Raw genomic sequence first — 72,089 nt, 5'->3', positions numbered from 1 at the left:
GGCATTCAAATATGCTTAAGCTTTATAAAATATATTTATAAACTAAATTTTTTAAAGAAACTTTAAAAAAAATTTAAACACACTGTAAGAATCACATATAATCAAGTAAAAACTTAATCAAAACCGAATTCGTGAAAGCAGAGTTATAAACATCATGATAAACTGATTGATTTTTCGGTGGAAATTATGAAATGAAGGGAGACCATTAAAAACCCATTCTAATTTTATCCGGGTATAAGTTATCTGTTTTGATGTTTTTAATCCCATCTTCCACAATATTTACTGTATAGAATTAGTATAATGTTTTTATAGTTTTTTCTCGTTTAGATATTATATAAAGACTCAATTTTGATAATTTTGACTTTATTATTTGACAGAGGATAAAAAAGAATTCTGAAACAATTTATCTTTTCTTAAACGTAAATTAATAATGTATCTTTTCAGAAACAGTTTTTTTTTTCATTTTTTAAATTTTATGTGTGATTTTGTCTGTTTTACAGAAATTTGGCGTATTTTGTTAATTTCTTATTGTTTTATTTTAATTTTATTTGTATATTTTTATTTTATTTATTTATTTTTATTTTGCTCTTTTTTAAAAAAAATTTTTATATATATTTTCCTACTTATGAATTATTCCTAAATATGGAACAACCTTCCGGTCAGACATGAGCAATGCTTCCTTGTTTATTACTTCCGTCTAGTATTTGACGAGAAAAAAAATCGATGCTCTTGCGATTTGTGAATTACCTATCAATGTTATAGAGGGGAAAAACATGCCAATAAGTTGTCAGACGTCTAGCGCTACTAACATATTAACAATAACTTATGCAATTTTTTCAGACCGTCTTACGTATTTGGATTCAAATATGTACAGTTTCTAGACCCTATCATTTTCGTCTCTTTGCTTACTACAAGTTTGTAATACTTAAATTTATTATCATACTTTTAATTAAGTTGCTTGTAAAATTATAATTTTCTCTTTCACCCTGTATTTGTATCAGAATTTTAATCTATTGTACCTCAATCGGGGGGGGGGGGGCATATATTGAATTTACTAGAATTAATTTTCACGAACGGCTTCTAAATAATTACAAAGCGTATGGAAGCTGCTTGATGGGTTAAAATAAATAATGACTCAACCTTAGCAATTGTTTTCTATTTTAAAAACAAAAGTTAATGGAATTTTTTTTCTTTCTTCTTATTATTATTTAAGGGTCTCAGGTTCAACTCTAGAGTCTGTCACGTTTTTTTTTTCCAGTTAATTTCTAGCCTTTAAAAATTATGATAAATTCCCCACTCCTCTTCCTTCCGCAGTGTTTTTTTCCTTTTTTTTTATTTATTTTTTGAACATAAAAAGAGGTCCTACGGTACTCAACACCGTTGGCGTATAACTGGTGAGTTTGCTGTATGTGACAAGAAATGATTGATTTTTTTTTAAATTTTAAAACCTCGACGTTGTCTATTGATCTTTTTTTTTTACAGACATAGTTTACAGCCCACTTGTAAAAGTCTGCCTGGTTGACGTATGAAATGAAAAAAAGGAAGAAAAGGAATATGACCTATAAATGATAAGTTGAAGTTGAAGTTAAACTAACTCATTTGTATCTAGGATCATTTTAAAAGGACGGTGTCTTTCTCTAAAACAAAAGAAAAAAGATGTGGAACATGTGTTTCATTATTAGGATTTCAGAAACAAGGTAGGTCTGCCTATCAACTATGTTAAAAATATAAATATTTATATCTGAAGTCAGTGCTGAGTGCTTTTTGTTAAACCTGAAGTAGCAGAAAAAATAGATAAATGTCTCCTTGGCTTAACAAACATGTACTATTTCGTTCTATAAGTGTTTTCCATGAAACAACCCCAGTACACGACCCGCACCTATGTCCCACATAAGGCATCTACACTGTTAAAATTTTCATTCTAAAATTATGGTAAATTAACTGGCAGCTGTCTGTCCATCCGATTAACCGTAACGTTTACTGTAAAGAGCATTTTTTTTCCTTTATGGTTTTGAAACCGTTTACAAAAAGTATGGTTACAAAACCATGAATATAAAACTATATACGGTTTTTTAACGCTTCACAACTAGCATTTTTCAAAAATATAAAAAAAAAAGAAAGAATTTATTTACCTAGAAATATGGGTAATGGACATTGGAGAGTGCCGGACGCTGGAAATTCTTCATGTGTTGGAGGGAATGGAGGACATATTGTGGTGTCAACACTAGGACACGAACTCCAGTTCTGCCGGTCATGAGATTGACAGATAAGTCCGCTCGGCTATGATATGTAAGCAGTTGCAAAGAACTAAGTAGATTCATTAGGTGGTTCTAGTGGGTGCCATAAAATTCTGGTTGTTTAACCGTATTAGATGAAAGCAGTTAATAAACAGTTTTTTTCAAACTTGACAGTTTGATTACCACTTTATTTACGGTTATTTGAATGCTTTGATTAAATATGGCAAAATAGCCATTCAATGAATTGTCATTTAACAATTTTTTCCGAGAAACTTCTAGCAGTGTATCAGTAAAATGGTCGTAGACGTTTTTTTTGTTTTTCATGCATATGGACCACTTTTTGTGTTGCCGGACCGTAATGGGTTTAAGAAAAATACACTTTTTTCAAAAATTTTTTTATGATCAACAAGAGTTGGACTGAGTTATGAAAACATCTCTATATTAACTCCATGGTAACAGTCTTTCTTTCAGCAGCAAAAATTCTGGAAGATTTTACATGGCATATCATCAGCATTGGCACGACAGCCCTTTGTGAGCCTGGGCCTTCCTTTTCCCATTCTGTCCTTCTCCCAGCAATTGTTTTCCAGTTCTTTACTTTTAGGATGGCAAAATCCTCATCTACACAGTCCTTCCATCTCTTTTTGGGCCTTCCTCTTGGCCTTTTATTGGAGGGGGTTGCATTAGAGACTCTCAATGCTGTTCGTTCTGGGCTCATTCTCACTACATGCCCGGCCCATCTCATTCTACTTAATTTAATAGATTTAATGATATCATCGCCATCAAAGATCCTATATATTTCAAAATGATATCTTTTCCTCCAGTTGTCGTTATCGACTATAGGGCCAAAGATGGTTCGTAGGACCTTCCTTTCGAAGGTTGCTAATAACTTTTCTTCCCTTTTTGTTAAAGTCCATGTCTCTGAAGCATAAGTCAAAACTGACTTGATTAATACCTTATAAAGTATGATCTTAGTCTTTCTTTTTATTAAGTGAGATTTCAATAATGATCTTAAACCATAGAAGCAGCGACTGGCTGCGATTGTTCTTTTTCTAATTTCAGGATTGATGTCATTTTGATAGTTTATTTCTGATCCTAGATAAGTAAAATTTTACATGGCATAATTTGAAAGATCCTGCTTTAGAAATGATGCCATTTTTACCCGTGCAAATTTCAGACTGACTAAAATGACGCGAGGAAGTTAATAACTTATATGAAGCTTTAATACCAGATATTATGAAATTATTTGTTAATTGTAAAATTTTATATGCGAATAATTTAAAATTATAATAGTATTAAGATTTGAAAATGCATCCGACGTTCGTCATTTTGGCCGAGGCAAATTTTGCGTGGTAAAAAGCATACCACTTCTAAAAACTGCAAACGCCAACTCTCAAATTGAGGAATAATTCTGTCTAGTAAATTCTTCCAAAACATTTTCTGCGAAAAGAGAAATTGTTTACATAGAGTTTGTATTGAAGTGTTTCCATATTTTTGTCCAACCTTTATATTTTTACCTGGTTAAAAATAATAATTGTAAAAAAAATTATTATACAAACATTCATAATGAGATCCCATTAACCAAACTTGGCAAACATGACAAGATAATGCAAACTTAAAATTTTGCATTTTGTCGTTAAAAATAGACAGCTTTATATCATTTTCCGCTTCGCTCAATATCTATAATTTCATAAGTTATTTTATATAACCTCTATCCCCTGAATTTTATAACTAGTGATTTTAACTCTACATCTGTTTTGAATTTTGCGCGTTTTAGATAGAAAGAAAAAAAAATCTTTCTTTTTTCTTATAAAAAAAAATAATAATTCTGATTGTATGTCTAGCTCTGCATGGGTATCTAAAATAATAAGTCATTCCTGCATGTGAAAACGATTTCAAACGAATCCCGTGGTGCGAAAAACTACACCTGGCGACGCTAAATAATCAGAATTCATTAATAAAGTAAACTTTAAAATTATTTTTTTAAAGCTTTTTTAAGTCCGTGAGAAGTACACTTCCCAATAACTTCATTCATCTTAAATATCGATGAAAACTTATTTTTTCTGTTATAATTAGTGCTGCTATCTGCTGATTACTTCAGAAACTACAATTAAAAAAATGCATGTAAGGATTTTGTTCAAATAAGCTAAATGAATTTATTTTTATGAATAAAGCTCAATCACAAAAATACTGTGCTGGGAAAAAGAAGAACTACAAAAGAACATTACTAGAAAAAAAAGTGACCTAATGAAGGATTAATAGAAAGAGTGGCCTAATGTAAACTAACCTCATTATGATATAAAGAGGTCCACGGTTTTAGGCCTGAGGACTGTCATCATTTAAAATTTTCAATATGATGATAAAATTATTTCGAACTAACTCATAAGATTTTTTAATCATTTGACAAGCAACTATAATATTACATGGTATAACAAAAATTATTTGGATTGAAGCAGGAAAAAAATGTCAATAATTAGTCGTAGTTCATTTACGTCGTACTAGAGCTGCACAACGGACTATTGGCGACAGTCTGGGAAACATCTCTGAGGATGATCCGAAGACATGCCATCACAATTTTGATCCTCTGGGGAGGGGATGGCTGGCACTCCCGCTTCGGCACCCCGACGACCTGCACGCGAAGTTGAGCACTTTACGGTAGAGCAGTTTAACGAGGACCAATACCGTACACCCTCGGTCCCTACGCAGACTGATCCAAATGTTCACCCACCCACACACTGACCTCAGCCAGTGATGCTTGACTTCGGTGATCTGCTGGGAACCGTGTCTTAACGATCAGTCCACTGATGGACTGATATATAGCAGAATGGAGGTAGTTAGAGTTCTGTTTTTCAACAAAAAACTTTATTATTTTAAAAGATGCTTATTTTCATATTTTCAGCTAATTTGCCTGCACATTTAGGCGTTATCTTTTTTCCTGTATTGGCCTGAAATATTAAACGATATCATGTTTAGCGTTTTAAATTTATTCGCCCCACCAAGGGCCTGAATATCACTCGGACCTTGGAGATCTAATATGCCCTGTTCACAATGCCTTAAAAAGCACTAATCTGTAATTATTATTTATATTTAATTGTATTATTAAAATTTTATTTACATACGTCTACGTTTTGTAAAACCTTATTAGGTGGATTTTTTATTAGCTACGTTAGTGAACAAAAGTCTTCCCAGTTTTTGTATTTATGCTATACGTAGATGAATAATACTCGTATAATTATTGAACTACAGAAAAGTTCTGCCCATGCAAAAGGTTCTTCTATTAAAAAAAGAGGTAGGGTTTATGCACTTAAGGGTAAATGCCCTACTTTTATTTATTTATTTTTTTAATCTAAAGATACCTATTGTATCCTATTCTAATAAGGTATGTTCCTTCGCGGACAGAATTTTTCGAAAAACCCCATATAAATCGATGCTCTTACATATTTTTTAAAAATGCATATATAAGTATTACATAAGAGACTCATAATTTTAAATTTCTTTATTTCAGAAAGTGGTAATAGTTTAAAAATTTATACAGGGTTTGCTAGCATATTGAATGTTTTTTTGAAGTGATTTCTTTCAATTTGAACATTTTAACTTTGAAAATTTAAAACGGCACATCTTTGAAGGGGGCATTAAACAAAATTTCAGGATCTTGGCCCAAGTACACCATAGTTGGTATCTGTCCACACCAAACTTATTGGACAGTTAGCGAGCAACACGATCGAGGTGGTCACACGGATTCTCGATCAGGCTTAAGTCTGAGGAGAACGGAAAATTCATCCTGCTAGCTGAATGACACGTCTCATTGTACTGCTGATGGATGCCATCATCTTGCTTGAGGAAGGACAACTAGTCTGTAGGGGAGGATATGGCCTGTAAAATGAACATTTATGCTCATTTATCGTGCCTATCACAATGATGAATGCACCCAAAGAATTCTACGAAAACATTCCCGAGACCATAATGCTCCCTCTTCAAGCTAGAACTTTTCCAGCAATTATTGCTGGCTGTTTGCTTTAAGATTCTTCACGCCCATGTCCATTAATCCAATGAAGCATAAAACATGATTCTTCGGAAAAAGTCACATTTGTTGCCGATGAATAACAGTCAGCATCAGGGCCGGCTTACGCATGTCGCGGCCATTAGGCAATGCTCGTCTCGCCCCCCCCCTACCGTCTTCTAACTTCCTAATATATTTTTTCGCTAACACAACACTTTATTCATAATTACGCTGCTTTTTACTACATAGGTATATTATCACATTATTCAATAAAAATATTGAATCAAACGAAAAGAATATAAGTAATTAATATATGCAATTAAAAAAAATCATACAATAAGCTTAAATATTAACTCTTCCAACTTTTTTTGTTACAAAATCGTTCAAGACATCCTTCCATCATTCACAGCCGTAAAACTCGCAAACAAATTGCACGAAGTGAAAATTCAACGATTACATTAAAAATGTTTCAAAAATGTTGTCTATGACACAATACAACATATGTATTTAGCGGATCGGGAAATTCCCCAGTCATGCGACGAAAGAACCAGTACTGCCAACCTTATTTTTACATACTCTTTGGTAGCTTGGCCATAGAATATACATACCTATGGACATGGTAGGTACTAGAACAGTAAGTGTGCATTCACAACGTAGAATTTTGCGCGTTTTTCAATCGTGTTGTGTTAAAAAAGCTGCTCTTGCTGTATAGTCATTTGATTAGTCGGCGTTAAAATTACCGCTATAAAATTGCTTGCGATTATATTACTGCGTTATATAAGAACAAGAACTAACTACCATAATATTAATATATAATTTGGAATGCGTTCAGATATGTACTAAAATAGCTTCGATGTAATGTACAGAGCAAGACAATCGTCATTGAAATTTCGAATTAAATTTTTACTGTTTAAGAAACCTCAATTTTTTTCATTTTTCGTTGTAGCACAGGACCCCTGAACGTGGCAGGGCCCCTAGGCAGTTGCCTACAGTGCCTAACGGATAAAACGGCCCTGGTCAGCATAGGTGCATTAATGAGACGTCTGTTGTGGAGGCCCATACGTAGAACCGTTCGATAATCCATCGTTGTTGAGACACTGTAGGTAGACCCTGGTTCACCTGGACAGTCAGTTGAATAATGGTGGCATGTCTATTTACCCGAATGCATCTCTGCAACCGTCGTACACTTCTGTCATCCATGGTCCATGACTCACCACATTGCCACGTTGAGGATTTCTGATAATGCCATTTTGCCACGCACGGTATACAATACAATAATATTCAAAATTAGCTGTTTTGCAAATGCTTCCACCCTTCGCTCCAAAGCCAATGATGATACCTTTTTGGATGTCGGATAAATTGCTCTGTATCTGCATTAAGCCAACGTTTGAAATATATTTTGATACCCTGGGGTACCCGTTACATAAGCTCTCCTGCAACGAGCAGCTATTTGTCTTATGTGACCACCACCTGTCATTTGTCTTATGCGTCCACCTGTTGGTTATTTTACTTTGACATCGAAAGTAACTGGTGGTCACATTAATCTGACTGGACTGTGCATATTATGTTTACTTCTCCGCAAAATAATCGAGAAGAGGCCATATTGTGGTGGCGAGAATCCCAGATTATTCAATGAACATTTGTATACATTTTATTCAATGAACAGCCGAACAAATTCTGAGTTTGCAAATATGAATGTTCATCCCCGTAACCTTGTAATTTTGAGCCCAACGCAGAAGACAAGGGAACTCCTGTATCAAGCATTAGGAGAAATTTTACCTTCGTGGAGGACTACCTCACATTTGAGTTACATGGAAGGGAAAATCACGAAAACCTCCCATGGTTAGTCTGCGCCAAGGGGACTTATACCCATGATCAGTAAACCACTGAGGATATTGTTCGTTAACTCTGTGGTCGGTGAGAGCCGGATGCGAAATTCGCATCGACCTGCAATCACAGGGATTCGAACTCGGTTCACCGTATTGGAAAGCGGACGCTCTATCCCCTTAGCCACTACGGCTGAAGGACTGACATTTTATAATCGTAGTTGTACAGCCGACCTAATTTAGGGTTTACTACAACCAGTTCAACTCCGTAGCCTTGTTATTTTGAACCCAATCCAGAAGACAAGGGAACTCCTGGATCAAATATTGGGAGAAATTTGTCTTCGCTTCGAACTTTTTGCTGGAATTAACCCGTATTTGCGTAATGGGAAAATCACCCACGGTGAGCCTAAAGACCGGGGTCTCTACCCCATGATCATTTGCCAATTAGGATATTTTACGTCCGCACTGTGGCTTCTGAAAGCTGAGTCCACAATTCGTATCGATCAGACATCGATGGGATTCAAACCCAGGTTAGCCTCACTTGGAGGTTAGAGCTCTATCACCAAATCCACTACGACTCTAAGGACTGACGTTGCTACCTTTATGTTTGGGAAAAATCATTTTCGACCAACCCGCTTATGCTCTTTTGTTTTTATTATGATACGGGCAGTAAAAAATGGCGTCCATTCTATCGCATGAAATGAAATTCAAATGTTTTTTTACAGAAAAAAAATTGTATAGAAACGTTTAAAGTGACATTAAGCATGACATTTTTCGATTAAAGCTCGACTTTTTGTGTTTAAGACAACATATTTTTTACCTTAACTTTTTTACTCTGCTGTAAATTCCTTAATTTACAGCAGATAATGCATATATTGGCACTTTAAGAAAATTCCAAGATCTTTTCTTCAAATGAAACCAAAAACCAGTTTCGAATTATTATATTATTTTATAAAAGAACTCATAAAGTGACCGGAAATGTTTTCTGTAGACTTTCCGAGTGTTTTGGACAAAATTATTATTTTTTCAGACATTCTATTAACACTCTTACGGCATTTTGAAAAATATTACCCTTACCAGTTTCAATTGCATGACTCAGAGCAAAAAAGAAATCTTAGAAATAATTCACGAAATGTCAACTAGTTGACTCAAAATAAGCTGAACTCCATTAAAAAATTAAGCAAAAATAAAAAAATTCCAACGCTTTCAGTTCAATCAAAAAAGTGGTTTTTTTTTTTTAACGGCAAAGAACCCTGGTTCAAGTCTAGGGACTGTTGTGGTATTTTTTAAAATGAAGGAATAATTTAGTTCAATATTTTCCCGTAATGATGCAGAAAATAAAGTTAATAATATCTTTAAACGTTTTAAAATGAAAAAGAAAAATGACGTCTTATTCCGTTTTAAATGCATTTTAAAAAACAGAACTGTTTTGCAGTTCACATTTCAGTTTTTTTTTTTCATTAGTTTTTAAAAATAAAATTGAATTACCAAAATTTTTTTCAAAAATTCTGATTTGGAAGGAAAAAAAAATATACACCTTGTGACGACACTTAGTCGGTTACATAATACTATTTCATTAAGTTTTCAGCAAACTCCGTATTCATTGTTGTATTTATTTAAATCATAAATTATTAATCGTTATTTTTCTTAAAGTAATGAATAAATCTTTCCCTATTCTATTCCAATATATTATTAATCATCATAAATTGTTCTATTTTATGTTATTGAGTTTTTCGAATGCAGAATATATAAAAAAACAATTACGTTATTATAAATTAATTATTACTTTTGAATGATGAACTTAACCGAGTACAAAAAAAAAATTTTTTTTTTTAATTATTCTCTTCATAAATCTGGCATTATCTTATTTTATAGTTTTCATTAATAATCATATAGTTTTCATTCACATTAATAGTTTTCAATAATAATGAACTTTAAAAAAATTATATTTTTTAAATTACACTCTTTCCTTAATTTGAATAAATTAAATTTCAAATTTAATTTATTCTGTAGCCTCAACGTATTAAATAATTTTTAACACAAATAAATTGACTGTCAAAAAAAGTAACATTCCATTTTTGTAGTATTTGTTTTAGTTAAAATCATTCTGTAAGAGATGGCAGCACCAATTCCTTTTAGGACCTTAGAATAAAATAACTTTTCGTGCAGATAAATTTTGTAGCCAAAACAGTGCAGTTTAATTTGTTAGTATGTAGTATTTTTAGCAAATATGTAGTTTATTAATAAGTAATATAAGTTTAAATAAATTTTGTGTAGTTTATTACAGTATAAACTTTATGTAGTGTAAGTTTAAAGTATTAGTATGTAGTTTCTTTGTGGTAGTATAAATTAACTACAAAAATTAGTTGTAAATAAATCCTACTTATTATATATATACTTTTTTATACATACATATTATACATAAATAAATTTTTTCGCAGAATTAAATTTTTAAAAAACACTTTTAAACCCTCTTAATATTTTATGAAGGCTGTAATCTGTTATTCAATGTTTTTACTAAAATATCTTCATAATAATAAAAGTATATCCATATTTGGGGAGGGGGGGGGGAGAGAAAAGAAAGAAGAAAAAAAAATGGAAAGCAATAATTCCGAGATTTAGAGCTTTTCATTTTCATTGGTTTTTGAGAAATGAAAATATCAAAATCATTCATTATTTTTTTAATAATTAGTTACTTCATATTTTCAGCATCGCTTCGCATTATTGAATAAGAATTAAGATTTTAAAATTACATGAATAATTAAGAAATTCTTGAAATTTTGAAATGATTTTTTATATATAAAAAAATACTATTGCATTGGAACTCTTTAATTTATTTATAATTTGCAATTCCGTGAGAGTACATGCCTATAGTTTCTACAAAAGTTGCATAAAAAAATATTTATATGATTCAAGATCCTTGTTAATTAAAAAAAAAAAATAATAATAATGCGTTCAATAAAATTTCTATGTTTTCTGAAGGAAGCGGCCCACCAGTTACTGTAGAAGTAAAGGTTTCAGATTTAATTCTAAGAATTGTCTCGGCCTTTTTGCGTTCTATAAAATTACGCAAAAATCATCATGAGCCCGATATTTTTTCGCAATTTGGCGAACACATTTTTGTGTATTTATGAGATTGTTATTTATATATTCACAGCAAAGTAAAAGACTTTTATGAGGAAAATATTTGCGTTTTGACTTTAAAACTCGGTTAACATTTTTTAAATTTTTACTTAAGACGAAAATATTATTCTGGATCACTCCTTTCGTGGGAATATATTTTTCTTATCTGTTACCATTTTTTTTTACGATACTACACTCAAATGTAATAACAATAATAAATTCCACGATCCAAAAAAAATTTTAAGAAAAAGTCATTAAGTATGCAACCATGATATTTTCTAATTTCGAGTGTTAACATTTTCTACGAATGTTTCAAAGTGTGTATGTAGCATTAAAAGCTTCAATTATTCTTTTTGTGTTATTCCATTTCTGCAATTCCTTTTCTTAATTCATTATTCAAAACGAAACGCTTTCTCACACTTATAAATTCACATCCTTTCCTTTAATCTATTTTTGACTCAAGTATGCATTAATTAAAAGTAAGACTTTTTTAAGATGATGACAGTCGTGCAAGCGCGACAAACAGACACAGGATTTAAAATACAGCAAATTAATTTTATTTAATCATTATGAGATGAATGACGAGAGAGAGAGAGAGTGTGACACAAATTCGTCGTGCTGCTGCATATATGTTAGGGAAATCTTAGTAATTGTAAATGGTTTATTAAATAGGTCGCGTGATTCCCACACAGAGCAAAGGGGAAAATGTCTTGCTTTTAATTAATGCATACTTGAGCCAAAAATAGATTAAAAGACAGGATGTGAATTTAAAAGTGCGAGAAAGCGTTTTGTTTTGAATAACAAATTAAGAAAAGGATTTATAGAAAATGAATAACATAACAAGATTAATTGAAGCTTTTTATGTTACATGTATGTACAATTTTGGAAAATACTTCGTATTTCCAAGTAACATATGTCGGGCATTTCAAGAAATAGCATCAGTTTTGGCAGGAAACAAAAACTGGAGAGCATGCCCTTAACACGCTTTTTAGACATAAAATGAAGTATGTTTTTTAAACCTTAAACCCCTGATTAAAGCTTGCTAGCAAGCGAGACGCTTCGTTTTAAATCCAGCAAAGAATTTTCAGAAAACTGAGAGTATTTTTTTTCTTCTCCGTATTAAGCACTTGAATGCAGATAATTTTGGTTAAATTATTTGATTTTTTTTCCCCCGGTAAATTAAGAAAGATTTTTTGGTAAATTCAATCATTAAAGTTTCTTTGTTTCATTTAACTTTATTCATCAATGACTATTCTTAATTTAAAAAAAGATCTGAAAAAAATATTTATTCCTTCTTTTTATGTTTCACTCACATACTTTATTCTAGACCAGGGGTCGCCAAACTTTTTTGATCATCGACCCCTACATAATATTTCGAAATCTCCATCGACCCCCACAAAAGTAATTTTCTGTTAATTAAAATAAAACTCTATTAGATACTGTGTTTGACATTTATTTTATGATTTTAAACATTTATTAAAGTAATAGTACATTGTGTAACAATAGTTTTATGAAAAATATATTAATATTGAAATTTAAATACCTTATTATTAAATAATAAGTAATTATGCATAAGTAGATATAATAAGTAAAGTAACTAAAGATTTACTGCTTCTTGATCAATGAGATGGGTGTGCCTGGTGTTTTTTTGCAAGGTTCGCTATATTGGGTTCAAAATTGGTCAATTTTAATTTTCGTCAAAATTGGTCAATTTTGTAATTTTCGTAAAAAAATACAAAGTGTGCTATAGTTTTGTCGCGGGCTGTACTAATCCATATTATTAATGCTTACCTTCTTTTTTGTGCATTGATAATTAAAATTGATATCTAAACCAAACGAATGGTTTTATCGAAACAATAACTAATTATCCAAAACTATAAAAGTTTTAATAATGACACTGCAAATATTCAACACAGTTTGCAAAGATAGCTGAAACTGCGTATGATATTTGCATTTGTAACGTCAATGCTCGTCACACGTGACATTTGGACAAGCGCACATATGCATATGACTTATAAACTGCGCTGAGTTCGTGCCACTGCGCGGTGGTACGTAAATACTTGTTTCACCCCAATAAATATACGTTTATTAATTTATGTTTTATAAAGAAACTGATATTGAGTCAATTATAAAAAAAATTCACAAATTTTACATACTTAATTAGGTATGTGTGATTTGCGTATTGAGAACTGTTTTTTTTTTTCCGACCCACAATCGATCCTTCCGATTCGGATCGACCCCCAGTCTCAGATCGACCCCCGCTTTTGTTAAATAGACCCCTGGGGGTCTATATAGACCACTTTGGCGACCTCTGTTCTAGACCCTTTCAATCATTTATCTTTTCATTTTCTCTCACTGTATGCCTGTTTGGGCAGAGGGGTGTGATTGTTCTTGTTTTCCAGTGGCGTCATCTATGGCCAAGCATTCGACTTCTGCCACACCCATAGGTCACACCATTCATTCATCCACAGATCGTAATTTTGACCTGAATCAGAGAACGATCAATCTCCAATCCAGTACCCCCAGAGGTATTGATTTGTTATGGGTACATGAAGGACTTAGCAACTCGACAGATTTAACATGCATCAGTCACCATTTACTACACAGGGAGTCTTCGGCCGGCGAGATTCGAACCCACGAACATGGGCCCAGCGCCCTACCAACCAGGCTATCCCGACCCTTATCTTTTCATTATTATCAGCTAATAAAAACAACCATTGTGAAGAAATTGTGCTCCTCTGCACAATAAAATCAAACTATAAACAATATGGACAAAAGAAATTGACATCTTTAAACTATGATTGGTGTACGTTAAATGTCACATTGAACAAGCAGAAAATTACTAAATTTTTTTTTTAATTACGGGAATTTTTATGCCGGGATCTATAAGGAAGCCGTCGAATAGGAAAATAGGCTGTTTAACAAAAGAACTCCTCCCACTACAGAGTTTGGGGGTGTGTGCAGTTTGTCTATAGAAAGAACTCCCTTTGCCACGAAGTCTATGGGCGTCTGTTGCTATGGAAACAAGAAGAAGTAATAATATAAATGCCGTAAATAATATTAAATGCCGATGTGTCTTATATTATGAGCTATCAGAACTATAAAGCAAAACGATGATTCAATATCAACTAACATTAATGTTCATAGGTCAATTCTTACTATTGCTAAATTGATACTTGATAAATAATATTAATAAGAAATTTTAAAATGAACATTAAAATAACACTAGTTTCCAATAATGCCTCATAATATTGTTTATATATATATTAAAAAAGTATTTTTTCACTCAAATTATAATTTTAGAAATGTCAGCATTAAATAACTTAACTAATAATTTTTATTGCATGAATCGTAAATAATAATGGTTTAAAAACTATTTATATTTTGTGTTATTTACAGTGAAACAATGCAGTTATGTAATATAACATAAATACAATTTAATTTATAGTATATTTAATTCATTATAAACACGCTCGATAAAAATCAGGTTCGTTTTTATTACGTTTCCAAATTATTTGAAAATTTTAATTCGTTATGAAACTGGTTGCCGTAGCATGCTTACACAATGAAATGATTTTATAGATTTTACGAACCTTATAAAATAATTTAAATTAATATTCATATTAAGGAGTTAATAAGTATTTATAAGAGAAAAAAAATGCTATCGAAATCTAAACAAAAACCTGCTTGATTGCTGGATGAAACTTGAAGACTATTTCTTAGAATTAATCCTCAGGCAATAAAACAGGTTTTGACGATTACAAAATCGATAGTAAACTGAGATCAACTTGTTAGCTAACTGGATTTTATATTAAAACGATAACATACTTTAACATGAAAAAATACAGTGCGTTTTAAGATATCAAATCGACTTTGACAACCTCTGAATACAGCTGTTTAGAACGATTTTTGCAACTTTCACAATCTACTTTTCCTTGGCCCCTTTTAAACCATTCGCAGCATGGAGCGTTGTGAAATTCCTTCTTAAAAATGTCCATTCGTTGATACTTTTCAACGAGGTCGTTCAACGGTCTGAGACTGGCCATGATATAGTCAGAAGGCATCCGACAAACTGGACACAAAACTGGAACCGGTGGAAACTGGCGGCAATTTGCTAGAGCATAATTTTTAGGATAATGTTTTTTCTGCAGTTTCAGCCTTTTTTCGCGAATACAATCCAAATGAAAAACATGATCACAGTTTTCCAACACACCAAACATTTTTGACGAGAATGTTGATAATGTTTTTTTAAAACATATTTGGCAAATCCCGTCGGAATTAGGATTGATGTAAGATCCTCTCGCTAAATCTGTTAAAATTTTCTTGGAGACAAAGATGGACGGTGGTGTAATCAGGTGCAAATTTGCACCATATTGCCAAATTGTATTTTGGTATGGAATCATTGGAATGAAAGTGTGGATATCCACCATATTGCTTGAAATGGAATATTCTTCTAAAATAAAGAATTTAGCCGATCGTGAATTCTTTGAAGTTTTTAACATATTTATTACTTCTTTCTTTTTCGACACTAGAGTATCATATGAATTCGGCATCCTGATTGGACAGTTTTTGATCAGAATCTTACGCAATGAAAGAAAAATAAAATAGAATTATTCTAGAGACATCTATAAATAGATATCATATTTGTTCGTGACCTTAGGTTTAAACTTGTCTACTACCGTTTCTGATGCTTCGTGTTTCATAATTCGTTATTTTATTTTGTATATAAGATGCTAGAAAGCCTAAATAGCTAACTTTCGCAACCAGAACAAGGTATATTATTTAAACAAGGTTAGCTTTCACAGAAATAATTTCGCAATTTTCTTCGAAACGGAATAACGGTACTTCTTTGATAACGGTTTTTTGATATTCTCTTGTTTTTCTTATAGTTTTATGCAATAAATGACTAACCAATAAGCCAATTCTCTACAATTTAAAATAAATTCTAACAATGTTATTCGAAAAAAAAAAGAAAGAGAGAAACTTAAGTAGAAAAAGAATTCTCGTTGAACTATAATGTCATTGTAAATGAGTTCTATGTCCAGCTACCTGGAATAATTTTTAATCATCTTATTTTCAGCATTACAAATGCGATATGAAAATAAAATTGGGCCACTACTCCTTAATTACTTTAATTTATTCGGTGCAGAAGATCATAAGAGATGATTAGATCAAATAAAACTATTTATACGTTCGTAATGCAATACTTTTTTTTTTTTTCATTTTGTTATTTTTACTTTTTATCAAACCTATGATTCTATCTTTTTTTCTCATTGGACCTCATTTTGATGCAACACAAAATGACATAAATAACAAGTATACACAAAAAAATAAATAATGAATAAAATAAAAATTAAATAATTTAAGAAAATCGTTTGGTTTTTTTTTTTTGCCGAAGTAAGTAAATTTAGCTATTTTATTTGTCAGTATATTTATTTATTTTTTTTTTAAATATGCGGGGCCTAAAAAACAGTTGAATTTACTTGCGCTTGGTGACTTCATTATTGACAATTTCATCACCTGGTTCGGCGAAATCGTAAAGTACCCAATATTATGATGAATGTTAATGTCAAAGATAAAAACAAAAATCATACGTTTACAAATATTAAACAATCTTTGTTACACATTGAACAGACTAAAAATAATAAAAACCTAATAAATAAGAATAATAAGTCCAGAAATAAGAAAACCCTAAGACACACAAGTGCAAAGGCGACTTCTGCATAGGGACTAAAGATTAGATCGGGCCCATTTTTGGAGATCCGAGATATACGTCAAATAAAGACCAAATTATGCGGTCTCCTCACTTGGCTTTTGATGTGTATTCAAGAAAATTAGTAAATTAAAACCTTTTTTATCGCTAAACTGTGAAAGAAAAAAAGCGGAGACAAAAACTGAACCATCTGAAATGCAAGATGACTAAAAAATTAAAAAAGAAAACAATTAGCTCCAGCATCACAAAGCAAAACCACCGAAGAGAAGAAGCAGATTGCTGTGAATTTTTATATCTTTTACATGTTTTATTCTCAGTAACGGAACTGATTGTTCTTGTTTTCCAGTTGCGCCATCTATGGCCAACAATTCGACTTCTACCACACCCGTTTATAGGGCGGACTCATTCATACATCCATCCACAGACCGTAATTTTGACCTGAATTAGAGAACGATCGATCTCCAATTCAGTACCCCCAGAGGTAAAATTTCTTCTGGGAACATGGAGAACTTTGTGACCAGACAGATTTAGCGTGCACCAATCACAATTTACTGCACGGGAAATCCTCGGCTGACTGGATTCGAACATCCATTCTCACGAACGGGAGTCCAGTTTAAAGTAGTAAAAGAGTTTATGAAAATTTTATCAGGAATCTGAGCTCGGCCGAAACCTTTTTTCAGTAAACGAGCCCGCGTCGGGCCGAACCCGTAGAGGACCCAGAAATAGTTAATAATCGAAACACATCTTTATTTCTAGTAAAAATTTTGAAACAGACATTTTTTAATGTGATAAATATGCTCATTTTTTATAAATACCTGTTTTTGGTTAAAATACCTACATTGTTAATACAAATCGGTAAAACATTTTACGGGCCTTTCTTTTAAGCAGAATGTAAACTAACGATTTACTTCAATCACTTATCACGTAAGTACATTGAATGATCTATCATTTAGTTCATCATGCCAAAACTATTTTAAAATTGTTCATTAAGTCTTAATTTTAAATCGAATACAAAAGGGCTGACGATCAAGTGCGATGATTTATTGTCCCTTAATACTTTTAAAGATTTAAGAGTGTTAATACTTTTAAATGAAAACTAAGAGTTGTTTAAATCTTACAACTGAGCAAAATTATGCCTTTAACAAAAACAACAACGAGTTGATAAAGAAAAATTTAGCCAATGATCAACAAATGTCAAATTACGCATAATGAAAATCCTGATCAGAATAAAAAGTAGTACCGCTCTTCCATCTCGTAAACAGAAAAATGGTATCTTTCGCTTTATTCAAACACACTTTAATCCCTTACCTGTTTTAATGTATTTACTTTCCTACCTATCTTTGCTAGCAAAGCTTCAAAAATAACGAATATGAGGAAGGATTAAACCAGAAAGTAATATTACGTCAAAAACAGGGTGCACAAAATATCATATAGCGTAATTGTGATGCCACAATTGGCATTACATATTTCATAGCTTTTGAAATTTCTTGATTACTTAAATTTTTTTTAAATCATCCTTGATCGAATTATATTTAAATTAAATGAATTAGTTAATTTTTATTTAAAGCAAACAAAATATTTTATTCGTTTCTTATTGATCAATGTAACGGCTAGTCTCATTAATTCCCAGTTATTCCTAAGCGAAAACAAAAATCTATTTATAACTCTTTATTCTTAAATTTCTTACCACAAATATGTTTCAGTTACATGGTTATAATAATTGTCACAGTTTTGTTGGCGATCGCCAAGGTATTTTTCAAACCTAATATTGATTATGGGGGGTTGGCTTTAATTTGGCTATGTTATTTTTTGATAAATCACCAACCATGGATCTCTTCTCATGATTCTAAATGTCTGTTGAGAACAATTCAATTTCTTTTTAATGTGACTTTTGAATAGGCAAATCAATTGGGGGATTTGTCTCCCATGGCCCGTCCATATTAATATTATTTATGCAAAATTTATTTAACTTCAAGTCTATGGATAAAATATAATTTTTGTATCTTGAGCTCTACAAATACTAAATAAAGGTTTTATATTAATTGTGATCCAGTTTTCATCTTCAACTGACAAATTTTATTATCCTGTTTTCCTCACTATCTTCAATTGGACAATTACAACTTCCAACAACACCTGAATTTTTCCGTCTTAACAGTAATATTATGTCAAAAAGATAACGGGTTAACTGGAATGTGTAGAAAGTTCAGTAATCTCTGTCTATCTATTTAATCGTCATCTATATATTTAAATTTCTTTCAAAAATGAACTAAAAAAAAATTGTAGATAGAAATGTGTGTAAAGACATTATCAAAAACAACAGCAAACTGAACTAATCGAACAAAAACGTTATCAAAACTCACCAAACTAAAGAATAGCAGATTAGAAGAAACTAAGAGAAGACGAAAAGTGATTATTAGGAATGCCTTAAAGTCTCATTCGACAACCAAACTGTTCTTAATTTTCATAATCACTGACTTCATTTCATAATCAAAAACTGGCACTGACTTGCCAATTATTGCTTCTTTTACCTCTAAATATTATTTTTCAATTTCCAATGAACATTGTTATTTTTTTTTTTATATCAAAGGCGGTGATTCCAGAACACCCTAAGGGATGTGTTTTGTACATGAATATTCATTAAAATATTCTTATTTGAAGATGAACATTTTAAGTAAAAGTGTTACTATAAGTCTAAATAAATAATTCTGAGAGACTCATATTTTCTATCTATCACCTTTATTGATATTTGTTTTTATATAAAACAGTACAAGGCAAGAGAGAGCACCTTTACCACAAAACATTAAATATGTAGTCAAAATGTCATTAGGAAAGTGGGGAAAAAAATTAGCAGAGATATGCACTTTTAGAATTCCTTAGACATTTAAATTCACATATAAATGCACTTTCAGAATTCTGGACACATTTAAAACAAAAAATTAACATCTTAAGCACCTTCAGAATTTCTGACATTAAAATAAATGCTTATAAAATAAACTATTAGTAAGCTGCTCTTAATACTTTTAATAAGAATGTAAAAAATCAATGTTTCATGTCTATCACCATGATTTTTTTATTCAAAAAAGCAGCACAAAGTAAAAGAAAAACACAGATAACTGCAAGCAAACTGTCTTTACTAAAAAAATTCAAAGGGGAAAAAAATCTTTTCCCTCTTCTTATCTTCCCGAAAAATTGTAATTTCTCAACAATCAATTGCAACATCTCAACAAAAAAAAATCAATAATAATAATTTTATACGTTAATTATAAACTATTTTTACGAAATTTCACATTTTCAATTAAAATTCAACTAAGTTATTAGTATAAAATACAGTTTTCTTTTTCTATATACCTTATAATTAAATTTTTGTTCAACATTTTGCATAATTTTTGATTTTAAATAAACAATAGGTACCTAGATGAAATTATACAAATTTCATCAAAATTTATATTTCACTTAAGCTATTCATAAAAATAGAAATCTTGCAGTGATCAATGATTAAGTACAAATAGTTAAAATTTACAATAACCATATCGAATAATTCAGAAATTTAGAATAACTAAATAATAAAAAGAATCTTCTCAGAAAATTTTTAGTATATAATTCAATAACATCGAAAGAACATTTCACCAAACCTCTCTAGATAATTAGATATTAGCCAAAAATAGCATAAAACTAAAACACACATAAATATAATATAAAAGCTCTTTACAAAGCAGTTGTTTATAAATTAGAGAACATCAACTAGCCATAAAATTTTGATTTTATTTAAAAATATGCTACAGTTCATTAAGAAAAAGCATAATTCAATTGTATACTTTTAAAAAAATAAATTACGATGAATATTTCTTCTTAATATGAATGTATAAGCTATATACAAATATGGTAGTGAAGAAATCTCAATATTTTTTACTTAATATAGGAAATTCTAAACGAATAGCAGCTTTTGATTTGTTTGGACGGAAACTTTATCACTTGATTTTTTTGATCAAATGAAAGATTGATCGACTTTCAATTTAACAAAAATAAATAAAAATACTTTTAATAACAATATATTGCATTTACAATAAAAAAAAAATCAATAAAATAGCTTGGAATGTTTAGTTTATAAAGAGATTCACATATTCACAGTTAATTATAAAAACATGCAATCTTAAAACAATGTATTGAATATTATTAGCAACAATATAATGCATGAATGAAAAAATAATAAAATAGCTTGGAATGTTCAGTTCACAAAGAGATTCACAGTTAATAATAAAAACATGCAATCTTTAAACAATGTATTGAATATTCTTAGTAACAATATAATGCAATAATGAAAAAATAATAAAATAGCTTGGAATGTTCAGTTCATAAAGAGATTCACAAATTCACATTAAATAATAATATGTATCCTTAAAACAATATATTGCATAGTTTTTGTAACAACATAATGCATAAATGTAAAAATTAATAACATAACTTGGAATTTTAAATTTATAAAGAGATTCTTAAATTCACATGTAATAATAATCATATAAAAGTTATCAATTTCAAGAGTACAATAAATACAAGATCATCAATAAGGTGTAAAAAAAAATATCCCAATCACCGGTATATAATATCGAAAACAAATAAAAATAAATTATTTACAAGCTGTAAATTGGACGGAATGATAAGGAATGCAAGTAATATCACATAATCAAACATTTTAAAGTAAAAATTATAACACATAAGTACAAAAATAACAAATATTAGTTTACAGTACACTAATGTGATTATTAAATGAAAACATTACAAAAAAACATATGAAGCAACAAAAATACAACAATGTATGAACTACAAAGACCTATGAAACCAATACATATTTTCTGACTTGTTTTTTCCCAACTAATAAAATAATGTAGACAACTATCCACAAATAATACTAAATACAAAAGTATTCAAATAAATGTAAACAATTTAAATAAAATAATTAAAATTATTAGCCATTTTAACATTTTGCTAATATTCATAACATTATAACAAGGTATAGATATGTTTTATCATCATTCTTTTACTCATCATACAAAATTTTTTTTAAATAATTAAAAAAAAAAAAAAAACAATTAGGAAAATAATATAACTTTATAATTATTTATAATCAAGAAATTGATTAATTTATAACAAATGGATTAAAAGCTATTTTTAGACATTAATACAAATATAGATTAGAATTGATAGAAAACCAATAGGCAATTAAATAATTTCTCACAGTAATTATTAAAACTAATCAGCTTGGATAAATAACATGCAAAACACGAGTGTATTAAGAATTTTTCAAGAGAATTAAATATTGTATAAGTTCAACTGAAGCCAAGATCATAGAAGTTTTAAGAATATTATAATACAAAAGTAATTACAAAATACTTTTGTTTGCATAGCAAAAATATTTAATCTCAATTAAATTTTTAATGATACTAATTAGCATAACTTCTGCCATTAAATAAGTATAACTTTTAGACAATAATAAAATTAGCACAACTTCTGCCAATAAATAATTATATTTTTTAACTGATAATATAATAATCACATTTCAATATATATATATATATATTATTTATTAAGACCTACTGATATAACATTCTTGGATCATGGATAAATTCTCATTGAATGATGAACACGTTAAAAAAAATTTTAATAAAGAAAAACAAAAAGTTATAGCTTCATCAAAAGTAAATGCATATATTATTCACTTTTTTTATAATTAAAAGTAAAAAATCAAATTGGACTTTAAACGAATAAATTTCATTTTAAACTAAAATGATTATCTGCTCAAAATCTTTCTTTAAAATGCATTCACACTAATTTCAAAAAATAATTTTGCATCTTAGTTATTTTATATAAAATTTTAATTACAATAGTATTGAATCAATTTACAATAAAATTTTAAGAGTGAAATTTTTTAATGAAATATTTAGAGAATGTTGTATTAGTTATAAATTTTTCAGATCTTATGTTTTGATTACTAGCAAAAGTAATTCATCAGTTATATAAATAGAAGTTAAATAACAAATACTTATTTTAAACATCACACAAAGTTAAATGACTTTTTTTTTCCTCCATAATCACTAGTTTATTCCATTAATCATATGGTTTATACATTTATATAGACCATATTGCTACCTAGATTAGATAATAACTTCTGCGAATATTCTTAGATAATATATTTTTCATTAAAATATGAAATAAATTAAGCAACCATTTGTATCAAATAATGATTAAATTCATATAGGCAATGCTTCAAACATGATTTTGATTATAGAGAAAATAATGGTGTATAAATAATTTAAACACTATTAACAATAAAATATGGTAGTATTACATTTGTACCAACTGTTTATTAAAACTCAGATTTTAACTCTGTAACAGTTTTTTGATTCAGCAATCAATAGTGGAAAATTGCTTCAAATATGACTATGACAGCAAATCTTTATAAAAATTCAAAAAACTATTCACCACCACAAAAAAATTATTATACATTTCACCACTGGCAAGTGACTTTTCTTATAAAATATTCATTATAGTTAAAACTATATGAGAAGGACTATGCTTCTGTTCATTTGTCATACAAAACTCCACCACAGATGAAATATGAATGAAACGAGAATGATAAAGATAGAGGACATCACATTCCCAGCCGCAGCAGTACAATCAACAATAGTCATTTCCAATAAAAATTCTCGACCTAAATAAAGTTTATAGTCACGCTTTTCATCAGGAACCCTTTTCAATTGTTGAGTAGCATCTTGGAATATTAAATCACTATAATCATCTTCTGAGACAAACATTTTCAAAGTAAACTCTTCACTATATTTTGATCCATAATATTGCTGAGCATAAAGAAATAAATCTATATATGCATTTATGTACTGAGCTGGCTTCATCCTATCAGTTACTATTGCATTTGATGCAACTTTCCCAAGATTGCACGATTCATGCATGTCAAAAGCAGCTCTGGTACCATCACGGCAGAGAAGTTCGAAATCATCCGGCATCATGGGACGGGACCACCAGTCAGGATTTTTTCCAGCCGTATTTTCCAAAATGGTTGTATGTTTAACAAAAGCAATATCTCCTCCACCTTCAACGAGACATCTCAGAGCTCCCGTATGGCCATAAAATGGCTCCTGAGAGCTTTTTGAGCAATAATAAGAACTAACTCCATGACATAAATCACAAAGTGTTGTATAATCTACATCTCCAACTGTATATTCTCTAGATAAAGCCCCTGGGACACAACTTTTTTGAAAAAATTCTGCAGCAGCATGAGCTGAATCACAGCCATACGATCGCATTCTTTCACTGGAAAGAAGGAAGCTCATGGGTACGACCCAACCGGCAGCCATTCCAATACCTGTGTGACAAGATTTTTTACCTTTTAAATACAATAAATCAGTATCTTTATCTGGAGTTTTGGCCACTGCAATCACATAATAAGCAGGTTCTTCCAAGTCATACTGTTCAGCAATAATTGGCATTAAATTGTACTTTTGCCCAGCTTTGTAAATTTCACCAGCATCAAGTACTACTAGATCAGCAGCATTTTCATTTATCATTTGCATGCATTTCATTTGACTAAATCCTTTTACGCATACTAAATCTGGCCTTAACATCTTAGCTTTAAATGCTGTCTTCATTTTTTGACATTTCTTCATTTCTTGATCAGAAACAACACACAACCTTGCTGGTGGGATAGGACATTTTTGTAATTTTTGATGAAAATTTTTCTCCATGTTACCCAAGTACCCAGTGAAGGTCTGTTGCCTTTCTTCTAGAGGAACAAGATCGACAGTGAGATCTTGAAAGAGAAGATTTCTTTCATTGTACTTATCATAAGTTCCAAATAGCTGAAAACCTTCAGGATCATTGCTTACATCATCATATGGATCTCTTCTAAAACTTCCAGATGAATATCTAGGATTTCTAAACTTGGAAGCAGCCATGGATAAAAACTTTTGGTAAAAACGCTTTTGCTCTGGAGAAGCTGCAGAAGATGTAACAACTGCATGTGCAGGTACAAAGCCCCAATTACAAGTTTTGTATGAATCAATGTTAGCAGTAGCGCCATTTGGACAAACTAGTTTAAAGAGATTCTTTCGAGGTCCACGATAGTCTTCAGAAGATGTCATTTCATCCATAGTAGTATGCTTAAGAAAGGCAATATCGCTACCACTGATAAGACAGTTGAAAGCGCCATCAAAATCAGCGTATGGATCGCTACCTGAACATTTTGTAGTTTTATCCCCAACACACAGATCGCACATGTCCATGGGATTATCACCAGTTGGATTGTATTTGTCAATAAGGGAATTTGGAGCACAACTTGGCCCGAAGAAAGCAGCTGCAGTCTTAATCAAATTGTTGCAGTCAACAACATGAGCAAAATCGAGATCTATTAGAACTGATATCGGAATGACCCATCCAGCCATTTGTCCAACTCCAGGAAAACATGCCTTTGTACCACGAAGATCTTCCAAACTTCGGACGGTTAGAGATTCGCGAGCAACGGCTACTGCATAATATCCATCTTCATCATTTGTATAACGCTCTGATACAACTGGAACAAGACTGTTGAAGCGTCCTGCAACATAGATCTCACCCGGGTCTAAAGTCATTAAATTAGCTCTACCAGATTCTATAACATTCATACATTGGTCTCTGTCAGCTGCTTGATAACACGAAAGTGTAGCATTTACGCTACGAGTTCGATTAACTGCTTTGGAAAAGTCAATACATTTTCTTTGCTCAGCATCACTAATAGTACACCATGTAATTGCATTAGTATAAAAAGCCTCTCCAACAGAAATAGTACAATAAAATACAAATACAGTGAACCACGCCCAACTCGACATTTCCATTTTTATTTTAAATTGAATAATTACCACCTTTTCTTGAACATTAGGGAAGTCATATTTTAAAAGAGATTGCGTATACACTGTCTAATAAATATATTTTCAAATTTTGCATAATTAATTCACATATTTAAAATCTAATAACATAAACACCAATAACAGTTTAAAAGTAAACAACAGCAAACTAAAGTGAAAGCAGAAGTATTTGTTTCTAGGAGACTTGCTTTGTCTCTATAATAACTAAATTTGTTTAATTTAAAATAGCTTAATGCTGGAAAATTACGAATTTTATTGAATATTTTACACGTAAGGAGACAATAATTGAAATTTTTCGCAACATTTTTGAAGAAATATGAAAAAAAAATGCGACAAACATCAGAGAAGATTATTCAACTCAACTCTAAATTTAGTTTCGTTTTTGTTGTCTTCTAGCGATGCGGACAAATTAAGAAGTTGTCGGATTATGAGCATCAAAATATATTTCTAACTTAAGTTAACTGCTCAAAAATCAATAATAGATGAATATTAACGGACAATTAAGACAAAAATATCATGCCTTATGATCGTATCAGAAGAGAATATCCTCTTCATTTGTGTGTGTGGTTTAATAATTACAAAGAACTGGACAAGTATTTACAAACATCTGAGGTATTTATAAAATTTAATTTCTCAGAAATATGTGATTAGTCTCCTTTTGTGTATAAGAATAACATGTATTTTAAATTTTTTTTTCATTGATGTAACCTTTTGATACATTACAATAGAGAAATTAAGAACTACTTAAAGCACGAGAAACCGTAGTCTTATCTATTTAACCAAGAGAAATGCTACAGTAAGTTTTATTATGTATGAAGCTTCTATACGTTTGGTTGTATTTCTGAAAAATGACTTTTTAAAATATTAATAAAATTGACTATGAAAGAGCGTGCCTACAGTTTGGGACAAAAACTGATCCCCCCAGTCCTAATTTATTCTTCTTACGCCTTAAGAGTTTGGAGCAGCTTGAGCGAATCAAATATTTTTGCACACAATTATAAAATACTTTTATCCAGAAATGGGACTATGCAGAAAAATCTTTATAGTTATTTATATATTATTTAATTTAATGTACAAATTTTTTTCAACTAAGTCATTTTAAATGAAAAAATTATTCAATTGGTCTAAGAATTTTTAAGAAGAAAAATTAAATTATTTAAAATCTTTTCCTATAATTACTTATTAATTATTGATTCATAGAAAAAAAATAAAAAGTTTTCTTCAAATGTGTTTTAAAATTGTTTAAGTGAAGGGACAGTAATTACATTTTTCCATGCTATTATAATTTAAAACTATCACAAAATTTTTATTTTTGAAGTTTTTTCATTGCTGGTCATCGATTTGTATACTTAAATGCATGGTCTTAATGTAAAAATTAACAATATTAAGTTAATTATGAGATGGAGTTTGGCCTAATTGTCTGAGGGAAAAGTTAATATTTCTTGAAAATCACCCTTGTATATTTTATAATTCAAAACTGCATAAAATTATAATTAAATTATGTAATAAATTAATAAAATAAAGTTATTTATTCATGAAAATCTCTAGGGTTTTTTCATGGTTGGAGGACGAAAGCTGTAATGAGTAATTTAACTTTGGATCAATCTCCTAATTTAACAGTGAGAAGGACATTTTCCAAATTATGGCTCTCTCTTTTTTTTTTTTTTTTTTTTTTTTTTTTTTTTTTTTTTTTTTTTTTTTTTTTTTTTTTTTTTTTTTTTTTTGTACTGTGCTTACATGTTTATTTTGCCATGTCTAATTTTAATGAAATTTTCATAGTAATTTTAAGTAAAAAATAGTCTAGCTCATTTATTACAAGCTGAAATTTAAATATGACTAAAAATTTAATGTAAAAATTTGTAGTCTTATTTAAATTTTTATTTGGATTAAATGTTTGGTTTAATCTTGAAAGAACCTATATAAAACCCTATTATTTTCTCGAATTTAATGAGATTTTTTATATATTATTTTATTTAAATTTCGAAAAAAAATTGTTTTAAAATGTTCATGGAAATTTCATTTCCTTAGAAGGGGTTTAAAAACGCCCCTTTAATTCGATTTGTTTTAAAATTATATGCTTATAAACAATAAAAGATAAACAATGTAAAGTTTCTCATATGTCCTGTCGTAAATCAGAGAACCAGTTTGAATATTAGCACAGAAAAAGTTTGTATGAAATTATGGAGAGTAATTGCAATAACTAACAGAAAATGTTTTTTGTATACAAACAATTGAATCTATACCTGTTGGTGTTTATTTGTCTGTGTGCATCCTTCTCATCAAATGTTTGTAAATTAAAAATCTAATAGTATTTGTAAAGAAATATTTAACCTAAAAAACGCAACTTTTTGAGAAATTACAAATTTTTCTAAAATTAAAATGTATTTCATGCCATGTATGTTGTACGTTCAACAAATTTGTTCATTAATATATTCAATTGTGGAGATTTAACTAAATTAAATTTTAAAAAAACAAACGATTTTTCTATCAGCATTCATTAAAAATGCATTTTTTTTATAAATATTTTATATTTGTTCATTATAACTTTCATATTTCAATAATTTCAGTGGATTCAAGTTCTTTTTAATGAGTCTTGACCTTGACAGTCTTGTTATAAAAGAGTTTACTTCTAATTTATTTCATGGGTTAACCATTTTTTTAACTTTCAGAATGACATCGAAAAGAAAGATCCTCGTGGAAGAACACCTTTGATGCTGGCAGTCACATTAAACCATCTAGAATCGGCTAGAGTTTTACTTAAACATGGTGCAGATGTTATTGTAGAAAATAAACAGGGATATACTGGTAAATATATTTTTTTACTACAGTTAATATGTTACGCAATATTATTGTTTTTGAATTCAAAATTTCTAATAGAAAATACATCCCCTTAAGTGCTTACCTTTCAATGTGATTTTATCAATACCTGCAGGTTATGTTTCAAATCAATGGTTGAGTTCACTAACCGAATATCTATTTCATGGAAAATTTTAAATTCATGTAAATTAATTTCAAGAATATCTAATTCACAGAGCATTCTCAGTTTTCAATGCATTACTAGTATAATTATTTACTGTATATTTTGGTGTTTTCAGGTTTAGAAGTTGATGTGAAAAAAACAAATATTAAAATTTTTAAAATTAAGCCACCAAATAAATTATTAGTAAATCTTCTCAAGTTAAAAATATTTCACATCAAAAGCACCTATAAAGACAAAAAATTTTGCTCTTATTGACACTGTGTATCAAATGATAGACATGTAGCAAAATGTGAATTCAAATGTTATTTAAAATCTTTTAAGGCATTTAGTATTTCAAATTTTTTGAATGGCGGGAAGACGATTTTTTGTGGGACATCAGATAAGCGTGATGTTGAATTCATTGGTGAGTGGGATCTGTTTGACGGCCCCGTTAATGTTATTGAATCCAATATGATGTTCTGGAATTTTTAACTTTCCTATATTTTAAAACTTTCATTGTGTTATATTTTTTTAATCTCTCGTATAAATAATCTTTATTTTACTTATTCTTAATTTATTTTGAGTGTAATTTAAATTATTGTATCTAAAAAAAATTGATTAAAAAAAAGTGCAAAATAAATTCTAAATAACATTTTAAAAACGTTTTTGAATGAGGTAAATTGATGCAGATTGTATATAAGTCTTCCCCCCTGATTCTCTTAGAATTTCAGGGGTTCAAAAAGTCAACTTATACACTGATATATATGGTAATGGGATTCATTAAAACAAATTTATTGGCCTGATAAAATTTAAATTTAATTAAAAATTATAATAAAACAGGGATATTACTTTCCCTGAAATTTGATATTATAAAAGGTAAGAGTTAAACAAATTAAACTTGCTACTCTTCACATATTTCCCAAAACTAGTAAAAACATTTGCTGCTTATTAGAGGATTAAATAAATTAAGTTTTTATTTTTGTTGGAAAAACTCTTTTCGGCATACACACCTGCACCAGACTCTTTGCATTCTAAGAAACCAGTCTTCTATCTCTTTAGAACAAAGTCTTCTATCTCTTTTCAAGAATTCTATCTCTTTAGAAACATGATGAAAAATAATTGCTCACTTAAGTGAACATGGAAAAAAATGATGTTTTACAACACCTGAGAATGGCCAATTTCCTAGAAGAAGATGCAAAACATATCCGACTCTCCAAATCAAAAACTCTTTTTCATTTTTAGCAAACCTCAGTGAGTGTTTAGATTCTTTTAATGTTTTGATTAAGATATCCGGTAGTTTGACCGGAAAAAAAAATGGAAATAGTTCAGTTAAAAAACACTGTGGAGGAAATTTGAATGTTTTATTCTTGGTTGATAGGGTTATTGTAATGTATCTTGAGAATTAGATAGCAGTAAGTAGCTGATTCCTCTAACCAGTAAGATTACAAAATGGTGGACACTGTAGAACTTTTAATAATAAATTTTATTCTATGTCTCATTTCTTTAGGAGATCAGCTATTAATTATGTAAAGCTACAGCATTCTAAAATATAATTTATAGTTCAAAATGGCATATATTTTTTAAATGATTAAAAGAATAACCAATCTTAATAAAAGAAAATTTATTTCTTCAAAGTTAAGAAAAAAAACTTTTTCAATCTTTTATTTCCTGTATGAAGTAACATAATTATTTCATCTTCTGTATTTTAATATTTACTCCGTAGAGGAGATTTTAGCAGTTTGTATGTGAACTTTGCATGTATTTTTAAATAGTTTTAAATGTCAATATTATTAATTATATTTTAACAACATTTTTAAATGTCATAGTTGTCCATGAAGCTGTCAGCACTGAGAATTCTCAGCTGTTGCAAGAAATTTTGGAGAAACGGGACTTCCAACGGTACAGCACCAGAGCTATTGGAATTCCAGATTTGCTATCTAAAATTCAGAGTGTTAGTATTTTTGTATTTCTTATTTCGATTACATATTCAAGTTTCACATTTCTAATTACTGAGTGTACGTGATTGAAATAAAAGTTTTGTTCGGATCTGTAACTGTTTTTTTGTACATAACAAGCTTTTTTTTTNCTACAACAAATTTAAGTACAATATGCAGATTCTTTTACATCCATTGAATGCTTTTGATCACTTTTACCTCAAGGAAAAAATTCTCAGAAAGTTTTTTTTTTTTTTTTTTTTACCTAAACGTGTAATTTATTTATTTTTTCTTAAAAAATAATATATTGTAACTGGAATAGTTAACAGAGAATTTCTAACATCCCTAACAATATAGGGGGGGGGGTGTTTGCTTAGGGCTTGGTCCTTTTACTGCAAGCAACTTTTTTTTTGATGAAAGAAATGAATCAAAAAAATACTAAGGAAGGATTTTTTTTTTCTTTCAAATTTTCTACAATAGCTTATCAACTGTTAGGTTAAGTCAAAAGTGTCTTCAAATGCTTTCTGTAGTTCACTAATCAGTTTGAAGATAACTGCTATACAAACCTAAATCTACAGCTTAGATAATCACAATATATATATATTAATTTCATAAAAAAATTTAAATTTTTTTAAATTTGTTTTGTTTTAAAGTACAAGTTTACTAGTTTTTTTTATATATAATATGATACTTTTACATAATATAATACATTTTTACATAATATATAATTTTTTTTCCCTGGATAATATAAATATATTATTAAATCTTTATTTTCACTGTACAGCTTATTTATAATTTGCAGAAGTTTCAATTATGTAATTTTTTTGTATTAAGATTCTTTATCCAATAAATTAGATTTTGTCAATTTGAATTAAATCAGATTTGTTTTTCTGAAGGATATATGTATGTTCCTCATATTTTGAGATAAAAATTGGGTTTTTAAAACGTAATTTATATTCTCTGGTGAATTTCTTTTAGCATATTTGTAATGCAGAAGAAATGTCAATTTCACTTGGTAGAACGAATGTCAATTTAGAAAGAGCAATATATGATATAGATAAAATTATGACTTATGAATTATTATTGATGTACCAAAAAAAAAAAGTGTTTGCAGTGCATGTCTTAAATCTTAGTGTCCATTATTATTCATCCTGAATATTATTTTAAACTTAATATTAAACAGGGTTCTCCATGTTCAGGAAATCCTAGAATTGACAGGGAATTTAAATTTGTTTAAATAAAAATCAGGGAACATTGTTTTAATCTAAACTAATTGTGCAAAAAACTTGAAAAATAACCAATCTTGAAATTCTTGGTAAAGTAAGTAAATAAATCGAACATACTTACAATTCTTGTAATGATTCTGCTGCAACATGATTAAAATTTCTTAGAATTATTAAAATTTTGCTACAAATTTGCTAAAATAAAAACTCTTTCTTTAATAGGTTCTTGCTTCAAATATATTCTTAATTTTAACCATATTTGCAGTTTAACAATACTATTCAATTGGTTGCTTTTGATTTAATTAAGAAAGTAAGACTTAAATTTTGGTTCATAATACTAATATAATCACAATCCTATAAAAAATTTATTGGGTATATGACTGATAGGACTCCAAGCTGGCAAACTGTTGTATAATTTGAATTTTAAAATTTTCCAATTTGCATACATTTTATAATTTATTGGCTTATGTGTTATAAAATCTACTTGTTAAACCTTTATCTGATAAAGTTTTTTCTTAAATTTAATTAGTTTTTTTTAAATAAAAGGTAAGTTTGAAATAAAAGGTGTTACTTCTGAAATAAAAATTATAGATTATTGATGAAATAAGGCTATGTTTAGCAAAATGTGCTGTCTGTAATTTTGTTGATATTTTCCTTAGAAGCGTGGGAAATTCAAAGGAATTTATTAATGAAATTGAAAAGAGAATCCCATTCAATTGCTATTCTCTTCTAAAAGTGGAACTTAAGGTCTTGAATATAAAGTTTGAAAAACATTTTAAGCAGTTCATGTCTATCTCTTCAAAATATTGTTTAAAAAATTAAATCAATCTTTGAATTTAAGTGTATACTAAAAATTTGAAATGACTTCATTAATATTTGATTGGTTGAAAAAAATTATAAACTATGCAGGATTCTAAATTAAAAAGCTATCATAAATTGCATTGTGGAGTAAAAAACTATTTTTGTTTTAAATTTTTTCTTGCAATTTTTTCCAAATGTTTCATTTATAAGGGTGCTTTTTCCCTTGATTAAAAGAGAATTAGTTGCTAGAATTTGAAGAAGAAATGTATTTCAATTTGTTATTTAATTTGTATTATCTTAATTAATAAATCTAATTTAAAGAAATGTTATGTGTATTGATTATAACAATTTATATTGAATTCTCTTTTACCTTTTTCTGCCTTCATTAGAAATTTTTTTTAAATATTTCTTGGATTACTACAATTTTGTTAAAAAATTATTTTTTGATTATTTCAGACTCCAGATTTCTATGTTGAAATTCGATGGGAATTCATCAGCTGGGGTATAAGTCTTACCAATTTTTACTCATTATAAGTCGATTATTAAATACATAAATCACTTGCTATTTGTGAACTTAAAGCATAGAATTTTTAATTGCTTTTAAGAAAAATTTAATAATTTCTTTAAGTTTTTTTTAAAAAAATATTACGTTTACTGTTAAAACACAAATATTTTTACACCAGTCAATATTTAAATGATGCATCGAATTATTCATAATTTAATATTTTTTTACTACGTATTTAGTTAAATTACATTTCGTTTTTAATTTTGTTACATATTTTTTAGAGTAAGAAATTGTTTATAAAGTCACAATACTTTATAATTCATTGCAGCAAGTGAATCATTTTTTACCCTGTTAAATCAACGTTCTTTGAAATCAGCTAATTTGTTTTTTCTTCATAATTCTGATGCATATTACCCTCTTATATATTTTATCTGTTGGCTTATTTATCTTTGCCTATTTTTTAACATTTTGTGCATTGTTTTTATATGTGAATTATTTTTGTAAATATATAAGTAGTTCTAAGAATAGTTGGAACTTTAAAGTTAAATAGAAACTCATTATGAATATCTGTGACACAAGAAGCCTGTATCAGATACTATACAAGATATACACAAAAAGTGTAAACACCATTCGCAGAAAATTTGTCATTTTCACAAAATTTTTTTATAGTGTTACTCATTATGTATTAAAAAAACAGTCAAAATTGTATTTGTATCAAAAATTGAATGGACAGCGGAGATTTAAAAAAAAAAATTACTACATGTTTCTGAGTGACTTAAATTTTAGAAATAGAAAGAAAAATTACTAAAGAAATTACTAAACAAAGATTACTAAAAGAAAAATTACTAATATTTGAATAAATTTAGTCAAAATAAGGTTGACAAAAAGGTTTAAATTAATTATTCAAGTCAATAAATTGTTTACAGAAAGTTTTTTAAATAAGATTTTTGGTCCTCAGTAGGTTCTTTATCTTATTTAAGTCTGCTCAAAGGATTAAATGGTCTCTTTAATTTCTTCTCATTTTTATTTTTTTCACTTCAGAAAATTTCATAATTACAATCATATTTACAATAAAAACTGACAATGTTTTTAATCCTTCTAGTTCCACTCTTATCCAGAATGTGCCCTAGTGATACTTACAAAGTTTATAAATGTGGTATGTATTTTATTTAATGCCTTTAGAAAAGTTTTATTGACTAACAAATAATATTTATTATATTATCATTTAATATGTTTCTATTTTGTATGTTATTACAGTCAAACCTCGGTATAGTGAACCTTCAAGGGACTCACAAGTCACGGTTCGAAATCTCAGTTCACTATAACCGGGAGTTCATCCGCACTGCAAACAATTTTAATTAATTTCCCAAACTGTTCCCTTTTATTACACATTATTTAAATAAATGACCCATAAAAAGAAATACAAAAATGGTTAAAAAACAATATGTAGTTTCAAAAAATGTGTTAACTTTTATTTTTTATTACTCTTTGTCTTACACTGAAAAAATTTAGGGATAGGAAACTGAGATAAAGGAAGCAAAAAAAAAAAATGCTTATGGCTACATTCCATTCAATAGATATTTTTAAAAATCGGTATATGTATTTTATGCAAAAATTTCAAAATTACCAAAACATTAAGAAAAAAAGTCAGTCGAAGACAGAAAAAAGTTAATAATATCCAATTTCCTCTCTTTTTTTGGTTCACTATGTCCGCAGAAAATATTATATGTGTATAGCAAGGCACGATAGCCAACATTTCGTTCACCATAAACCATGTTCACTTTAGCGGGGTTTGACTATTATGTTACCCTTAAATTTGTTAAAGGTAATATTAATTTCTTTATGTTAAGTCATATGTTCTTTAAGCTCACTGAATATTATTTGTTTCTTATTTTTGTGCTTGGATTAAGTTTATGTAAATTAGAGTATTAGGTTCAATTTCTCTTTCTTAATGACCTTACAGGCTCCAGTGTTCGAATTGATACAACACTTCTAGGATTTTATCACTCAAAATGGCAGAGGGGTAATCGGAGCTATATTTTTAAGGGTCATGGTAAGTTTACTATTTTATCAAATGTTGAAGTTAAGATATAAGTGATATTAATATAATTAAGTAAAATTAAATTTTCCAAAATTTTATCTTGAAAAGTTTGGTTTTTATGTTTTAGGATATTTGATTATGCACTTATTTTAGTATACACCCTGAAATTATAATAATAAAATCTTTCAGATTGGTAATAAGTGTTCAGTTTTTGTGAAAAACCTTTTGTTTTCATAGAATTAGAATCTGTTTCTTTCTTTTAGCAAATGTGAGATTTTAATTTAATCACTTTATATTATCGGCAATAGTTTCTAATTTATTTTTCTTTATTTGCATTACTGTGTTCTTGCAAGCACAAAAAATTTATATTTTTTCATTCGAAATATCAAATGATTTAGAAATGGTATTACTGTTCTGAAAATGTAAACTTTATACAATGTTAAAATATATTGATAAAAATACAGATTTTAAAGTTCAGGGAGTTATATTGAGGAATTTTTTAAGTGATTTTAAAATTATTTTTTTAATAAATTATTTTTAATATTTTTCTTTAAATGCATCTTTGAATATTTATTTTCTCACAATTTTCAGTTTAAATTATGGAAAAAAAAGCTCTCAAGTTGTTTATCAGTTGTCATTTAAGTTGACCTTTTTTGAAGAAAAAAAATGTGCACCCTGATTTTCTTTTAGCATGCCTTTAATTATTTTTTATGAACTACAAATTTTTCTCTTAGTTTAATACTGAGTGAGAATTACTTTAATTACTTTTTGAAATATACACATAAAACAGTATAAGAGGTTAAATTAAAAATTGTTGAGGATCAAATTCAGTGATTACATTATATTACGCATTCTGACAAATTTTTACAGTGATAAGTGAGTGTTTTTTCGAAAGTCAAAGTATCCTTTTCTGTGAAGAAACGCTTTGCCCTTTTTTATTTTTAGGGAGAACTCTGTCTCTTTTAATATTAGGACTTCTTCTTGAATTTTAGAATGCCAATTTTATGTTTTTCAAACAGTTTATGCACAGTTTTTATACTTAACTGAGCAAAGAAAAATTTCTTGCCCTTATAAAAATTCTTAAAAAATTACCAAAATTTTGTGTTTTTGTTATAATTTCTAATAATCTTCTTGTAAGTGAGTCTAGTAGGGCTAAAAGTTGACTGATGTCAACTTATAAAAACATTGTAGCATCTTAACTTGGTGTCAATCTAAAGTAGACAAGATGTAATTTTTTACATGAATTAAATAAAAATATTTATTTCAATTGAGCTTCAAAATATCTATTTTTGTGCATTTTCTTTTATGTTATGAAAATTAATGTAATTTCTTTTCTTTATGCAAAAGTTCTTAAGTTTTAGATTTCTGAAATAAATTTTATTCCTTCCAAGATGATGGTGCTGTTATCATGGAAGTGAACCACGATTCTAAGAAGGTTTTTATGGAACAGATGAAAATACTTCCTCAGCACATGATGACAGTCATGGTTGCCCTCTCACCGTCACCAGAACAAGTAGCTGCTCGTTTCCAAGCACCCATAGTAGCCACATATGTCGACACAGAAAAGATCCATTTTGATAGGTTTGTCACAATTCTACTTTCTCTGCTCTACTGTACTGTACAAATTTATTGGGCTAAGTGAAATTTTTTAAACCTAAATGTGTTGAAAAAACTGTAAAATACCCCTTGAATAAAATGTTTTCAGTTTTTGTCTCTGCAAACAGCGCTCTATTATAGTTTGTCTAAGCTAAGAACTTCTCCAGACATTTGTCTGGATCTGTGGCGATGACTGTGGAGTTGTTTCGGGTCAGATCAGCGAGAGAAGGGGAATCTCTTCAGTCTATTGTGTTAGTCCTAGAGTGAAGCTACGCTCCTTAAAATGCGCCATTTTTGTTTCCATAGCACCAGAGGGCTTTAGACTTTGTGGTGGGAGGAGTTCTTAGCTTAGACAAACTATGCATGCATTCAACCAAGAACATATAATTATTGCGCATTAAATTATTCGAAACATGCAGTCATTTTATAGGACATTTCATCTTGTTTGGAACCCTGTCATAACTCAAAAATGATCAAGAGATTCGGGGTAACTAACAGTAATTCTGCTAGACTTCGGAAGCTATGTGTCCTTAAAATCCAGGACTTATGAATTTTCCGGTCCTTTTACACTAAAAGTTGGTCTCTATTTTATTTAAAATTATACGTATAATATATCAACGCATTTATATAATCAACGTATTAATATAATCAACGTATATATATATAATCTTATAATTATTCAAAAAAAATTTAATTTGCTGTATCCTAATTAATTAGCTTATACCAATTAGTTTGCTCATATACAAACAATGGGGTCTGCAAATCTCAGTCACCTAGTCATTGTGGTGCCTATAAGTTGGTAACTTGCCCCAAAATTTAAAACTTAAAATCTGTATATTTCTGTGTGGTATGCTCTAAAAATTTGGCTCTGACTCCTTATATTTTAAAATACATATTTTTAAAATCTCTGTTTTTTATTCTGTCAGTTTCTAAGAACAAGCATTGTTCATTTATCTGTTATTTTAAACCAAGCTAATATTAATTTATGCTTTGACTTGTGTTTTTTCAATTATTATAGACTGAAGTCAGGGTTGCTTCATAGGAAAAGCAGTAAACCGGTGATAATAAATGGCTATGAATGTAGGGTACAGTATCTACCAATACTATATAAACATTTATTTCTGCTTTTTTATTTATATTTATTTATTTCTGTTTCATATTATTTACTTTTATTTCAAATTGTTGTTTCACATGAAACTGGTACTCAAATTTTTTATTTCTTCTAATGATTGGGTTTCTGAGCAGGTGGTTTTCTAATTTTTTACGACTTTTATTCAAAATATTAGAATAAAAGAAAAATTCGGCATCAGAAAATTTCTTGCTTTATTTATTTGTTTTTTACTTACTTAAATTACAAATTTAATGAGTCAAGTCTACATATTTCACAATATGTTTATACTTCTAAAAAATCAAAAAAATAACATGAGTTAATCATAGAATTTATTTTTTGAAAAAAATAAAATGTAAGAATAAAATTTCTTGTGGTCCAAAATATTAGAATATTTCACTATAAATTCTGAAATTCATTTTTTTAACAGAGAAAGAAAATAAAATAAACATTCCATTCTTCCAATACTGTTGTAAAATTTTGCTAACGCTTGATTGAGAGTAATTCAATAAGTTTACTATATATTGTTTATTTTTACCATATCAGTATAAGTCATTAACTTCCAGTTTTACTCATTCTGAAATATCACGTATATGTCCCATTTTAAAACAAATTCGAAACATAAAGTACTTGAGGAAAGTCTTAAAAAAGTCTAAATGGACAAAATTAAATATTTTGAGATTGAATAATAATTTTTTTAAAGAAAAAGACCAAAATTTAAGCTTGCGTCTCAATTTGATTGAAAATAAATTACTTAAAAATATTGTTCGCATATCATCGTCATCATCATAGTTAGCCCGACAGCCCAATGGGGGCATGCCTTTCTCTGAAGATTTCTCCATAATGATTTCCGATTTATCTTTGATCTCCAATTCTTTTCATTAATTGCAAGAAAATCAGCCTCTATCGAATCAACCCGTCTCAGCGACGGCCTTCCTCGCTTTCTTGTCCTGTGGATCTTCGCTTATAAGTATTATAGAAATAAAATGTTTTCTTTTAATCGGATGAAAAAGTTGATTATTCTAATGTTTCAAATCAGAGTCGTATCAATCATTATTATTTTTGTCTTTTTATATCTCACTATAATTTTTAAATAGTTTTTCTATTACCTTGCTTTAGAGAAATTAAATATGGTAGAAAAAGTTGAGGAGATTGTTGTATCAAACAGTTTTTTTATTTATTTATTTTCAGAAAATTTAAAGCAACGTGAATACAAAACTTAGTCAAAATTTTATATTTCATTTTGCGTATAAAAGTCTTTTGGTTGAAAAACCTTTATTTTTTCATGGTGACATAAATTTTGACAAAAAAAGCATTAGAAAATTTATCATTTTATTTTTTAAGACTGATGTTCAATGTTTAAGGGTTCATTATACCAATGAGACTCTCATTTATTTATTCATTACTACCATAAAATATGTTTTAAAAAAGTTTAAATTCATATAAACTTTTCAAATTAATAATTCTATTGATAATTAAATATACAGATGTGAAATTTTTGTGGTTAGTAACAGTAACTATTTTATAAAATTTTGACAAAGGAAAAAAAAGAAAGTTTACCGTTATCTTTCATATTTCCTATGAGATTCTCATTTATTTATTCATTGCTACCATATAATAATGAATGTTTTACAAAAATTTTAAATGCATATAAATGTTTCAAATTATTTAAACCTATTAACATTTAAATGTGACGCCCGGTGGCTGAGCGGTAGCGCTTCACGCTGTCGTGCCACAGGTCCCTGGTTCGATCCTTGGGCCGGGCGAGGTTCACTCAGCCTTTCATCCCTTCAGTGGGTCGATAAATGAGTACCAAGCATGCTTGGGAACTAAACACTGGGGGTTCCGCATTCGGCTGACCACCTGACCGGAACATCTGCTCCTGCACCCCAGAGCCCAAGGTCAAGAAAACTGAGATGGGCACAGTAGGCCTTGGCCCTCTATGGGCTCTCGCGCCACTGAGTTTAGTTAACATGTAAATGTAAAGGTTAGAAATTTTTGTGGTTAATAACTGCAGCTATTTTGTAAGTTTTGACGAAAAAAGATTTTAGAAAGTTTGTCATTTTATTTAAGAGTGTTGCATACCTGCCAAGTCTCTTGTTATCTAATGAAGACTCCTGTATTTTACTGCTATCTCCTGTTTACCTGTATTTTCTGAAATTTCTCTGTATTTGTTGAAAAATTAAGAAAAAAACTTTTTTTTTTGGCGATAGAATATCCGCTAATGGCAAAAATTCATCTTGTATTCCTCAACAGATGGCACTATTGCCAGTACTCCAGTATGTTGTGTGTTTATAGTTTAAATAATTATAAATAATGGTTAAAAAAAATATTCTTTAGATTAAGATTTATATACGTATTTTTTACTTCGCTACTTACATGATTATGCATGATGTATCAAAATCTTACTTGTAGCCCAGAAAATGCGCCTAGAAAAATATCTGTTATTTTATTTCTCCAATGTTGGCTGGTATTCTGTTTGCTTTTAATCACGAAAATATGTGTGTTAAAATTTGTATAATATGGCCATTGATAACAAAAATGATACATTTTTCGTAAAATTTTTCTCTTATTGGAATATTGTGAAGAAGAAATATTAAAACTCAATATGTGTGGGTTTTTTAAGGCACAGAGTTTTTATTCTGTTGCACCAATCTTAGGTTGTGTGATTTATTATTAGTTACTTATCTGCATATATTGTTTATTGTATTAAGCGATAGAGTAAGCTTTTGAGTGACAAGAACTAAAAGGTTGAAATTATGTGCTTAAAACTTGTTTCAATTTAGGTTTATGTTGCCACAAATGTTGAATTAGTGACCAAAACACGAACTGAACATCTATCAGAAAGTGACAAGAGGAAATACAAAGCTACAAGATCAGCTTTTCAATCTTTCTTAGGTATTATGGAAGTGGATGAACGCACAAACATGTTATCAGTAAGTTTTATTTTACTTTTTTTATGAAACAACAACTATATCAAATTCTGCATTGTTTTACTTTTTATTCCTGCAATAATGCATTCATGATAAAATTTCAATACATTTTCATGATGATTCAAATGATGAGTTACTTTTTTTTTAACTAAACATATTTACCAAAATGAGTTTTTGTCAATAAATAAGCAAATATTTAGTGGAACCTTTTGACAAAAAAATTGTGTGTTTTATGGTATGCAACTTTATCAGCAACAACAGAACAATACTAGGAGCATAACATGTTTGGCTACTTATATATGTTTCATTTTTTAAATGAGTATTGTTACTATTTTTAAGCTTAATATAGTAGTGTAATGAAGGTTTTGAAAAATATGTTACTTAAAAACTAATGCCATGCATGACGAATTGTTTTTCAGTTTGAATGAAAAGAATATAGTATTATAATAAAAATACAATATTTATAATAGTGAAACTCAGTTGAATACAAGGTTGAAAGTTATTGTATTCGAAGTAAAAATAAAAACATTTATATTAAAAAACATATTTATAAACTAAAATCTTCATTTTTTTTGCAATTTTCCATAAATAATGAAATGTACTTGTAGTACTCTTATACCATGCATAATAAATTTGGATGGATGGGTCCTTTTTAAATATTTTAATTTCTTAGTAGCAATTTAAATATATGTTATTGGTTACGTAGTTGTGATGGTATTATGAAAATTTCTCAATCAATTATGTACTTTTTTGATTTCAAATTGCACAAATATTTGAGCTCTAAGTTTTATTCTATTTATTTTATTGTTGGGAGATTTAACTATACATTTTTATATGTTTAGCTTCTCATAATAATTTTTTAAAAAAAAGAATTAAATTATGTTATTCTATCAATTTAAATTGCTTACATTTTAAAATGTTTAATTTTCTTCATGAAAACTATATCAATAATGAATGTTAGTGATGTAAAATTTTGTTTAGTATTTTAAATGTTAAATTTTTTCTAGGAAATACGCTCGCCAAATCCAAGTTCAATAACTCCAGAAGAATACTTTGATCCTCTCGTTGACCTGAAAGGACGTGACATTGGCCGTCCTAGAGAAGTTACTACTAAAATGCAAAAATTTAAAGGAACTTTATGGCTGTGTGAAAATTATCCATTATCTCTTCAAGAGCAGGTATTGTGACAATTTTCCAACTATATTACATATTTACTACTAGTATTAGTAAATCTTATTTGTACTATACATATCGTAGAATGTTGAAATGGATTATTATTTTTAATTTGAAAACAAATTTTTCTACAGTTCCTAAGAGTGTTCTATTGTGTTAATGCAAATTTAATGCTTATTATTTAAGGAAATATCTCTTTTTGAAAATCACTCTAATTTATTGAGTGTATAGTCCTAAATGCACTTATTTTGATTTTTTCATTTTATCATTAGCCGTTTTTTGAGATCGAGTAGTTCCTCTTTAAGAGGTTTCCCTTGTAATCTTATCACTTTGCTGTTATGTATTGATCTTTGCATGATATTTTCCCTCATGTCTGCAATTTCTATTTTTTTATCACTTTCATCTTTTTTTATGTTTTAAGATTTTCAGATTTTTTTTATGCTTTAAAAATTGCTTAACAAAAAAAACAAAAAACATTATACTTTTTCCAAAATGTATAAAAAGCAATGAAATAAATCTTTAAAATTCTTGGATTGGTAAAGATTAATGTTAGATGTTGGCAATTTGGATTTCTTAATGCGGCTATTGAGGTGATCATTCCCTAGTTAATTTTTATAAAGTTATGATCTTTGTTAATTAAAATGAGGTTTTTGTGGCCAGTTTTGCTATTTGGATCTTACCAATTTAAATTAATAGTTTTATTTTAAAGTCATAAAGACGAGATGAGAAGCAGCTTCTGTTGATCTGGGAATCTGAGCACCATATAGGTAGATGTCTGTCTTGACTCGTGTTGGTGTTTTTTTTCGTCTGGCACCTACCCTTCAGCCTGTCTGGCTTGGGAGGTAGCTTGGGTCATTGGTACACGCAAGCCTCACCGCCTCGACAAGGCAGGAACATCATCAGGAGGACTGGTATGCGGGCAAAGAGCCAGGTTCTTCATTCTCCCTCAATTGTGACAGAGCTTCTAAAACGCAAGCGGTCACACAAAAAGTCTCTCGTTTTTCAAAGGCAGGAAAATCTTCGAGGTCTGCTCCACATGTCAAACTGAGCAGGCTTCTCCCGAACACATCCTGGACTGTTTGGGACTTTCCAGAGAGGACATATACTCATCCACCCTGCTGCTCCTCTATTTCCTTAGGCCCTTAGGTGACTTCCTCAGACATTTGGAGGATAAGACACAACAACAATTTTAATGTTGTTGCATAATCTTATTTAATTAAAACTTTATGTGAATGATGTTTATTTAGTATGTAAATTTAGTATGTTTTCTGACTTGTTGAAAGTTGAACCATGATGAACTTATATCAATCCTTTTCTAAAAAGTTTTTTAAAAAAATATACAATTTGATGCTTTTCACACCATGGAGCAGCATTTTAACTGCAAAAATATTATTAGCTAATAAATTTAATAAGCTTGCTGCACACAAATTAGTATTTTTTCTTGTTGGCTTGTGTATTTTATTTTTTTTAAAGAATTTTTCATTGAAATGATTATGATTTCTTTTACAGCTGATACCTATAATTGACTTGATGGCAATAAGTAACAGACATTTTGCAAAACTTCGAGACTTTATACTTCATCAGCTGCCTGCTGGTTTCCCTATAAAAATGGGTGAGGTATACATCATGATTCTTATTATAGTAGATACATTTATCACAGTTAAACACATTTACCATGTATAGGAAATTGGAATCTTTTCACCTAATATATTTTATTTTCATCTACTGTAAATATAAAATTGTATCATGGTGTTTAAAATGGTACAAACCTAAGATCCATATTTTTATTTTAAGTAGTTCAATTAAAGTACATGCATTCATTGATAATTTGAGAATAGCATATTTTGATTATAATATGTGCTATAGTTTCAATGTAAGAAAATTTTTTTCATAAATATATGCACTTTAATCTTTAAATAATAATGACCTTGAATAAAACTTAAAATTGTTTAATTTTTTTCTTTTCTTTTTTTTATATTTTATTTTGTTAGAAGTAAGTAGCTGATTGTTGATTAGTTGTATATTAGGCAAAATTTGTAAATTTCCTTGTAAAAATTTCAGAACAATTTCAGCTCTTAAATTTTCTATACTGAATTCGTAACATGAAATTTGCTTAAAAATATAAAACTTTCTAGTAAAAGTACAGTTTTAATTTAAAGTATACCTACCTATATTGTAGTTTTAAACATGATACTCTTTTCATATAGTATAGTTGGACCATAATGGCTTTCAATTCTGTTTAAAGGCAAATATCACATTACATATACTAAACTCAGTGGCGCGACAGATCATAGAGGGCCAATGCCTACTCTATCCACCTCAGTTTTCCTGACCTTGGGCTGTGGGGTGCAGGAGCAGGTGTTCCAGTTGGGTAGTCAGCCGAATGTGAAGACCCCAGTGTTTAGTCCCCAAACATGCGGCGTGGTATTCATTTTATCGACCCACTGAAGAGATGAAAGGCTGAGTCATACAGGGATCGAACCCTGAACTTGCAGCACGAGAGTGCGAAGCACTACCACTCAGCCTCTGGGCATCATAATGTTGCATATACAGGGTGAAAGAAATAACTTGAATTAACTTAAAAGGCAAAGATTAGAAGAAAGAACCTATCGCAAACTCATTTTGGAGCTATTAAGTCTCAGTCTGAAAATCTAATCATTAGATCAAAAGTTATTCAATATTTGTGCACTGTACTTATACATTTGTTTAGAAGATGTTTAAGCAAATGTTAGAGAAAAAGACAGAGATATTTACAGTTTTTTTACTTTCAGAGGTGCCGCTGTTTCGGGTTCTTCAAGCCAGAGTTACGTTTGGTAATGTATTTGCCTTAGATTCTCCTGTACCTTATGTTTCACCATACAAGATTGATGGGTGTCTTGCATGTGAAATTGACACAGCTTGCTTTGATGTGCCTGATAATTACGTCAAGTTTGGTGAGCTCCTATAAATATATATAATTACAATGTCATTCTCTTACTCTCTGCTAATAGTCATGAGAGCTTGGAAAAGTCTTTTTTTTATTTATTTATTCAGTTTCAAAATACTTGAAGTACTTTCAACTAATTATTCTTACTTTCGATTTAAGTTTAAACTTATTATTGTTACTGATTATTCTTCTATTTATTACCTTTCCCTTCAGGTAACACGCAGGCAAATCGTTCAGCTGAGAAACCACCAATGACTGCAGAAAGCCTAGCTGAGAGGAGAGAGGAAAGAAAGCAGAAACTTTTGATGAAATATGGATATACATCACCACCAGCTCCTTGCACAACAGCCACTGTGAGTCCACCTACTATTTCTATATAAATACAACAGAGAGCTGTGGTGGCTCAGAGAATAGAGTGTTCGTTTTCCAATGAGGTGAATCGGATTAAAATACCAGCAATGGCTGGTTGATTCGAATTCCGCACCTTGCCTGCACTGACCACAGTGCTGATGTTACATATCCTCAGTGATAGACGGATCATGGTACATTGATCAGTGGTACATTGACCAAAATGAATATAGGAATTCAAAAGCTTTCTTCCTTTTTCAATACCACTGTAATTAGAAAAGCATTCTAATATAGATATCGCAATACTATAGAATTGCTGGTGGTAAAGCTAGAAAAAGTTATTAACTTCCCTTCGGTCTATCCGAATTTTATTTTTCATGAACCCCATTCTAATAGCTGATTTTTCAAATTGGGCCAAAAGTTTTGCCATATGATGTCTTTTAAAATGTTTGCTGCGAAAAGAAAGATTGCTTACCTAGCGTTTGTAAAGAAGTGTTTCCAAATTTTTATCCAACCCCTGTATATGGCTGATACTACAAGTTTGGGAACATCTGTGTTCCGAACAAACGCTGAAGCCGCAATGGCACAGGGAATAGAGAGTTCGTCTTTCAATGAGGTGACCCGGGCTCGAATCCCAGCGATGGCTGATAGATACGAATTCCGCATCCGACTTGAACCGACCACGGTGCTGACATGAAATATCTTCTGTGGTAGATGGATCATGGGTTAGAGTCCCTTTGCCGTGCTAACAGTGGGAGGTTGTCGTGGTCTTCCTCCCCATGTAATGCAAATGCAGGTTAGTTCCATCAAAAAGTCCTCCACAACGATAAGTTTCGTCCAATACTTGATCCAGGAGTTCCCTTGATTTCTGGATTGGGTTCAAAATTACAAGGCTACGGGGTTGAACATTAGCAGTCGTATACCAAAAATTGGGTCGGCTGTTCAACGCCGGATGTTAAATAAAACAAATACAACAGAACCTTGATTATTCTATACGCCTTGAAACAGAATATATCTGTTGACTGAAAGAGAAATCAAGAGCCTATTGTACTCTTTTGACTTTCTGGGTTAGCTTTATAAATGTATATAAATTTAAGCATATTGAAGGCTGAATCTTGAAGTGTCAGATTTGCCTTACATGTGTATTGTGGTGAATATTACATAATTATATTTAAGACAAACTAATTTTTCAAACTAAGTAGCAGTAACTAAGAATTAAGTAAAATGGTATATCTTAGGTTTAAAATGAATAAATGATAAAAAGGTATATCTTAGGTTTAGTAGGCAATTATTATGTTTCACATTTGCATGCATTGATCTGTTGTTTTTGTTAAAAATAGTGAAATTACAATGACCATTTCAGTCTCCCATCAGCATGTATTCTGGGGGCAGTTTACCAGCTCAACCATCGACAAGCACAGGTGCCTCTGCTTCTGGGGAAACTTCAAATCAAACAGAAGGAGGTCGCACTTGGAGGACTGTTGCCAGAAAACTGAAGTAATTGTTCACATTCATTTATTTAATTTTACTTGTTCTGTTTGGTTCACTACAATTATTAGAGATTATTTAAAAACTGAAAATAATCTTTCAAAATTATGTGACGTATTAAATCATGATTTTTAATTTATATACACCTCTATTCTCTTCTTTTACCAGATAATTATTGGTTGATTTTAATATTAAAAAATTATTGGTAAAGATTTGAGTTGTAAATAATATGAAGCTAATTTTTTATGTTCATGCCAGTCGAACTGGCATTCAAAATTATCTAATAGATGCTAATTTAAACATTGAAAATTATACCACGTTTTCAAACATATTTTTAAATTTTTGCACATTCAATTATTGTTTTATTATAAATACAAAAAAAACTTACTTATTTGGAAGGAATGTAGTCAGAATTGATGCAAAGCGAATTTATATTCATTTGAATGTGCCAATTAAAATTTTTTATACTTAGTATTTGTTGGTGTTGTTTTGTAATTTATACGCATAACTTTTATTATTTGTTTTATTTGATACTTTTTTTTTAACAAATGCCTATGTGTATGCTCACACACAGATATTTCATATGTTCTATGTCAATTTGTTTCTATTTAAACATCTTAAATAATTTTTATTCCCCTTATTCAACATATTCTCCCCATTATCTTATATTTGAAATAATGCAAATAATTTTTTTTTTGTTTTCTTCAAATGGTAACTGTTTTATTTAATTAGAAAATACTTGCTAAAAATGATTTCATTTATTTTCTTATTGATATTTTCTAATGAATAATTTATTTTCTCATTGATTTATTAAAGATATTTGTTTGCCAAGAACTTACTTTGTATCAAAAGACTTACTGTATTATATGTATATTTTAAAAGTTTTTTTTATAATCAATAATTATTCAATGTTTGTTTAATCAAAAAAATATTTTTTATAATTGTATCCCAAAGTTTTAGTTTGCATAAGAAATTGTCTAGTTAAAAAAACTGAAATATCTATTATTATTTTGCATGCTAATATTTACAAAAATTTTCTTCCCTACATACAAAATCTCTATATACATACAAAAATTGTATGTATCTTTATGTGGAAATGTAGGTAAACTGTGGCACTTGCAAAGCTTATAGTATAAAAATTTTGTTCGTCCCAATTTTTGAGAAATCAATTGAAGTTTTCTTTTAATAAAATTATTTGAAATTTAATCTCAAGAAGAAAAGGTGAATTGGAAAAATCCACAATAGTTCAGTTCAAAATCTGAAACTAATTTATGAGGGTTTGCAAACTAGTATTAATAAGCTAGTAAAATTGGCTATTTAAATTACTAGTTTGCCAATATTTAAATTATTGGCAAACTAGTAAAACTGGCTATTTCTAAAAGTGTCTTTCAAAAATTAATCAAAACAAATTTGATTTTGTAGCAATTAAATGAAATATCAACCAGTCTTTTCTTTGCAACTGTGCATTAATAGGTTAAAACCAATATTTATTTCATGGAACAATAGATTTTATTAAAAAGTTGGAGTTGCATTGCTGTTAAGTTTTCTGAACCCCCCCCCAAAAAAATCATTGAGGGGTTTTAAAAAAATTTTTTATTTTTGTTATTTAACAAAATTTTGCTTTTTTATTCCTTGTTTTCTTATTTTAAGAATTCAAATTTGTGTTTTTAATTGCATCTAAATATGTTACAAATTAAAAATTGTCGTAATTTTTATGCCTTTTTTAATTGTAAAAAGCTGTCTGATTTTTAATATTTATTTTTATTCTTTTTCATAGGCTTGCATTTACGAAACATTGATACAGATTAGACATTAGAATTATTTTTAGGTATGATATTTTTTCCTGAAATTCATAAATATAATAATTGATTTTTTTAATACAAGTGTAATAATCTGAATTGATAAATGGTCATAAATTTTTACCTTCATTTAAATTACTTTAAAAACCTATTAAACATCCATTATAATGCACTTCCAAACAAAAGATTCTTTACTTTTCTATTATCATGTGCAAGCCAATTGGATTTTTTAATTTCTTTTAATATGTGTTGTAGAATTATATATCTTTTAGCCTAAATAAATCCAAAGATATTCCAGGTATAAATACATCTTTTAAAAAGTTTTTTCATTGAAATATTAATAGCTAATCCATCAGTTCTAGCAGTTGAAGTCCTTTTGCTGCATGATTGATCTTAAAGCGACTATTTTCCCTCTTAAAAGGTCTTAAACCACTGAAAAACCTGGGCTTCAGGCGTACCACTGTCTCCTTAGATCTGCTAAAGTTTTGCAAAAGTTTTAGTTACATAAATACGAAACAAAATCTGATAACATACTGTACTCCATATTAATGTCATTCATTTTTAGAATGTACCACTGTCAAACAAAAACATGCGTAACATATTTTCCAACAACTAAAAACAAAATTATAATCCTATTTATTCATTTTCTCAATAATAAAAATCATTTATGTAATCGGTACTTTTTTATACCTCAACCTTGAACTGAGTGTAGAATTAAATCAATTTTTAGAGATTCCCTTTACATCTGTCTAACTTATTTTATTTTATAACCGTCGTTGAACAGCTGACCTAATTTTGGGTTTACGGCTTCTAATGTTCAAATCCGTAGCCTTGTTATTTTAACCCCAATCCAGAAGACAAGGGAACTCCTGGATAAAGTATTAGGAGAAATTCGCCTTTGTGGAGGACTTTTTGATGGAACTAACCCACATTTGCATTAGCCGAGAGGAAAACTTTCGAAAAAGCCATGAAAACTTTCCATGGTTAGCCTCACAGAAAGACTCTAATCCCTGATCCGTGTCTATCACTGAGGATATTTTCTGTCAACACTGTGGCCAGTCCGAGCCGGGTGCTGAATTTGTATCGATCCATCATCTCTGGGATTTAAACCCAGGTCAACATATTGAAAGGCAAACGCTCTATCCCCTGAGCCACCACGACTCAACATTAGCATAGAATTCAAAAACCTTCTATGGTTGGTATATGTTTTGATTTTATTAAAATTCGTTATTATTTCTCACACCAACACATTTGAATGCATAAAGCTAAAAAAAGGAGCATCGCAACAAGCTAAAGCAATAAGCCAATACATGAATTCTTTACCTTTAAAACTATTCTAGTGTATGCATGTCACTTGCATATTTGATTTCTTGTTGGTCGGAGGTGTCTGGTGTGACTTAGTCCTGCAGCCACAATACTTGATCCAGGAATTTCCTTGTCTTCTGGATTGGGTTCAAAATTACAAGGCTACAGAGTTGAATATCAGTGGTCGTAATTCCTAAATTGGGTCGGCTGTTCAACGACGGTTTTAAAATTATAAAAAATTTAAATATATTATCTGTAGCAATTGCTTGTAAAATACTTCTGACTTGTAAATTTTATTTCATTTTACTTTTATTTCAATTTAATATTACTAGTTTGTCTTCTGTCTAATATATTTGTGTTTTGTAGAAACTGGTCGTACCATGATTTTCTTAAGATTTCCTGTATCAGCTAGTCATACGGCAGTTCTTCCTTTCATTCCAGCATTCTCTCTGGCCATCCATATATCATATAGAGGGGTGTGTATCATAATCATGAGCCATCTTTTATATATTTATACATATTATACATACATTTAAGCTATATACAAATTTATTGATGTCTGTTTTTAACTATACATTCTTTAGGAGATATTATGATCTTTGTATAAATTTTTATGCTTATTTATTTTAGTCATGTACTTAAATAAACTATTATATACTCTCTGTCAATAATTAATGTGGTGTGTAAGCTAGTGCTTTCGAGCTATATTGCTGAAAGTGTAATAGTGCTTTTGTAAAAAGGAAAAATGCTAATTAATGCCAATTTTTTTTCCATGACAATTACGGAACAGTTGTTTCGACAAATTTTTTTCCTTTTAATTAGCTCACTGTTATTATTCAGAAGTGAAAAAAAAATGTTTTATCTGTTTTAAATTTTATCTTCATTAAATAAATAATTAATAAAAAACTTAAAATTTCAATCTCTTTTTGAAAAATGATTTTGCTGTTTCTGCTTTCTGTATTTTTTGATATTTTTATGTCTGATTTTATTCCTTACAATTCTTTTCAGTATTACGATGTAATTTTTCTTGCATGTTTCCAAGCTGATCAGCTGATGATAGTATAGTATATATTTCTCACATTATTTCAAAACCATGACAGTTACATAAGTTTTTTTTCTCCAGTTTTTTTTCTTTTTTAAACATGAGCCTATTAAATTCTTTTTTTAGTTTGCTGCCTTAAACTTCAAGAGTTAATTGTCACTATATTTGGAAATCTGTTTTTAAGTATAAAAATAGTGTACATTTTGAATATTTCTCAGCAACTATCCTTAATGTATATCTGAAAAGAAGTTGCTATTGAAAAGTGAATGCATTCTAATCCTACTTGAGAAAAAAAAAAGCTCTGAGCGTTTTTTATCACTCCATTGCTCTTATTTACCTTGATAATAATCAGCCACAATTAGTTAATGTTTTTTTGCTCCGAAATACTAATTTCAAACCCCTGAAATGCGTGATTTTTTTTCACCTTATTTTTGACAATTATTTTAAAATATACTATGGTTATGTAACATTTTTTACACAAAGGAGGAAAAAAAAGAACTTAAGAAATGTGACAATAAACTTCACTTTAAAGTGGATTTGTTTCAGACAATTCAAATACTGAGATAATGAAAATAAAATTTAACTGAGAGCTTTAACTCAGTTTTTATTTATCTCAGAGCAAAAGCTAGGAGCAATATGTTTTTTTTAATTTTTTTTTTAATTTTTTTTTTTTACAAACGTGCAAAGTATTATGTTTTGCTATTCTTCTATTTGACCTATTCATAAGATAAATTGTGATTTGTGAAAAATATTTAAGAGAGTTAAGTTCATTTTATATCTGTTGATGAAAAAAATTCAAAACAAAATTGTAATTGAAAGTATATATATATATATATATATATATATATATATTTCAACACTTTTCATAATAAATTGTAGATTAGTGAAAATTTGATAAAAAAAAATGCAAACTTTAAATTATTTTTCCTCTAAACAGCAATCCTCATTTAAAGAATTTAAAATTTTATAGATCAAAATTTTATATAGCTGCCTCTGCAGATACTTATATTTATTTATAAGCCGTAGTGGCTCAGATGATTGATTGTTCACCTTCCAACAATGTGAACCAGATTTGAATCCCAGTAATGGCTGTTCATTACAAATCACGCACCCGGCTCGCACCGACCACAGAGCTGGCGTAAAATATCCTCAATGGTTGACGGGTCATGGTTTAGAATCTTCTTGCCGCCAGGCTAACCGTGGGAGATTTTTGTGGTTTTCTTCTCCATATAGCACAAATGCAAGTTAGTTCCATCGTGAAGTCCTACATAAAACAAATTTCTCTCATTACTTGATCCAGGAGTTTCCTTGTCTTCTGGATTGGGTTCAAAATTGCAAGTCTGAGTTGGACATTAGTATTCGTAAACCCAAAATTGGGTCCGCTGTTCAACAACAGTTATTAAAAAATAAAATATATTTATTTATTTATTTGTGTTATTATACTATTTTATTTATTAAATATTATTATACTATTTATATATAAGGCATGAACTTTGTCAATCACCTGATGAAATGAATTAAAATAGAAAAGATGTTCAATCTCTTTTTAAATAAATGCTTCCAGAGTTAAGACTAATATTACCAACCAAATATACATTTAGTTTTACATAAATTTATTTTATTAATTTTTTCGAATATAGTTCAAAAAATGTTTAATCATGTTAAAACAAGTTCAAATTATTGTTAAAATAAGTGCATAAAATTATTTTCCACTCTATTTCTGCTGAATCTTCCAAGAAAAGATTAGTTTTTTAAAAAAATTTGTTTTGAAAAAGTTGAATTACTCTTTTTAAAAGAGTTCTTGATGGTTGGGCAGCTATTAAACATATCCCGTAACATATGTGTACAATCTAATGAATACAGTATGTGTATTAATCTAGAGATATAGACCAGTTGTAAAATTGTTAATTATTTAGAGAAATATATATGTGATCCATTTCATTAAAATGCTAGTTTTCATATAATAACATTGTCATTGGAAATTTTTCTTTTGAAAATAAGTTCCCTAATTGGTGCTGTATATTTTTCTTATAATTATTTCAATATGTGATTATTATGTTGTCATATGTTTTGTATACAGGGAGTTCACTGCTCTGGCACATAGGAGTTGCAAATTAAGTTATTGAAAAACAAAATCGTAATCAAATTCTAACAAATTACTCTTGATAGAGGTAGAATGAAAAACATCAAAACCAGTCTGCTTGCTAGATGGAACTTGAAAATGTTAATAATAATTGCCTTTCACATTCTCTCAGTTACCTAACACAAGTCAAACAGGTTTTGAAGTTTTTAAGATTTCTTTATTCTTTAAAGACTACAAGATTTTGATTTTGTTTTTTAATTACTTAGGCAATCTGTATTAAACTCATCAGTGTCATTCTGTGAATATATAATTAGTCATATAAATTTAGAACTGTGGCTAGTGGATTTATAAAGAAAAAATTAATTTAATCTGTCACAACAGCGTGAAAACATACAGTTCTTTTTAAGGAATTTTTCCAGCTCATTTTTGTCGAGAATTCTAAAAGTACGCACTGTATTTTACTCATTTATTTATTTATTAAATTTTTCCCCATCAAACAACTTGTAGTCTGTGTTGAAGTAATTTTTAAACTCTCTACCTAGTTGAAAAATCTGAGCTATATTACTTGTTGTTCTTACCCAAATCTCTTTTTCTAATAATTAGAAGATAAAGTTAGAAATCTGCCTCTCTTTTAGTGAAGTTAGATATGTTTACTTTATCATTCTAGTCCATTCCATTTTAACAACGTGTCATATTATGAAAATCGATATTTGCTATTTTATTGCATAGTTGCAAGCGTTTTATTTTTTTGAATTATTATTTTTACACAGTAAGGAATAATCAGGATAACTGTAACTTTTTCTGTGTAATAATTTCACGTTTTTAAACATTTTGATTATGTAGTCCTTTTAGCAATTTGATTGAAACCCTTTTTTTAATATTTATTTTAAATATTGATTCTATTTTAATTATTGGTTCTATATAACAAAGCAATGCTAGTAGACATATAATATCTTTCTAAATAAAATTTTTTAGATGCATAAAATGGTTTTTTTCCGTTGTGTTTCGAATTTCGTAATTTCATTTCTACTTGTTGCTGTAACATATTTTGTCCAATGTGTGGTAATAGAGCTTTAATTCTATCGCGTAGTTAGTATTTTGATAAAAAATATGTATAGAATATAATAATTTTGTTACTAATGTCTAATTTAGGAATCAATCAAAAAGTGTCAATTTAACTATGCAACATTTCTACTGATAATCTGTGTTAAACTCATCTGTTTCATTCTATATATATATAATAAATCATATAAATTTAGAATTGTGGTTAGTGGATTTATGAAAGAAAATTTTTATTTAATATGTCGCAAACAGCATAAAAACATACAGTTCTTTTTAAGGAATTTATTGCTTTTTAAAATGTATCATTATTTGCGTATTTCTTTGTTTAAATTTTAAGTAAATTATAAATTGATTTTATTATTAGTTATAATATTATTATCATTATTTTAATAATTTTAAATTTCCACAGAACTGTGCTTCTGAGCATGAGTCCGGTCAATGATCAAGTACGTATAGGTGGCTTGTGCATGTTAAATCCTGTCATGGCTAAATGTCTGTTAGTGCATATATTTGGTTAGGAAGTTGTCAGATTGACGTGTTGTTCATATTAGATCAGAATTGTACTGCATACACTTAGTTGTATTTTTAATTGTCAGTTTTTGCAAAGCTCAAAGCCCACTTTTCAAAGTCAATATATAGCATATTCTGCACCTAACTTTGAAAATGCATCAAAGTACAAAAAATGGCAGCCATGCTGGGATTTAACATGCGTTTACTGCATATATGTACCTGATCTTTGACCGGATTCAGATTCAAAATCACAAGCTATTTTGTTTTGTTTTTTAATTAAAAATGTAAATCTTTATATCTTATATTTATTATTGCAACAGATATAAATATTGGCTTTGTTTAGTGAGGCATTGATCTTGATAGAAAACTGATCAAAATTACCTTTAACCCTCTAAGCCTTTGATCTTGATTTGATTAGTCAGCATTGATCTTGACAGAAAACTGATCAAAGTTACCATTAACCCTCTAAGCGTTTGATCTTGATTTGATTAGTCAGCGTGGAGTGGGGCATTGATCTTGACGGAAAACTGATCAAAATTACCATTAACCCTCTAAGCGTTTGATCTTGATTTGATTAGTCAGCGTTTAGTGGGGCATTGATCTTGACAGAAAACTGATTAAAGTTACCATTAACCCTCTAAACGTTTGTTCTTGATTTGATTAGTCAGCATTTAGTAAGGCATTGATCTTGACAGAAAACTGATCAAAATTACCATTAACCCTCTAAGCGTTTGATCTTGATTTGATTAGTCAGCGTTGAGTGGGGCATTGATCTTGACTGAAAACTGATCAAAATTACCATTAACCTTACTAAGGGTTTATCTTGATTTGATTAGTCAGCGTTTGATAAATCCCAAAAATATTTTAATGTAACATTGCTAGAAAAAAAACTTTTTAAAAATATTAAGAAACTAGGTGCATTTGAAAAGTTTGGTGAATTGTCTCATATGTTAAAGAGAGAGAAACGAGACTTAGAAACAAAATACATTTATTGTCACTAAAAGTAATCTCCATTAGTTACACCATACTTTTGTCATCAGTGGCACTGCTGCTAGTAACTGTCGATAAAGATTTCTCTTGATATCGCTCAAATCACAATTGTCACTCAATGTCATAACTTAGACTTTAGATCACGTAGAAACCCTTTATTACCTCACAGCTTCTACACCACTTTCACTAATTTTGCACATCTCTCCACCATCGTTTTCACAAATACGAATTGCACCTTGCTCCATTCCGTAAAAACACCTTTTTTCACCTTAATTGCTTCAAATTGATTGAGGTGGGCACTTGCACTCAGTTGTCACTATTAGCAGAGCCTGACTAAGGCATGGGCTTACAGGGCAGTTGCCACACATCAGAGGGGGCCCCCAAATCGAATAGAAAGTTTATTTTAAGTTTCCTTTTTAAATGAACTTTTTTATTAACAAAATATCAGTGCAATGTAAAATCCGTCAGTTTTATGTTAGCTTCTTCATTAATCTGTCGTATGAACACAATCTATGTTTTGTAAATTCACAGCTTTCTAGGGCAAAATTCAACTAAATTTTCGCAATAACGATAGACAAATATGGCCAATCAAAAGCTTGTATTTTTACATATCGCAAAATGCAATATGTTTTAAAAAATACACCCTTCTGATTGACTTAATTGAGCCATGGTAATTGCGAAAATTTCACTGAATTCAGCCTTAATGTCAGCAAAGATATGACATTTTCGCTACCAGATGACAAAGTTAACAATAAAGGAAACTGTAATCGGCGTGATGGACATAGAATTGTCAGAAAATTAATAAAATGGACAGAACGATATTTCATCTGACCATTGGGGGGAGACTTAATAGTTATTTTATGTTCTAGTCAATTTTCTTGTTATCTACAATGAGGTGAAAAATTTAAATACCTCCATAAAGTTCAGTTCTTCATTACTGAAGTGGTGAAGCAGTCACTGGGCCTCCAAAGAAATTTTTGCCCCAGGCCCCAATTAGGCTAAGTTGGGTGGTTGGGTCCTGATGATTAGGGTACAAGGGGTACTAGTTTGCATGTCTCACACTTAATCTGCTTAAGTGCAACATCCTAACCAGGGGATTATTCAACTATGGAACTATTCACCCAACTTTTTATATGCACCTTATATGTACAATCTTGTTTAGAATCTTAACTCTTAGTGGGTTAAACAAATTCTGAAATAAATGTTTCTCATAATCATAAATTTAATTCGTTTTTGTGTTCATCTGTTACCATCAAATGTGCTATCTTATTAATATTAATTAAATATTTATCATTATCCATTGACGTTATCAATATCACTGTCATTTACATTTATAACATTTTTTGTTTAAAAAGTATTGGATTGTTTTGATAATTATCCACGCATAATGTATTTTTTTAATTAAAAACCTTATCTTCTTTATTCTAATATTTATTGTTCTGCTTATGTTTTTATTTTATGAACATCTCATCTTTTTTTTTGTTTTTGTTTATTATTCAAGAATTTATATTACATATTCCTCATTTATTTGAAATTGAAAAAAAAAATTCTTTTTTTGTACTTTTGGTATATTTTTGTTACTCAATTTTTAACATATGCTCTTTATAAAATTAATTATTTGAAGGCTACTGAATAAAACGCGTTGAAGCATGTGTTTATACTTTGCTGAAATAGTTATTATTTTTTAATACATAATATTAGTCAGCTATAAAACATTCCTTATTAAAAATATTTATATTTTGTTAGTTTTTATGTTTGTATATTTTATTATTAAAATCATTATCATTTATATTTTATTATTAATTTTTAATGAAACTTTTATTGCATTATATTCATTGCATTAAAGAGTTTGTATCAGCTGTTTTTGATTTAATTGAAATTGCAAAACTGTTTGTATAATTAGTATATTTTCTTAACTAAATTTTTGATGTATGTTCTTTACAAAATTGACTAATTGAAGACAACTGAATTGAATCCTATTTTCAAATGTGTTTTTTACTTAATTTAATAATGCAGTTATTAATTTTCCTTTATAAAGAAATTAATTTTCTATTTGCTTGAATTCTAAAACGCTGTTTTTATAATGGTTTAGAATTTTTCCAAAACTCTACTTTTAATGTACAAAATTTAGTGTACTTTAAATCATTTTGATTAAATCATAATTTGTTATGTATTTACTTAATTTATTTTATATAATTATCTCATTTATAACAGTTATATTCCTGAAATATTATGTGTTTAAATACATTCCAAGTAGAGGATTAAAGAACATTTGTATAGACTTAATATTTGTTATTATAAATAAGTCTCCTTTCATAGTAAATTTTATCCTCAATTATTGTATTTTTTATGCAATTTGTAAACGTGGAATTTGTTGATAGTTGCTCTAAGAGCAAACCCAACGAATTTTATCTTCATTTAGTCTAGTCATGTTTTTTATGATAAAAAAATATTTTTATGAAATCAGTTGGTTTATAATTATTTCTTTTTTGAAGTTTGTTATATATGTTGTTATGATGTTTGTCTAAATAAAAGTTTTATTTTACTGTTGTAATTTTGTTTTATTCCATTATTACTTATACTTTGAACTCAATCTCTGCTGGGCTTCACTTAATGTTATCAGTACTCATTACGTCACGCCTACTTTACTTCAAATAATAATAACAGTCACTTAATGTAATTATTATTTGACATAAAGCAGGCATCAATCCAGGATTTCTTGTTGGGTTCTGGTTTTTGTAACATTGTGAAAAATAGTTTGGAAAATTTAAAGAAACAAATAGAATGTTATAAAAAAATGTTTTGTCTGAAATTGATGTCCTATTTCTACAAAAAGCTGTATTTATATTTACACAAGAAAATAGACTTTTAAATACAGTTACAGTTTTAAACTAGAAAATGGAATTGTAAAACTAGTAATTTAAATTCGAATACAGTTTTATTTAATTTTTTCCCGGTTTTATAATCACACTGTGGCATAAGAAACATCCCCGGGCAACAAAGTTTTGTTTGATATATATGGTTTGATATAAATATAAAAGTAAAATATTTTTAATTCACTTTATAAATAATAATAATAATAACCCTTAACTAAACTTCGAATATATAAGACGGTGAGTTGTTTTTTCATATAAAAAAAAAATTTCATTTCAATATGTTAAGTGGATACATATATATATAGGACACACTTGCTGAGGGGCGTACTTATGTCTATGTACGCTACTGGAATAGCATTTGAGAAGCATTCCTAAACAAACTCTAGCTAATTTCTAAAATTCCATAATTAATGTATTAATTTCATTTAACTTAACACTTGAATCGGTATTAAAAGAATCACAAATAAAAATATAACTTTTATAACAACATGTTACAATTAAACAAAGGAAGAACAAGTATAATTACAAAACTTCGATCAATTGGGGTAAAGTCAAACATCACAATCAACGTGTTTTTTGTCCGATCAATTAATTAGGTGTTCAAAAATTACCTAAATTTTAAAAGGTGTTTGCCTCTTTCGGTTTTGGAAATCCGGTGAGGTACATTAAACATCTTACATAAAAATCTTTCTTCATGTGAGGCTCCAATTCATAAAAGTGCTCCAAATGTTCAACAATTGAGTTTCGACAAGGCCTGTAGACTATATCTGGATATTCCATGCTTATAGCATCTTCTAAAGCAGAAATAACGTGGTAGACTTTGTCACTTGCTAAACCAGTGTGATATTGTGCAAAGATCTTAAAATGTTTGAAATATTTCGTTCCATAATCGCTCTTTATGTCCTCATCGAGGGACTGGAAAGTTGCGTCAACATTTCTGGCTACATTCTCATCGCTTGTCATAGCCGTTCTGCAAAAGATAAATTTCATATACTGAGTGTAAAAAAGAATATGAAAGTACGATACGCTTGCTCCTGTGTGGGACGGTGGAGTTTAAACGATGACACGCAGAGCCTGACTAAGGCTCTGCTTGTCATCGTATATGGGGTAGTTGCTCAAGGCCCCCACGTCAGAGTGGGCCCCCAAATCGAATAGAAAGTTTATTTTACGTTTCCTACTTTAATGAACCTTTTTTAAGCAAAATATCAATACAGAGTAAAATCCGCCAGTTTTATGTTAGCTTTTTTATTAATCTATCGTATGAACGCAATCTATATTTCGTAAATCCATGGCTTTCTAAGGCGAAATTCAGCTAATTTTTTGCAATTATGATGGGCAAATTTGGCCAATCAAAACCTGTATTTCTACATATTGCAAACTGCGATATGTTTACAAAAATACAGGCTTCTGATTAGCTTAATTGAACTATCGTAATTGCGTAAATTTAGCGGAATTCCATCCAAATGTCAGCAAGGATATGAATTTTTGCGCCTAGATAACTAAGTTAACAATAAAAGAAACTGTGATTGACATAGAATTGTGAGAAAATCAATAAAATGGACTAAACGATATTTCGTCTGACCATTGGCGGGGGACTTTATAGCCATTTTATGTTCTAGTCAATTTTCTTTTAATCTATAATGAGGTGACAAATTTAAATACAATAAATACAAATTTAAATACCCCAAAGAAATATTTGTCCCGGGCCCAGATGACACGTAAAGACTTATTGAAAAACTTTGTTCTGTCCTTCAATAACTTTTTCAAAATTCAAAAATATTCTACTAAAATTTTATTTAATTTTGTATGTGCAGGAAACCTTCACGATTTGACTTTTAGATAATGTAGATTACTTGGATCAATATAGAATTGCGAAAAAAGTATTTTTTTAAAATTAGTATTATGAGCATTATAAAATAAAATACTTCAATATTAACTGATATGCAACTAAATTACTTAACTTTATCAATATCTTCAAGAACTAATCGTGCGACTTAGTAAAAATTCAACAAATTCAGAAGCCGTATAAATTAATTAATGCTTAGAATAAAATTTTTCATGTTTTTTTATTTAATACATAACTGACTCTTGTTAAATATTTAAAAACGTTTATTAACATTAAAATATAATTTGCTTTGCTCGCTAACTTTATTTTTTCCGCACTGATGATGTCCAAAAGGTAACTTTTGGAAAAAGAAAAAAAAAACGCACTTTCACAGAAAAGTTAAGAAACAGTGAATTAAATGAAGTGGAATGTCATATGGATTCAATCTACCTCTAGAACAATTCGTTTTTGAAAACCAGGCGCATCGAGATCATTGTTTAAAAAAGCCATGAAACAAATCCGATACAGCAGTGGTCTCCAACTGCCCAAAGAACAATAAATTGTTTCCATTTTATTTACTGTGGTTTATTTCTCTTGGGGTTTGTACGACTTGTTCTATCGTGTATTTCTCTGGTTTGTACGACTTGTTCCATCGTGTATTTCTCTGGTGTGTACGACTTGTTCTATCGTGTATTTCTTTGGTTTGTTCGACTTGTTCTGTAGTGTATTTCTCTTGGGTCAACAGTGCATAATTTAACTTACTCAAAGAGTTCAGGTTCCACCGAAATAACACGGATTCCCCAAGGTTCGAGTTCTTGTCTTAAACAGTCGTTGAATCCGACTGCAGCATATTTACTTGTGACGTAGCTGGACAGGTGAGCCCATGGTACTCTTCCTAAAGAAAAAAATGTTTTTGAATTATATTAATGCATTTTTCATGCATTACCAAGATTTCATTAATAAAACATGCCTAGAATGCTGGTCAAGTTGACCACTCTCCCTCGAGATTGTCTCAGTAGTGGTAAAAAGGCTTTGGTTACTCGAATTGGACCCAAGGCATTCACTTCCATACAATCACGGAAATCATCGATGCTTGTCAATTCGACGCTGCATCCTTTGTAGACACCAGCATTGTTGACAAGAGCCCACAATTCTGGAAAGAAAAAAAAGCATTGAATGATGATGAATGATTATTTTTTCATACACCCATTCATTCATCCACAGATCATAACTTTGACCTGAATCAGCAAACTATCAATCTCCAATTCAGTACCCCCAGAGGTATTGATTTCTTATGGGAACATGGAGGACTTTACGACTCGACAGATTTAACGTGGATCAGTCACAATTGCTTCGGCCGGCGGTGTTCGAATTTACGAACTCTGGGACATGGGCCCAGCGCCCTACCGACCATGCTATCCCGGCCCGGAAATTCAATTAATTTGCTAAATTAAAAATTTATTAATTTTCTTGCTTTAGAAGCTACTAATTTTCTATTTTAAATAGTAATAATTTTAATGATTCTATTGAATCTACTCCGATTTATGAATTGAGAGTAAAAATTAACTTTTTAAATTTAAACTGTAATTAATTAACATATTTTAGCTAATTAAAAGATAAAGCAGCAAAGTGTTTTGATAAAAAACTAAAAATTATCGAACTCAATAATTAAGTTTTTTATTTAGTACTCTTACCATATTTAATTTAAAGAATTTAAATAAAGCTTGATTTTTCATAATTTTCTTATGTTTTAAGATTTAATGTTATTGGAAATTGTTAGTTCAGTAGCTTCTATTAAATTATTGAGTATATTTGTAAAAAAAAAAAAAAAAACCTTTNAAAAAAAAAAAAAAAAAAAAAAAAAAAAAAACACTTGTAAATATACTCCAGAAATACAAAAGTAATATATTTTCATTATTTCATTATATGATTTTTGAAATATTTAAAACAATATTTTTCCTGGTTGCACCCCCTTTGGAACGTTTCTGCTGTGCCCTTGACTTTATCCATAGCTTTAAAAAAATAATGCATTAAGAAAATCTCCCTTATTTTTGAAGTGAGGCACGATTCTTACGTGATTCTTTACAAACTTACCCGATGTTCCTAAATTTTCCTTGACAAATTCAAATGCCTTCTTGGTACTTTCGTCACTTGTTACATCGAGCTTTAAAGTCTGCAGTCTTTCAGAACAACTCTTAGTCAATTCTGCAGCACCAGGTCCATCAGGATTCAAGCAGCTGGCAAATACGTGAAAACCTTGCGAGTCGAGATGTTTGGCGAGTAAAAAACCAAATCCACTATCACATCCTGAAAAAAAAAATTTTTTTAAGGGAAATAATTTCATTATTTAAAAAATTTATATGTAACCGTCGACGATTTAATGAAACCCAGAATCCTGTAGCAGTAAAGTATGAAATGATTCATATTTCAATCACTCTCTATATAAGCCAGCGGTTTCCAAATTTTTGCGGCTATGGAACCCTAAATGATTGACATTCTTTTAACGGTATGGTACTCCGCCTTTTTCACTAAAACATGAGTTTTTGTTGTTGTTTGTTACTTATGCCACTTGCCATACTAGCATATGTGCTTGAAATCAGGTGAATTTTTAAAGCGTTTCCTGTTTTTTCAGTGGTGCCATCTATGGAGAAGAATATGATTTCTGCCACACACACCCGGTTTTACTGGGAGCACCCAATCATACTCCATTCATTCATCCACAGATTGTAATTTTGACCTGAACCAGAGAACGACTAGAGTACATAAGGACAATTGCTAACATATTGACCTATAAAATACTGCTTTATTTTGCATTTTTTCATCGTTTTATTATTAATAATATTAAATTAGGTTTTATATTCAACAGTAGAATTCAGAGTCCTAGAACTAAATCTAGTCTTGTTATAATTTTTTATTATAATTTATTTATTTATTTTTGGTGCATAAACATAAGCTGCAAATGAATGAAAAAAACCGAACTAAGGTTTTCGTTGAAACGAAAACTATAAAGAACTGTTATAAACGTTGAAAATGGCTATAAGAGAAACATTTGCTTTATTTAAAATCTAATTATTTAATTTTAGTTTGAAAAGCGTGATGGGATATTGCATTCGCAATATTTTATAAATGTAGTTCTTTTCATACTTTATTTAATGTGCTATTTTATGAGCTTAACAATATGCTATTTCCTTTTTACTTTAAATAATACCTTAAGGACAACTAAAATATTAAGTAAATAACTTATTATTGATTGGGTCTGAATATAATTTCAGGTTTCAAAAATATGAAATAAAACGTGTTTAAAAAAGGTCCTAATTCTCGGAACCCAATAAATTCTTCCACGGAACCCTAGGACTATTAGCATTCATTAGAATAACTAATAAAAAACTTGTAGGCATGTTGTGATGCTACTTTCCATTTCATCTTAAGTGTTAGTCCTGAATTTAAATACATATGTAAAAAACTATAAAATATTTTTTTAAAAAAAATTTGTGTTTTATTAGATAATTTTATCTTTACCAGTTTTAATATGATAAACCTTAAATTTTTGAGAAAACAATAAGAGTTTATTTAATAATAAAAAAATAAATGTGAGTGAAACCATTAAAATTGATCCCAATCTCCCCCTTATTATTATTCACAAGGTTCAATTTATTTTCTTGCTTTACTTTCTGTCCGAAAATAAATATTTATCATTTCTTTAGCATTAATAAAAAGTTTTACGCTGAGAAAATATTAAAAGTGTAAAGTTTTATTCATTTATTTAAACACGAAGAAAATATTTTGTTGCGGGGAGAGCCGTCATAATCAATTAACATAGTTTTGCCCATAACAGTTATTAAATTTAAAATGCAGTGAATAATAAAAAATAAATAATTAATTAACTAATAATTAATTAATATATCTTTAAACCGTATGCCTTTACTCGTAATTAGCGATTAATTTCATTTATCAAAATAAGTTTTTTTAATTAAAAAAAAAAATTTATACCCCACTTGTAAAATGTGGGGCAATATTTTTTATGAAATATCACAGTTGTTGTATTTTTTTCTTCTTCATACTATCACTATTAATTGTGTTCCTTCTATAATCTAGAAATTAATACAGGGAGTTCAGTAATCAAAAATGCTTCATAACGTATTCAGGGTGTTTCGTAAAGGCAGTTATTAAAATATCGATGCTTAGAATCCTTGTCAAATGTGAACCAGATCGAAAATAAATATTTTAGAATTGTAAAAACAAAAACTCCGTTGAAATTTGACTAATTACGGTTGATGAAGTCGGGTAGACCCAACACCTCCTAGAAAGAACAGGCCTCAGCACGGGTAACCATAAATATCCCTTAGTAGTCCAAACGCAATGACATATTTTGTATTTTCAACCACTGCGCAGCTTAGTACCCCTTACGTAATGACATCTATCTTATTTTTCGTCTACTGCACAGTTAACTTCGTCACATCGGACTACTAAATTGATCCGTGTTGAGGCCTTTCTACTTCTAGGAGGTGTTGGTAGACCCCAAGCTTTTTTGATTGCCAAGGAGTTAAAAGATGATTATTAAAAACACTTTCAATTTTCTACCGGCAATCAGAGTGGTTTTCGATAGTCTGCTCACTCGCCTTCCTTAATTGTGATTTTTTAGATTTCGATAGCTTTTTTGTTGATTGCTCCCTTAAATATGTGATCCCCAATGTGTATACTTATTAATCCTTAATTTTGACAAGGATTCTAAAAATAGACGGATGGTTTAAACGTAACAGTATGCATATTTTAAGAATCTTTTCAAAGATTAATGTAAAAACACTATGTACATTTGAAGTTACAAGTTAATAATTAAAAGAGGAAAGAAATGCCATCGAAAACCAACGAATCACTATAGAGAAAGGCGGAACGGATAATATCAAAATCTGTTCGATTCCCGAAATAAACTTAAAGGTGTTTCTAATGTTTGCTTTTCATTAATATTTGTTCATACCGACAACCAACAGATTTTGATGTTTTAGTCCTGCCTTCGTCTATAATGTTTCTTCAGATTTCAATTATGATTTGTTTTCTGGCTTAAAGATTAGTTTGAAACTCCTTGTGCGTGCTTTTTTGACGTCATTGTAGACACGGATTCAAAATTTATAAATTAAGGGCAATGAATATAGAACACCTGTTTTAGAGATACATTGTAATAACTCAGAGAATGTAAAAAGCAAAAATTATGATAAAATTTGGGCGAATTGATAAAAAACATTCGCAACTTCCCCATTATCTATGAATATCTATCTGCGTTATCGTGTATTGTTATTTAGTTATAAATTTCTCGCTAACTTTTCATCTCGATTCAATTTTACCATGCAACATTTCTCAATGTCAACTGCCAACTTCTCCATTTTATAGCTGAAGAATTCATTAAAATATTTAAAGTGGTAAAATGTGTTCTTTAATAATTGATTACTAAATTTAAAAATTTGATTTAAAATTGTTTCGATTATTTACAGTAAATAAATAATTCAGATATAGATATAAAATACCTGACAATCATACGATGTTTTTAAGTGCTAGGGTTCCTGCAGGGTGCGTAGTCAGATTTTTTCAACTAAAAATAAGCACTTTTATAGCACTCAATAAATATTTTTAATCACTTTCCAAAAAGAATCACAATTAAGATCTGTGCAGTAATAAAAATTACTTTTTTTTGCAATAGTTTATGAAGTTCTTAATTTATGAACATAAAATCAATAAAATTCAAAAACGTTTTCACAAACTTCACATAATCATGATAAAATAATTAGTTTCTGATAAATATTTCAGAGAAAATCGTGAAAATCATGCATTTTTTGTAATTTAGAAGGACAATCGGAGAAAAAATTTCGTTTCAAAAGATCGAAAATTAAGGACTTTTTACAAATCCCGAATAAAAAAAGTACCTTTAAAAATGTTAATCAAAAATAAGCACCTTTAAGCACTTTTTAAAAACGCTATGCACCCTTCCCTGACAGCTCTCTGTCAACTGTTATTAAATGTCAAAGAGAAATATTTGAATGATTTTGCAAAAAGCTTAAAAGTTGGCAGCTACATCAATAAATTAACCCACTTGCAAAGAAAAAAAAATGTGAATAAAGCGTAAAAATTCGCAGCTTTATTCACCTTACCTGTGATCAGAACAGCTCTATTTTCCGGTTGCAATTTTTCATTCAGATGTCTCCTCTTAGTGAACCGAAACGTATACCCAGCCACCAACAGATAAAACAAAAAGTTAAAAGTGGACGAATAAAAACAAGTGACACAACACGGTAAAATAACACCAAGTGTCTTTAATACCAGTGCGACGCAAATAAAGTGCGTCACGGCAACAAGATGATACCTCCCTAACATTATTTTAATAATTAATAAAAATGTCCTCTTTTTTAAAATTTTTTATTCGAAAAAATTCAATTACGATTCTTCCTCTAGAATTCCAACGGAAGTGGGAGTTCGAGTGTTGGTGGCATGATACTTTTCTGAAAATCCAGAGGGTTATCGCAAACTTTGAACAAAAGTGATAAGAACTGAATAGATTAACTATAATCTCGGCGTTGATCATCATTTGAAGGGATGCTTTATCGCGAAATTAAAAGATCCAAATATAGACGATGATAGAGTCATTTAATCTAGACGTAAGAGTTATTCTTTCATTTTGCGTGACATATTAAAACTAAATGATAAGAAAGGATTCAGAAGCAATTGTTTTGCTCGTGATTATCTCCGGCGGCTAAAATGCTAGCAAGAAAATGGTCTCTATCAACGCTTATAGGATTCCATGAAAACTTTACAGACATTAGTGAATTATTCAAAATTTCTAGTATAAAAGAACTACTGAAGTACAACACGCGAAAGTTGTAAAAATTAGAAAATTTAAACGATTGAAACAATTAGCGACCCTGCTTGAGAAAATATAATTTAAATTCTTAAGGGATAAGACTGATAAACCGAAAGAAAAAAAACAGTTTACAGTATCACTTGCAATATAAAAAATTCATTGAACAGAAATGAAATCAAAATTTATTTGAAATTTAGGCTGAAATCAAACAAAATGTAATATTTTTAACTATAAATGCACCTTCATTTTGAAAAAAAAAATTCGATATATATACTTTTTATTTATTTTCATAGCAACTATTGTTGTTGTAGTTCATTTACGTCACACTAGAGCAGCACAATGGGCTATTGGCGACGGTCTGGGAAACATCCCTGAGGATGATCCGAAGACATGCAATCAAAATTTTCATCCTCTGCAGAGGGGATGGCACCCCACTTCGGCAGCCTGACGACCTGCACGCGAAGTCGAGCACTTTACGGTAGAACAGTTTAACGAGGATCAATACCGCGCACCCTCGGTCACTACGCAGACTAATCTAAGTGGTCTACCACCCGCACACTGACTAAAGCCAGTGATGCTTGACTTCGGTGATCTGCTGGGAAGCTAGTCTTAAGGATCAGTCCACTGCGGGACTTACAGCAATTAATTACAGAACATTCATATTTGGAAAATATTAATTTCACATATATTTGTAGAGCTAGTCATAGTGTCGAAATGTAACCCTTTCTGTATTTTCACATAGAAAAAAAAAACGACAGTTATACTTTAAAATTCTAGAACTTGGAATTTTAAAAATTTCAAGATGAGATTATTTCTTCAAATATTTTTCTCTAAAAGTGTTGGGACAAATTTTAAAAAAATCCTTAGAATTATTTTAACTTCTTTTTCTCAAAACATTGAAGTCTTAATGACGAAAGAGCATATCTAAAATATTCTAATTAATTAATATTACATATTGATTAAGTTGTAAAATTGCACACAAAATATACATACATATTTTTTTCTGAATACCTTAATTTCGAAAATATGATCCCAAACTGTTAACTGAGAGTTGGGTCCTACTTTATGTCGTTTTCACTATCTCTTAAGAACTAAATACGTGGATCTAAAATTTCTTTATCTCTCATAATTATTTATTGTTGATTTAACAATAATCTGCAAGTTTATGAAAATGTAAAACAAGACCGTTTTTACAACATGCTAAACTATGCTTATAAAAGAAAAAGAAAAAAATCGGCTTAATCGCTTTTTTTTTAATGAAGAATTTTTTTTTATTATTATTTAAATTTTAATTTACAAAGGTTTATACACATTCTTTTAAATTACATAATTTTGTAAAACAAAATTTTTAAATCAGTTGAATAGTTACTGAGAATATGAGATTTTAAACTCTTTTTAAAATGGTAAGTTATTCTGAAATTGAGAAAAAGTGCAATAGTTGAAAAAAAAATTAAAATTGACTACTGTTAACAGATATATTCCGATAAAAAGAGGTTAGGATAATCGAAATATTGGATTTGTATGACATACAATTAAAATACTTCGATTCACACGTATAATGCTCAGAATAAAAAAGGCAATACCGGAGAACCACGCAGTGGCGTAGATAGACTTGGGTGCGCCCCTTGCAAGATTTATAAATAAACGGAAAAATTTTTTAATTACAAAATGACAAAACCACTATATTAAGAAACTTTGAGTATTTATTTCATTCATTTCATATTAATTTATGTATTTTAATTGAAATTACTTTAATTAACAATGAATTAATAAATGCAATTGTAAGGTGTATCACATTGAAATAAAATTTATCGTAATAATATGAGAAAATAACTCACTATTTTACAATACTTCTATTCAAAGTTTAATTAAGGGTTACTATTTTTAAAGTGAATTAAAAAAAATCTTATAATAAGAAAAATTATTTTTATTATAATTTATATGGTGCTTTTTCAGGAGCATGCGCTCTCATACCTCGTAAGCCCCCATGCACCGATGGTGTGCTATTTACGAGATTGAAACTCCTTAAGATAATTTTAATCTTTAGATTGCAAAGGTACTTCCTTTTAATAATGTACTATATTAAAAATCTCAAAAAATCAAGATTGCTAAATTGTAATGCTATTTATGCGTATATTTAATTTTATTATTATAAATCAATACATTCTTTGCTGCCAAATTGGCAATAAAAATTAATTATAAAATTTATTTTACATCGCCTTAACCAAGTGTTGGGATTTCTTAAAGGTGTTATTGAACTTTTTTTTCTTTTTTTGGTAACACAAGTTTTTTAATGAAAAAGTTGTGTACTGAGGAGAAACTACTACACAAACTTGCTCAAATTAAAATTGTTCAGGCCTGTTAAACAGTTCAAGAATTTATGAATCGAAAATGTGTTAGTTCAATAAAAGTCGTTTGGCACAAATAGTGTTTTCTATATGAAAGCACTGTGTACAGAAGTGTCAAAAACCCTTTCCTTCAACATACCAAATAAATACAATATAAAGTTCATAATCTTCAAATGACATTATGATCCTTTATTCTTTTAAAATTTTGGTTTTTAATATTCAAACTAATTTTGTAGGGAGAAAACTAACTACAATAATACATATTACAAAGCTTAATAATGATATTTGAATCGTAATGTTCAGATACTTAAGGACCACTTAAACTGAACTGGCATATCTAAAATGTCATATGGATATCCATTAGATTCTCACATTCCCAAAAAATATTTCAATTGGATTTTCATCTCAATGTTAAAGGTAGTTTGTTGTAGTTCATTTACGTCACACTAGAGCTGCACAATGGGCTATTGGTGTCGGTCTGGGAAACGGTGATCTGCTGGGAACCGTGGCCTAACGATCAGTCCACTGAGGGAATATAAAAGGTACATTATCATATAACATTTTCCAGGGTAAATAAAAGTCTACATTAAATTATGAAGCACTAACTTTATTATGTTAAAATGCAAAAAAAAATGTTGCCAGGTGTTGAAGCCAATTTAATTTTTTCAACTTAAGTATGACAATGTTATTTAAAAGTTAAGGAACTCTCATTAAAACAATTTAGAGTGTGCTCCATTGGCTTGGAAGAAGCACAGAACCTGTCTAATAAAATGATTTCCCATTAATCATCTGGTAGATTGAATTTTATCGTTGGCTCTACGTTTCATATAGAAACAATCTGATTTTCTATTCGGTCTCATCTTTCTGCAATATACCTAGCGGCCAGAAAAATTAAATTTTCTTTTGTAGTTAACTAGTACTACTTTTTTTAAAACGTAGTGACAATAAACTACTTTTGAAATGTAGTCACAATATTTAGGAGACAAACTTTGTTGGAGAACTTGTTCTACAACCTTGTTCATATGGTTTTTAATAGAGAAGTGACTTATTTAAACATGAGCCCAACTCAAAAATTCTGAAAATTTCTTGAGTAAAATCATTAATGGTGCATTTCAAAAAATTAATGTCGTTATAAAATTAAATCATTGATATTTTCACAACATGAAATTCTAACTAAATTGTATACAGCATAATTTAAATTAATAATTATGTATAAGTTTACTTTTATCTCTAATCACCATATATTATTCTACCAGAAAAAACATTTACAGATACTAAGTATAAATTGTAGCTCCAATATTTTTAAATAAAATATACAAGAATTTTTATACATAAATTTCATCAATGATTTCTTGAAACTTTCGGACCTTGGATTTCTGGATCTTGGTTAACGAAAAATCTGGAAATCCAGATTTTTCCGGAGCACAATCATCTCCGAATATGAGGATTTATTAAGAAATATTTGTTAATCTAAATAATTTTTTATGAATTTGTTCTTTTAACCTTCAACTTTTTCGGCGTTTTCTTTTCACCTTTAGCTTTAAATGTTATAAATCAATAAAAAACTGCGATTTTGTTAAATGTTCTCTATGTTTCCTTACCTCTATGAAATTAAGTACAGAGAAAATATGTTTCCTTCTATTAAAATAACCTCAAATATTCTTTAAGTATTTCACGAGTGTGAATTTGCATTTAAAGGAATGGCCTAAGTTTTATACGTAAAGACTAGTTAAACTATTGATCATTATAAACTTAACTACTTTAAAGAAAAAACTTGCAGCTTGGAGCATCCGTCATAGTTTTTATTAATTGTGGCTCATTGGCTCAATTTTTTTTTGGCTCATTGTGTTTATTGACAGACATGTGAAGATTTGTAATAATCATGTTCAGAAAATTATTTTTGTTGGAACCTTGTTTCTAAATGAAACTAACATTGAAAGTAGTTTCAAAAATTGCTACAAGCTATTTATTTGCACCTCACTACACCACTTCATTTAAAAAATAATGCACTAGACTACTAACTACGAAAAAAGTAGCAACTACAGTAATTTTACTACTTGTAGTGCGCTACTTCCAACCATAAAATATACATTTTTAAATGAGACCAATATAGAAAAAGCAAGATATAGATTGCCAGTATGTTATACCATTGTTATTTTGAATATGTTTTTTTCAAATTTTTTATCACTAGATTTGTTCTTCGAACCCCATAGTTTTCAAAGGTCTGTCTAGTTTTTTGTGAAAATTTAGACATAATTTGTGAAAATTAAAAATTATATTAAAAAATCAACACAAAAATGTGGATTTATCATTTTTTACGGGATACAAAAATAAAATTTTAAGATCAAGTATTCTGTGAAACTACCATTTTTCCTAAAGTTGAATTTGTGAAGATACTGCTAAACGGTAGTAAATTTGGCCTGGACAGACCCCTGGTTTTGTATATATTTAATTTTTCTCCCTCTACTTTTGACAGTTTCAGTGTTCCTTGATACAAAAAAAAATCTTTGAATATCCTTAGAATAATAAAAACAAGATTTAATACATACAATTTATTGCATA

General features: G+C 29.3%; 3 protein-coding genes across 5 annotated transcripts; 1 reads left to right on the top strand and 2 right to left on the bottom strand.

The window, feature by feature from the left end:
* Positions 1 to 22,964: 22,964 nt before the first annotated feature.
* Positions 22,965 to 25,949, bottom strand: LOC107452757 (transferrin 2). The gene has a single exon (XM_016069330.3). The coding sequence runs from the start codon at positions 25,773 to 25,775 to the stop codon at positions 23,481 to 23,483; it is 2,295 nt and encodes a 764-aa protein (XP_015924816.1). The 5' UTR covers positions 25,776 to 25,949; the 3' UTR covers positions 22,965 to 23,480.
* A 217-nt stretch (positions 25,950 to 26,166) lies between these two features.
* Positions 26,167 to 55,542, top strand: LOC107452741 (ankyrin repeat domain-containing protein 13B). Of its 2 annotated transcripts, XR_011636211.1 has the most exons (17): positions 26,167 to 26,417; positions 28,475 to 28,610; positions 30,591 to 30,715; positions 33,179 to 33,224; positions 34,330 to 34,383; positions 35,191 to 35,280; positions 36,660 to 36,849; positions 37,883 to 37,949; positions 40,759 to 40,908; positions 41,913 to 42,083; positions 43,588 to 43,690; positions 44,850 to 45,011; positions 45,218 to 45,357; positions 46,716 to 46,849; positions 48,618 to 48,668; positions 50,311 to 50,420; positions 54,541 to 55,542. XR_011636211.1 is itself a non-coding variant. In XM_043044984.2 (16 exons), the coding sequence occupies exons 1-15, from the start codon at positions 26,322 to 26,324 to the stop codon at positions 48,637 to 48,639; spliced, it is 1,686 nt and encodes a 561-aa protein (XP_042900918.1). In that variant the 5' UTR covers positions 26,167 to 26,321; the 3' UTR covers positions 48,640 to 48,668; positions 50,311 to 50,690. The 2 variants fall into 2 exon arrangements, 1 of the variants encoding a protein (XP_042900918.1); XM_043044984.2 differs by lacking the exon at positions 54,541 to 55,542 and having other exon boundaries at positions 50,311 to 50,690.
* A 3,429-nt stretch (positions 55,543 to 58,971) lies between these two features.
* LOC107452761 (D-beta-hydroxybutyrate dehydrogenase, mitochondrial) lies at positions 58,972 to 66,869 on the bottom strand. 2 transcript variants are annotated; one of them, XM_016069336.4, is made up of 5 exons: positions 66,473 to 66,869; positions 62,427 to 62,639; positions 61,303 to 61,485; positions 61,095 to 61,227; positions 58,972 to 59,477 (listed from the first exon to the last, which is right to left on the bottom strand). In XM_016069336.4, exons 1-5 carry the CDS (start codon positions 66,693 to 66,695, stop codon positions 59,126 to 59,128), a joined length of 1,104 nt encoding a protein of 367 aa, XP_015924822.1. In that variant the 5' UTR covers positions 66,696 to 66,869; the 3' UTR covers positions 58,972 to 59,125. The 2 variants fall into 2 exon arrangements, with proteins under 2 accessions (XP_015924822.1, XP_071033968.1); XM_071177867.1 differs by having other exon boundaries at positions 61,095 to 61,223; positions 61,299 to 61,485; positions 66,473 to 66,831.
* Positions 66,870 to 72,089: the final 5,220 nt, after the last annotated feature.

The sequence above is a fragment of the Parasteatoda tepidariorum genome, chromosome 2 (assembly GCF_043381705.1).
Source record: "Parasteatoda tepidariorum isolate YZ-2023 chromosome 2, CAS_Ptep_4.0, whole genome shotgun sequence".
NCBI lineage: Eukaryota > Metazoa > Arthropoda > Arachnida > Araneae > Theridiidae > Parasteatoda > Parasteatoda tepidariorum.
Note: the sequence above shows the minus strand (reverse complement) of the source record. Positions and strands in the feature narration are given on the sequence as shown.

Bases quoted from the DNA above. Each gene is read 5' to 3' on its own strand.
- LOC107452757 (XM_016069330.3), bottom strand. From the start codon at position 25,775: ATGGAAATGTCGAGTTGGGCGTGGTTCACTGTATTTGTATTTTATTGT.
- LOC107452741 (XM_043044984.2), top strand. From the start codon at position 26,322: ATGCCTTATGATCGTATCAGAAGAGAATATCCTCTTCATTTGTGTGTG. The intron at 45,358-46,715 runs GTGAGTCCACCT...TGACCATTTCAG, and splicing joins CTCCTTGCACAACAGCCACT to TCTCCCATCAGCATGTATTC. The intron at 46,850-48,617 runs GTAATTGTTCAC...TCTTTTTCATAG, and splicing joins ACTGTTGCCAGAAAACTGAA to GCTTGCATTTACGAAACATT.
- LOC107452761 (XM_016069336.4), bottom strand. From the start codon at position 66,695: ATGTTAGGGAGGTATCATCTTGTTGCCGTGACGCACTTTATTTGCGTC. The intron at 62,640-66,472 runs GTAAGGTGAATA...TTTTTTTTTCAG, and splicing joins TAGAGCTGTTCTGATCACAG to GATGTGATAGTGGATTTGGT. The intron at 61,486-62,426 runs GTAAGTTTGTAA...TTTTCTTTCCAG, and splicing joins GGAAAATTTAGGAACATCGG to AATTGTGGGCTCTTGTCAAC.